This window comes from Acomys russatus, chromosome 2 (genome assembly GCF_903995435.1).
Source record: "Acomys russatus chromosome 2, mAcoRus1.1, whole genome shotgun sequence".
Lineage (NCBI taxonomy): Eukaryota > Metazoa > Chordata > Mammalia > Rodentia > Muridae > Acomys > Acomys russatus.
In genome coordinates, this window is record NC_067138.1 from 66,577,182 (window position 1) to 66,649,270 (window position 72,089).

Below are 72,089 nucleotides of genomic sequence, written 5' to 3' on the forward strand. Positions count from 1 at the left end.
GGACCTCCAATTCATAAACAATGCCCGTCAAAGTCCATAGCTATGACAAAAAAGAAAACCAATAATGTAGACAGCTATCCAAAAGCAACAAAAAGATACAACTATCGTGGAGAAACTGACTAGCTAAATTTTCCTCAAGTGAATTTTGACTGAGTGGTCTTGAGCTGTGGTTGGTTTACTGATCTGTTCCTGCCAGCAGCAAGAGCTTTGTAGGAATTAGACTGGTGAGTGGTTGAAGTGTTTGCTGGGTTTTCATCAAGACTCAAATCTTAACACACTTTGACCAATAGGTTACAAGGGTTCAACCACCCTGGACTGCAGTTTTCAGAGAGATCAATTGGTGGCCTTCACAAGGTCCATTCTGTCAACACCAGACATCATACTGAAATATCCTGTTGTACTGGATCATTCCTGACTTCAGATTTTCCCCCAGGCTAAACTCTCAGTCATACATAAGTCATTTTTTTCTTTATACATAGTATCTATCTACTCCTAGGCCCCATGAATGGCATTGAGAATGTAGAAATAACCAGAGCATCCCAAGAGGCACAAAGCCAACTGAGGAATATAAGAAGGTAAGCAAACCATTAATAATAGCATAGTCTGGTGACAAGAGTCCCAGGACCCTTTTGAGTCTTAGGTCAGGGCCTTCTTCAGCAAAGGTTAAGGTAATTTTTCAAGAAAGCACAAAGACTGATCATAGTCCTAAATTACAGATAAAAGAATACTGGCTAGAGACAAAGCAATGGGGTTGCAAAGGGAAGGAGCCACAGGTAGAGAGTATAGAGGAACGAAGCAATACTGAGACATTGAGCCCCTGGCTGTCTTATAATGGGAGGCTGTCTGGGTATTGGAAGTGATTGAAGTGATGTTTCAAGCAGGCCAACAGACTTCAGGAGGCCGACTGAGAGAGTCAGACTATTCGCTAAGCTAAGAGGAACTTGAGAGAGGTAATAGGGAGCCAGGCATGATTGTGATGCTAGCATGATGGACATGTCATGGGAAGGTTGCCTTGAAAAGCCTTATCCATGTTTTCTGCAGAAAGATTTGCTGGCACTCTAGTCTAATGTAGCAGGTCAGGAATAGTTGGAGGAATTGCAGTTTAATATGTGTCTATCGAAATAATTTTCCCACTGAGAATATTACTTGAATATAGTCAAAAAACACACAAGAAATGATTTATTTATGTGTGTGGTTGAGAAACTGGGAAGGGATCGGAACAATCAGAAACTTCTCTCACACCTAAGGTTGGTGAGCTCCTGGGCCTTTGTCATCAGGAAGATCTTGAGCCACAGTAGCCCTGTCCAGTAAGATCTAAAGTCTAAGAGGGGATGTGGTTGACATGAGAGATGCCATCAAAATGTCCTGAACCGGCCTTTAGTTATCTGTCAACTTCATGTTTTCCCAAACCAACCTGGCAGCCAGAGAACATAAGCCTGTGACAAAGAATATGGGGAAATGGGTCAAGGGAGTCTCTGAGAACACATAGACAAATGACTGGCAAAGATATGGCTAACACTGAGGATGTGAACACAGCAAGACTGTGAAGCACCAAATTCATAATGTCTTCTTTGGAAAAGAGAGTAGTTGAGCAATTCAAAGGACATTCATCCTGATCTTGATTGTTTTTGTGTTTTAAACATATTTTGTATTGATTCTTTGGGAACTTCACACCATCCAACCCAATCCCAATCACTTCCCAGTCGCTCCACTCCTGGAACCTCCTCCACTTCAAAAGAAAACAAAAAAGTTTTTAATTTCTTTAAAAATGAAACAGGATCTTGTTACTACCTCTGGGAAATGACCTGTTCCTCTATTAAACTCGACCTTCTCTCATACCAGTCATAGCCATTGCTTATCCAGTTCTGCCATACTTGTACCACTCTGCACCTCCATCTTTCTTACCTCTACATCACATATTCGTTAGACTAGTGGGCTTTGGGGGCTGCAGTGTTTCACGCAGTATAGACTTTTGCCCAAATAGCTTTTCTTGCAAATGTTCACAGGGATGAGTCATTGGTCTAGCGCAAGGCCCCTGGCTTCTGCTATTCCACCAATACTGGGTGCTCACTGAAACTCCTCTTAGATATCCTGCTGTTGCCCTAAGCCTTGGAGATCCTTCAGCTTTGGTTCTGCAGGACCAGGCTTTCACATGCTCCAGAAGCTAATAAACGGAGCAGATGTTGGAGTGGGACAACTCAAGGCCCTGGAACTGAGCCTGGGTGGTAGTTGAGTTGGTTGGCCTGGGTCTCCACTACCCCATTCCCCCCAAGTCCTGGCAAGGGGCAGAGCCAGCTCTCACTTGCCATGCTACAAAGGGCAAGGTCAGCTCTCCACGTGCCTCTCCCTGAGAGGGGTGGGGCCAGCTCAGCATGGGGCTCAGACATGAATATAGCTTCAGGTGGCAGCCAAGACCGTAGACATCCACATGACCTTTGATGGTAACACAGGCCTTGAACATCAACCCAGACCCCACCTGCAGTAGGGCAATGGATCCAGACACAGCCCTCGGTGGCAAGCCAAGCCAGATATAACCATGGTCTCAGGTAGCATCAAAGGCCACTCAAATTAGTGTAGCCCCCAGAGGCAGCACAGCCCCCTGACATCAACATGACCGCAGGCAGCAGGCCAGACCACAGACATCAAAGTGGCCCTCAATGGCAACATGGATCAAGGGCATCAACACAGACCTGACCCTTAGTGGCAGCCTAAGCTGGGACATCACCATGGGCTCAGGTGGCTGTACAGGCTCTTCCCATTGGCCTGTGAGTCTTCAGTTCCTCCTCTTTCCACAGCACACAAACCACTCTTCTTCTTTCTCTCCCATCTCTCCACCACATAGTCCATCTTTCCCATCTTTCCATCACATATTGGTTCATTGCAGTGGCACCACATTCTCAAGCCACAGGGCTGGAGCAGGCACTTGGGTGTGTTCCCGTGGCCACAGGTTAGGTGCTTCTCATCTTGATGTTTATAAAGATGGTTCTGATGGTTTATGGAAGGTCAGTTTCTGAAGTGAGGCTGTAAAAAAGTCTGGGCACTGTTGTGATTTTTAAAAAGGTCTCATTAAGTAGGGTTAGGAGGCCCTGTATTAAACAGAACTAATAAAATGAAATATATATGAAATTTATAAAAATGGCTTATACTTTGAGATTATTAAATATTAAGATGAATACATATTAAAATGAAGTTTAGGCAGTCTAATAGTGGTCATCATGCTGGAGAGACTGAAAGCACGGTAGCCACTGAGTCCATGAGTCTGGACTCCTCCATAGTTCCAACGTGATGCTGGATGTTAGGAGGATCCTTGGAGAGTCAGAGATCTTTAATCCATGTTTGAAGCTACAGAAACTGAGTTCTGATGGCAGTGAAGGGTGAGCAGAGGCAACAACAAGATGGATGCACACACCATCAAGAGGTAAAGGCAGGAAGAACTTCTTTATGCGTGGGCTGCCATCAACCACTCTTGGGGGATGGAGTACCTTCTCCCTTCACCTAATCTTTTCTGGAATAAAAATCACAGCCCTGCCCAGAGGTATGTCTCCAAGTTAGTTCTAGATCCAACCAAGTCAAGATTAAATGTCTTGATTAAGCAATCCATGTGATTAAACAGCACTGTGTGAATGAACAGCAGCCTGTCTGGAAGATACATAGCAATACTGGTTTTTGAATGAATATTTTATTTCATATGTAGCTGAGTGAAATGGCACAACAGACTTTTTACATTGAAGCTCACTTGGTAATATTGCACTTTCTGGCCTTTCTAAGGCTATTTATGCTGGATGCTAATTATAAGAAGTGGTATATGTCATTTCCAGGCAAGTGATTTTGTTGCTAGTTTGAGATTCTCCAGAGTCCCTGTTCTCATTGTCACTATAATGAGTAACATGTGACATGGAATCCTGTGTCTCTGTCTTAGTTACCTACCTTTCCTGTCACTAAAATAAGAAACACTTACAGTTCCATGTTACAGGCCATCACTGTGGAGACACCAGTAACTTGAAATAGCTAATCACATTACAGCCACAGTCAAGACCAGAGAAAAACGAATGCATTTGTGCCTAGTACTCAAATCACCTTTTCCACTCTTAAGCAATCCAGGATCCCTGCCTAGAGAATTATGCTTCCCACAGTAGGCTGAATCTTTCCATACCAATTAATACAATCAAGATAATCCCCTATGGATAAGCCTACAGGCCAACCTAATGCAAACAGTCCCTCACTGGGACTCTCTTTCACAAATGATTCAATATTGCATCAAGTTGACAATTAAAACTATCACAGTCACTCAATTATCAAGCCTTGTGCAGTGTCCTCTAGCAAACTCACAACAATAGGAGCAAGAAGAATCAAACCTCCAAAGCACAGATGGGTTATGTTTGACCACATCTATACATGAAAGATATGCATTGTATGACAGGTGGGAATATTCAGCCATTCCCTCAATAAACATGCATCCATATTCTATGCTGGGACTTCAAACAGCAAACAAAAATGGAAACCATTTCTGCTTTTAGTTCTTACAAGAAGAAGAAGAAGAAGAAGAAGAAGAAGAAGAAGAAGAAGAAAAAGAAGAAAAAGAAGAAGAAGAAGAAGAAGAAGAAGAAGAAGGAGAAGAAATGGTAAAGAAAAGTGGACACAATCTCTGCTCTCTGTTGCTTACCATCTGAATAAGAGACACACATCACCAAAACTATCAGACTCATAAACTGGGAATGGGACAAGTGATGCAATAGCTTTCATGCTATGAAAGTGTTGAGTCTTTAAACTAGAAATTTCGAGGATGAACTCTCACAAGATGAAATCCTAAAGCAGGTATTTGAAGTAGAGAGGGAAGATCATTCCATGCAGAAGGAAAACATCTGCAAAGATACTGTGTCAGGGTGAGCAGGAAAGAATAAAATTAAAGAGTTAGTCCTGGGATTAAAAGCACATGTTCAGTTCCCAGTATCCACAGAAGGAAGCTCACCATTTCCTGTAACCCCAGTTCCAGGAGATCTTGGGTCCTGTTCTGTCTTCCTTGGGTACCTGCATTCATGTGGACATATCCATACATGATCATACAGACATACCTATGACTAAAGACACATTAAATCTTTTCTTTAACGTCTGGTCTTTGAGAATTAGGGAATAAAGCTGGAGCTTCAACATTCTAGCCAAGTTCCCTACCACTGAGCTGTCATTCCAACCCACTTTATATATTATTTTGAGAAAAAGGTCTCATTAAATTGCCCAGAAAAGTCTTCAACCTATGATCTTCCTGCCTCAACCCCCCCCCAAGCAGCTGAGATAACACATCTATACTACCGTGCCTGGATGTCAATATTATCTTGAGTGGAAAATGTCTGGCAGGAGAACAAGGTCCATCCAAATGCAGCAATGGAGCTGTCAGGATGTAAACTCTTAGAAATCAAAGACCTAGCTGTCATTCATTGATGTATCTAGAATGGTGTTGGGATTGTGGGATAACTCAATAAATATTTGTTGAATCAATAATAGAAAAATATATGTGGAACCAGAAGAAGCATCATTTCCAGGGATGGAAGGCTATGTCAGGAGGCAGCATATACAACCATATAGGATCTTGCTGAGTGGAAATGGAGAATCTAAGTGGCCCAGGGAGGTAGGTCAGGGGGAAAGACCTGCTCAGGCAGAAGGCAGCTAGGTTAGAATGGCCCAGACAGGATGAGTTCACTGTGGCTGGAACACAGGATGCGCATAGGGAGCCGTGGCAGGTGAGATCACAGAGGTAGGCTAAGGTTAACTAAAAGGTGGGCCACCGTATGCCAAAACTATTTCCCAAGCTGATCCTGTGTCTCTTCCCTTGGCATTTGGATGTCTCACTGATGGGAACGTTGTGTGCAAGAGGAGACAGGTGCCAAGAAACCCAGCTCCCTAGAAGCAAGAACTCGCACAGTGATAATCGATTTCTTTGTTTGTTTTTTATTTGGGAATTCCAGAACAAAATCCAGTCCTTCCTCAGGGGAGCCACCAGGGTGGTCTTCCTGGTATCTGACACGTGGATCTTACAGCCCCAGCCTACACATGTTCTGCCCTTTAAAGCTCTACCAATGTCTGCTAGAATTCCAGCCCCATCCATTGGGAAGCATGTGCCGCTGCTGCATCGCGCTGAGGTTCTAAAGGGGTGATGGTCCCACCGAGACCCCAGGCCCTTTCGGCTTGTCACCACTAATATATGTCCAACTGTCTCAGACAAATCAGAGCTGTTGGAATAAATTACTGATCACAAGACTTCTGAGTGTTAGTTGGAGAGAGGAATAAATTTCAAGAAACACAGAATTTGGAGACACGAGGAAGCAGTTGAGAGAGGAGCAATGGTGCAAAAGCAGAGTGCATGGGAACTGGCGTTGGGCCTGGCATATCATCCAAGTTTCGTTAAGGGCTTACTCTACAACTGTTAGAAACTCACTATCAAAATTAACTCCGTAGGTCTCTGCAGCCATCTCCATGAGCAGAAGAACCCTACAAGCCTATATTTCCTCCAGCCCACCCATGCTAAGCCCTGCATACCCCGACAACTTCTAAGGTGTCTGCTGCTCTGAGTCCCAAGTGTAGCCAACCATTCCTCCTCTGCCTCTGTGAGCTCTGATAACACAGGAAGCAAAGTTCACCGCCTAGGGACCAAACTGTCTTCGTTGTCACAGGCTTAACATCTTGTGATTCCGCTCGGGTCAGGTGCTTCTTTTTGTATAAGCATTTGAAATTTGCACCGGGAAGGGAACTCACACAGGTGACTGAGACTGGACAAGACACTGCTGTGTTTCACAGTGCAACCTGACAGTTAAAACAGACACAGCTAAGAACCGGGATCATAATGAGGATTACACAGTTTTTTAACTTCTACCTGTCACCTTTCAGCCTGACACCTCCCTCGCACCCAAATTCTATAACTCATGATTCAGTGTTCATCTTTAAGGTCCTTTTGAATGCACACAGGACTCTCTCTGGGAACCTCCTTCCCTGCCCCACCCCCACCCCTATCCCCCCCACACCCCCTCTCCCAGGCCAGGATAGCTATAAATGTCCTTGTCTGGAGCCAAATTACCCTATTCAGAGTGTTACTCATTTGCTGTGCGCTGTGCTGTCTCCCTGACAAGAGCTCTCTCATGTACAAATGGGACATGGATGTTGAGGGGGTTTAGTGAGGGGATGCTACTCTAACCCGGCCCACACACAGAGTGGAAGCTCAGTACCTGGGGACGCCTGCGTTTTCTGCTAATGGATCACTAAAAATTCACTGGACCAATGCCTCTGCTATGTGATCAGCAGAGGGTTTCTCAGCACATGGTATGTGTTACCTCAGCTCTTCTTGACACTATTGTGTCATCTAGCCCTTCCACCTCAGCAGGGATGGGGCAATGGTGTGTCCATTGTATGCCTGCCATGTGCCATGAACTCTCCTCACATCTGTTTAGGCAATCCTCCATGCTTTGTGAGGCAGCTGCCAAGATCTCCCAGTCTACAAACAAGGAAAGGCAAACTCTCGTTACAAAGCCACTTGTCCAAGGACATAGATTGACTATTAGCCATGCGGTCATCTTTGTGATGCATCAAGTTGCCTTTTGGCAGAATTGTTGTGAGAACAGGTCAGGGCCCACACTTGTCCCTAAGGAGAATTCAGAGTCACAGGATTCAGGACTGATCAGGAAGGAAGGGAACAGAGCACTCCGCATCTAGAACCCTGCAGGCCAGCACCACATGATGGCTGGACTGGACACGTCATGAAGGCTTCTCTCTACCCTGAGGTACTTCACTCTGTGTTCCCAGACATGAAGACTTCCTCTCAGGTTGCTCTCAGCATCAGGGATACTCTCTTCCTTTGTACAAGCCAGCCCAAGAAACCCTAGAAGCATACAGGACTGCAGTGAAAGCTGCTGGAGGCCTCCCAGAACATACTGCATGGGGATGCTGACAGATTGCCTGAGTTGCTGGGAGGTCCCTATGCTCTGTGGTGGGGCCGAGGACATCATCCATCCATCCACATGAGGCTGCCTGAGGGGAAAGAGGCGCGTGGCTCCCAGCCCAAGATAGCTTCCTTTCCTCCAGTCAGGCGCAAGAGGGAAAATGACCTCAACTTCCATTGGCCTTTGAATTCTTATATAGCAGCTGCTGGGAGTCCAGGGTCTCCAGAAGCAAATGAAAAGCCTCAAAGCGGCTTCAGTGATCTTAGAACATGCTTGTTCTAGTCTCACCTAGGAAGGAGCAGCTCATGGCACCTCTAAAAACATCTAAAGTGTCTCTAAAGTGCCTAGGATGAAGGGAGTGAAGATAGAAACTAGTCTCTTAGATCTTCCTTCAAACTCATCACCTTAAAATGCACAGAGAGGTTGCCCCCTGCCTGAATTCCAGGTGAAAATGTCATACTGTTTGGTCAGGTCAGTCTGCGGTAGAATCAACCTACTGAGTGCTCAACGGCGAGTGTTAGCACGAATAAATTGAGGAGTAAATCTCAGCATTATGTGTTCCAGCCATCTCTGTCATATTTACTCAAATACTTGATGTTTCTCCCTTCCCAACTGAACTCCAAGAAGGAAATGCTTGGGAACTTTGTTTTCACACAGTCTCTCCTTCACTGGGATCCCAAGGCTGTCAGCAGCATCAGCTAAGGCGGGAGGCTTTAGGAAGGGTTCCAGCTGAGGCAAAGGGAGAGACGCTGACTGCATGCATCCTCGCCATTAGTGTAATAATCACCTCCTCTGTAGTTCAGAAAGTAGCAATGATTTCTTTCGGCATGTTTCTGTAAAGCACTTTGTGAGCCTATTAAGCCATTGAGATGGGAAATTACAAATTAGTCACCTTTATTATTAAATAAATAAAAAGGTGCAATAATCGCTCTTGACTTGGGCAAGGAAGCAAGAGGAAGCAGGACTCCCAATGGAGCAGCTAAAGGAGCAGTCTTTGCTGAGCCTGGCACACCTTGGCCTCCAAGCTCTCCTGGCACCTGTCTACAGTGTGACCTAAAACATTTTGTGAGCACCAGTTGGGAGCCCTGTACATAAAACAAGCCAGTCAACTGAGTCACATCATACTAAGAAAAAATGGTTAGTTATGTCTAGCAAAATTGAAATGATTGAGCAAGAAATGATTCACAGACAAAGGGGTTAGTTATCAGAACCAGGGCAGTGCTCTAGAGCCTGCTCTCCATTGAGGACAGGCAGGACTTATAGGCAGAAAACAGAAGGCAGATACACAGACACCTAGATTGGTTACAGCTTGACACTTCCTCATTTGCACAGTCTCTGCTTGAATGTCTTCTGGGGAGGGCGGAAGTGAGAGTATCACTATTCCTTGAGACTCAACCATTGTGTTTTCTATAAATATATACTGCGGCAGACCTTTCCCTTTGTGTGTGAATGAAGGTAAATTGCTTTTTTATTATTTAAGCACTAAAAGTTCAGAGGCAGTCAAATTTAACTACATTGTCCAATGTGGGGGTCTGACATATACAACAGCTTAGTAACCCTTGGAGCTACTAAGTGAACCTTTATGAGGTGACTTTGTCCAGACTTTGAATAATAAAATCAACATTCATTTTGAACATAAAGGGACATGAAAAACAGCAGTGACGAGATGAAAATCAGGCAGCAATGAATACTGTGATGTCATGAATGCATTCATTTGTCAGGAATTGCTTCTAGAGAGGGTCAGAAGAGGCTGTCAATGTATATGGTGCCCACAGGGTAGCAAAGAGCCAAAGGGCAGTGACAGTGTTGGCAGCAGTGGGGACTGTTGAGCCCAAAGGATGGCAACTAAGTCAAAACTGTGCAGTCAAAGACAAATCCTCCCAAAACACCTTTGACGGCAGGAATAGAAAGAGTCCCATCTAGTGAGCATCAGCTTGTCCTAGGTCTCCCTGCCTTCCTCCCCAGGTGTCCAAGGGCCTCACGATTCACATGGGAGTACCTTATCCCTGCTCTTGTCTCTCACATACAATTACTATTTCCACCTGTGTTGACGTTCCTCTGCACAGGTCTCAGCTGCTTTTACAGCGGAAGTGGTGGCTGAAGCGACCAGCATCCAAGCCAGAGATACACCCATCTCCCAGGGCTGGTGCCTGGGTGTGTCCAGGAGAAAGAGTCAAGCTCAAAGAACACCTTGACAAGTGTTAGGGAGCTGCTCCTCCCTGCTTCTCCCTATGTCATTTAGTCAAGGGGGATTAGGGTGTGCCTTGAGGTCAGCCAGGGGAATGATCCACTTCCCCAGCACAGCATGTAATTATAAGGAGAGTTCACAGGACCTGATCTTACGAGCACATCATGCTGGTAGAGGAGCCTAGGAAGCTAGTGGTTTTTGTCATGTCCCTCTGTCCCCTTAGTTTCACAAAGCTCAGGCTCCTTTCACACACAAGCCACTATGTGATGTGCCATACACCGTCTGCACAATGTTCCCAACATTTACTTCTGTGACCCGTGAAAGCTCTCACTTTTCCCATATGGCCCTGCTTAGAAATCACCACACAAGTAACGATGGCTGAACTACAGATTCAAGAACTCCACTGCCAGACTATGTGCAAGGGGAAGTGGGCACAGTTAACACCACAAAGTGGAAATTCTTCTGACAGAGAAGAAAATGGCAAGAGGTATGAGGTAGTCAGTAAGTAGAACCCACCTCAGAACTATTACATTTCATAATATCCCCACGTGTCTCCTTTTCTGACCATAAGACATGGGAGCTTATTAAAGGCTTCAGCACCATGTATGCTCGGTTGAGCACAAATTTTCCCACATGTGCATGGCTACAAATGGACTCTTTTTGACCCTGAAGAACACCAACATCAAGTCTTTAGAAGGTACAGAGAGAAGCTCCAGCCTTGTGTGTTCGAGGCACGTAACATCAGTGAGATAAACCATGATTTCTATCTCATATATAAAGGCATCCATTGATGAAGTAAGTGGCAGAGTTTGTCTTGAGTTAGAAATAACAGAAGCTGAGTTAGAAGACAAAGCTATTAATTATTTATCTCGGTCTTTTCCATTAAAACCAGATGGACAGATGATCAAAATATTTAAGAAAAAAAAAGATTGTGGTGAACCTTCGAGCAGGAAAAACTACCAACACAGAGAGTGGAAGATAAGTGGCCTCTCCTGGTACAGGTGGATCTAAGTGATGAACAAAGCAGATGAACAGCAAAGAGATGGCACTGGAGACTCATCCCACTGGCATCTAACACAGGAATGATTGGCATGAGGGGTTCATGAGATGGCACCAGCCTTTCTGGTATTCTTATTTTTCCATCTTTTTCAATATACTTTTCTCAATATACCAGTGCCCATTCAAAGCTGACTGAGCATCTGTTCTACTTCTGCCCTTGCCATCTTCCTAGGAGAGGGCACAGCCTTTAGCATCCAGCAGCTTCGAGCCTCCATAGAACCTGAGTTTCAGCCACATGAGTCTGTGAGCCCACCCTAACACCTGCTTCTTCCTCAGACTCTCATGCTTTGCAAATATCTTCTCTCTGAGTAAAAGTTTTGCCCAGCTTCCCAGGACCAACCATCTCTGTGGCCTGCTCCAGGTCCTCCAAGGGTAGTATAGGTGCAAAGGACCTTAAGTGTCTTCTCATGTTGCTCTGGCCCCTTCCATAACTCTATACTCTGGTTTGTGGGATTGGGAGGAGTTCCCACTCAGATACTATTTTCTTAAGGCAGTAGATAGAGGATGATCCCAGAATAGGAAGAGAACACCACCTTCCCAAGTCATTGACTTCCAACCAATGAAGAGGAACAGACCACAATGTGAGGACTGGAACAACAACTGATTGATAACAATTATTGTGAACAGTGAAGGAAGGGATCTGCGTGCACGTCTGAATCAGAAGTGCATCTCATATAGCATACACTGTCCCACTCTCTGGATAAAGTATTACTGTCACAGCCTTATATATCAAAGTGAACTCTGAATAAAGGCTAAGACCTGGAGGCCATGTGTTAATCCAGAAGAAAAGACCTGAGCTAGGGAGACAGCTCAGGACAAGTGTTTGCTATGCAAGCATGAGGACCTGAGTTCAAATCCATAAAACTTGCGTTAAAAGCTGGGTATATTGAGGTACGTACCTGTATTCCCAGTGCTATGAAGGGCAGAGACAACAGGATTGCTAGCACTTTTTGCTGCCAGCGAGCTCAAGGTTTGATAAGAGATCTGTTTAACAGGAATAAAGTGGAGTCTGATAAAGTAAGACACCAGATTTGTTATTCTGGCCTGCGCACACAGATACATGCACATATAACACAGAGAGAGAGAGAGAGAGAGAGAGAGAGAGAGAGAGAGAGAGAGAGAGAGAGAGAGAGAGAGAGAGACAGACACACAGACAGACACACAGACACACAGACACACACACTATATAAACATACACATATATTAACTTAAATAATTTAATTGATGCAGATTGCAAAGTGCTGTGTACTTCCTATGCATAATGTCATCCAATCCCATTACCAATATGGAAGTTTACAATTTTCCTCTATGTTACAATTTCAGGAATGAATAACTTAGGTCTTCATGAGATTATGGTAGTTTGTCTAAGAAAATGTGATGCAGGATTTTTAAAGCTTGCCAATTTTGGTACCACAGGCCATGTTCTTACTTATATATTGTAAGTTTGGTGGGTGAGCAAAGGCATGAAGTTACTCCTGTCTAGTCCACTGACAAGCATGAAAGGGGAGGAGGTGGCACTGGCTGTTCTCATGAAGCAAGCATTCATTCTGCCCAGTGGACTCTGCTCCCGAGGAGCAATTGGTTGGTTGCACTGTCCACTGATGATGGAGGACCCATGCTGGCTTCCTAAGCAGGGCTACATGAGCTCTAATAATTTCTTGTTTAGGACTTACTCATATTTTTAACTTAAAAGTTATAAATGAGTGGTATGCCCCTCCTGTTGCTTCCTTGATGTGGTGTCTAGATGGTGTTTTCTGTATTATAAGTGCAGGCATTGACACTCAGTGTTGACCAGAGCAGTAAAAACATACTCAGCCTGATCGTGAACCTGCTAAGGTTAGGGAAACAGAGCAGATGAATTTTCTTTTCTCAGCCTCAGACACTTGGATCAACCCAAAGGGCCTAATTATTCTTCTTCTCTTTACATGATTTCCACAGAACTCCATGACCCCTAAAACCCTTGCCACTGGCTAGTCACTCTTCCATGTGAGTGCTTACGTCATACACAACATCTAAACACTGCCCACATCAGTGAAGTAACTTCAGAACCTCAAGTGCACTTTCATGTGAAGATCCTATTTCCTTTGGAATTAAAGCATACAGACGAATACCAGCCTGGTCCCCACAAGGACATCAGTTACCGGAGGACAAAATGCACATCCTGTCCATGTCTATAGCTCAGGACCTAGCCCAGAACATACCTTTCTGTGTATAAAATAAGATAACTGACTTAGCCAGGTGACAAGAGGGAATATATGGTGGTATCACCAATTATATCCATGAATGACAGTTTGATGGAGCCAGAATAGATTTTATTGTTTTCCTGATTTTAAGTACTTTAAAGACATTTGTTGTCCCCACTATGTCCCTTTCTCTCCTCATCTGAACATGGCTCTCATTACTATAACTTCACTCCCTTACTTACTGCCTGCTATGCTCAAAGTCAAAACGAACATGAGCAGCATGGCAGCTGGATGTAGTCCAAGCTCCCGGCAACACTCAGAATCCATGAAGCATGCCCTGAGAAAGTTTACTAAGAACCTACAATACCCACCAAGTAGTTTGGTCTTATAAATAAAGAACAAAGGTTTAAGTCGTGAAAAGAACGCAAAATCCAGGTAGAGAAAGGAGTGGATAGCAGTTGTATTAGTCAGAATGCCAAAGAGATCACCCAAATCTCTAGGGCTTAGCACCTCAAAGGCTTCTTAACCGGTTGTGGCACAGGTCTAGTGCAGGTGAGGAGAAAGCATGGTCATGTCTTGTCATTCATGGACCTATAGTCATAGGAGAACAAACTATCTATTAATGTATGGCTAGTTGCTGGGTTCGCTGCTGAGGAAAGAGATGAGAGTACAAGCCCTCGCTTTATATAGCTTGGCCAAAACTAACACCCACCATACCCATGAGCCCACTGGCCAGACCAGTCAATGGACCAATTAAATTCAAGAATGTCGTAAGCAAAGAAATCGTGGGTGCGCCAAAGGGGGAGAAGCTATACATGGCTAGTGCTTTCCTAACATAAACCATTAACCATTCCTGGAGGAAATCAGAGTGCAGTGCCAGTCATGCTAGACATAACTGAACATAGTTCCACGCTTCCCCAAAGAGACAGCACCCTCAAATGGAGTATCCATCGCCACAACCCCCTGTAACCAACCTGATTCTATTGGTTGACTTCGTGGAGACTGCTAAGTACAAGAATGGTCTGGCACCAACCTCAAAGCCGGCCAGCTGATCAGGCCTCAGAAGCAGAGGAGATTTTTAAAGCTTCATCAAAGCTGGGGCCATGCCATCTGCTGGCAGTGGATGACTCTGTGATACTTAAACCATAATCCCAAGCATAGTCTCAATGGGAAGTTTTCTGGTTCAAAAAATGGAAAGAAAGAACGGGAGATTTGTAGTCCTTCTGAATGAGGCTTTGAGTGTGTGTTTTTGGAGTACCTTCTGAGTGTGGGTGGCTTGCGCTACTCGGTTATGGGCAATGACAAAAACATGAACCACATGGGTTTTTACAAGTACATTGCAATGTTTCATTAGAGTAAAGGACTATAACCCATTCCCCACTTTAAATACAGACACTGAGTGAAAGGGGTTCATTTTCATAGAAAAGTTTGTTTCTCTCAGCTAACATAAAAGTTGAGCAAAATGGTGCTATGCAGACTTGTCAAATTATCTACCTGAGGAAAAGACCTCCCAGCCAGGCCCCAGCACAGGTGGCTGCGGCAGAATCAGAGCAGGCTTTGTTCTCTGTAAGTGAAGGCAACACCAACATGGACAAAGACATTGAACTTGGATGTAGCACAATGTAAGTACTGGCATGTAAGTTAACTACCAATGGAGACGACCTGTTTAAATGATCAATCAAATGCTAAGGAAAATGATTATATCAGAAGACCAGTATTTGAGACAGAGCTGGTGACATATTCCCATAATCTCAGCTACTTGGGAGGATGAGGCAGGAGGTAAGCAAGGTCAGGGTGCTCTTGGGCTACAGAGCATGTTCAAGACCAGTTTAGACAGCTTAGCAACACCTTGTCTCAAAATCAAATGGACTGGGAGATGGCTCGGTCAGTAAAGTATTTATCTGAAAAGTCACAAACAACTAAGGTTGACACCAAGAACCTATGTAAAACATGCCAGGCAAGGTTTTATGAACTCTTAATCTTAGCACCGGTGAGATGGGAACAAGGGGATCACTGAGGCTGTCCAGCCAACCTGGCCTTCTTGGGGACTTCCAGGCTAATGAGAGACCCTATCTCAGAGAGAAAGTGAGGCACACATAAAGGAACAACATTCAAAACCATCCTCTGATCTCCACACACATGTGTACCTGACCACACACAAAACTGTACACACACACACACACACACACACACACACACACACACACACACACACACACAACTTCTTAAAAATAAGAATTTCTAAAAGGCTGGGGATACAGCTCAGAGGCACAGCCCTTGTGCGGCATGCACGAGGCGCTGGGGTCAGTCTCTAGTATGGGGAAGGGAATGTTTTTACAGGATTAAATAAATGTAAGCAAACGGTATGCAGCATGACCTGCCTGGTAGATGATTATTCTTGAGGGCAAATGACTGTTGGAGGCACAATCTAAAGACTTGAACTTCAATCAAGTATCAACATGAAGTGGGGACAAAACAAAACGTGAGGCCGGTCTTCCTTCTCCCAAACAGGAAAGACAAGGGCTCCTCCGCCTTCACAGCTGAGCTCTGGAGATGTCAAAATAAAAGGGAAGGAGACCTATGGACTCCTCCAGAAGAGACACTAGAGAAATGCAAGCTATTGAGACAGGGCTTTGCTGAATAAGGACAGGGGTTGGAGCGGTATCCTCTCCTGAGTATGCGCTATGCCAGGCAAATGCTCCTATGCTGACCCGTCTGCTCTGTCAAAGGGAAATTTGTCAATGCTTCCAGTTAACCAGGTTCATTGTGCTCAAGGACACGAAGCAGGTGAACAGGAAAACACTGAGAGAGCCGCCCTCCTGCTTTCTGAGTGTGAGAGCGACAAGACAGGTTCGGGGTGCTGAGCTGGCAGCCACGGGAGAGGATTAGGCAGAGCCTCAGCTTCATCTTCAGGCTACTGTGGTGCCCTTGGGATTCCTCACTTTCTTCTCCTTACCAACTGCAGAATACTTCTCATGTAGCAATCGTAGATTCAAGGACAGAACCATTTGTTGGCGACTATTTGGTATCTGCCCAAAAAGCAGTCCAATAACTCAATAGCTTCTTTGGATCATCATATGAGAATTTTTGACAGCTTGTTGTGTGTGTGTATGTGTGTGTGTGTGTGTGTGTGTGTGTGTGTGTGTGTGTGTGTGTGTGTGCATATATATAACTAAGAATTTTTATTTATTTACATATACATCAAACTGTCAAAAATTCTCATATATATAAATATTTCCTCCCCGTTACCCTGCTACTTACTTCCTATCCCTCTGAAGCTCCGCTTTCCTTTTGGTTCCTTAAATAAATGTGCTATCAAACTTCCTTCTAAATGTTTATGTTTATAGCAAGAGTCTTCTGTCTCAGCCTCAGGCAGAGAAGCTCTGTCTTGCAGAGGGCAGTGGTTAATACAAAGATTCATATTTGATCAAAGTGCTGAGAATAATTGATTGTTGATTATATGTGCTTCAACCAGACATGTCCATCCCTCTCTCTATCCCTCTCTCCCTTCCTCCCTCCCTCCCTCCACATCCCCACTCACTCTCTTTCTCACATGCACACACCTGAGGCCCAAAGACCATGTGGGATTTTGCGCAAAGAAAAATCCCTGTATTTTTTTTCTTCTGAATTAGGAAAGAAATGCCAGAAGTACTTGGTTGTATCTGATCAAGAGCTCAGTGTGGCGACGGGAGAAGACCTGTACTGTCACACTTGTTTCAATGGCACGTGATCATCACACAGACCCAGAGTTGGAAAGAGGCAGCTCCAAAAACCTACTTGGAAATTCTCATGAGTAAGACAAGCTCCATTTCTCCAGGCCCAGTTCCTCCTGTGAATGCTGTCAGAGCTCAGGTGGAATTTTGAACAAAGCACACACCACTGAGAAGAACAGGTTCCTGTCTTCAAAGGCACGACAGTCCTGGATTACCCACTGTCTCATTAGTCCTCCTGTGAGAGCTGGAAGGGAGTAAAAAAATCAGTCATCACATTTTTCCCATTCTGTAGATTTTGTAGGCTCCATCACTCAATCCAACTGAGACCTTAGGAGCAAAGCAGATGTAAAGGAGGTCAGACTCAAGCCCCAGCTCCACCTTCCACACGTGCTCATCTATGCTTCCTCTTATCTCCTTCTAGTATTACCGTTTACTTTACCCATCTGTTGTTCATGTGCGCAATACAATCTGAAGTGTATGAGGGCAGGTTTTTGAGTGTTTCAGGGATATATACGTCTGAGCCTAAACAATGCCTGCACATAACAGGTGTTGAATAACTTTATTTGGTGAGTCAATTCATGACATAGCCCTACAGATTTTGGGGTACCCCCTTTTAGCCTCAGTTTTCCCACTTAACAGAGGCCTGCGTGGTCAGATTATAGAATATAAATATGCCCAGCTCAGCCTAGACCATAATAATATGTGTCAACATTGATGATTTGGCACTAAAGGAGTCCTAATGAGTGGTAACAGTCTCACCATGGGGATGCCAGAGAAGCCTGTCCTGTTACATCCTGAAGAATAAGTAATAGAACTTCTAGAAGAAAAGAGAAAGGAGAAGACAGACATGGTGGATGGCAAGGCAAAACTTCATGCTGCCATGAGCCTGCAAGGGCACACTCTAGTTTTGTTTATTGTCTGTGCTCCCAACTGTGCCTTTTTCTGGATCAGCTTCAGGACCCTGATTCTAAGTAACCTGAGGCAGGTAAGTCTCCAAAGCCATAGCAACATGAGCTTTCCCCCTGGGGACACTGTCACAGGCTGGACTCTGTGTGCTCTGAACAAATTCACGGGGATGGAGCTGTCAATGCAGTGACTACACCAAGTAAAACAAGAGGCTTTCCGCTCCATGACACACCTATGACTCAGTCTGCCCCGACAAAGCTGGAGATTAAGTTTCCTTGCCAAAGCTGCAAGGAGAAACATGACACCCTTTGCTGGCTAGGAGGAGAGCGTGCTTTATTAACCCAGCCTTAATTATATTCCATTTTAAGATTCAATAGTTTCGATTGCAACACTGCATGAAACCAAGGTGAGCTGCACCCCATGGGACTCCCATTGACAGAGACCAGAAGAGTGCCTGGGAAGCAGTGACCCGCTTATGCCAGCCAGTCCATCAGGGAGGCAGGGTGAAGGCCGTGCCCAGCTCTGGGGGAGCCCCTGAGTTGGCCACATCATGACATGGCTGAGTTGGCAGCCACCTGGGTCAGGGAAGCTCACCAGAAACATCAGAAGTGAATGTGGCAGAATTTCTATGTCTTTAAGTGACCACTGTCCCAATCCAGACGAAGTTTTTTTTGTCTAACCACCCTCTTCTCTCTGTCATCACTTCTACAGGGAAACAGAAAACGGCCATTAGCCTTGAGGTGGGCAGATGAGAACTAACACCATCCTAAGGAAGGAAATGAGTCATTTACTTTTTGTTTTTGAACTAAGTCTCTCCAAATATTTTTGCCTGGCATCCTATGTTTCCAAATCAAGTCACTGAGACCAGTTCACCCCGGTGGCTGGTGCCCAGAGGAGAATCTTAGTGTCCTTCCTAGTACTGATCATGCTTTACCTCAGATAACATCCTGAGAGGTCTGCATGAGTTGCCTCACAGAAGCACCACAGCAGCTTTATGAGGTAAGCATGCACTGTCATTCGTCAAGTTCCCTTATTTAGAAAAAAGGCAAGAACGGGGTTCAACTCAAAACCACACAAAGCCCCAACAGGCACCCTAAATGCCATGCTCTGCCTCTGCCCCCTGCAGCATGCTGGGTCACATTTAGACCTCCATGGCCCAGAAGTCTCAATAGATAGTGGCCTGGTAGTGTTTGTTGATTAAGTAATTGAACAGATACTTTTAAAAGGCCTTCGACTGGGAACAAAAGGGTTAGTTGGCTGTCAGCCCTGACAGCCATACTCCAAGTGGATTAGAGCCAAGACATCTTCCTGGGTGTTGGCCTTCCCATCTGAACAGAAAAGTAGTTGGACTAGTTGACCTCTGATCTGATCTGGGGTCTTGCCCCAAGGTCGCCTACCCAACCAGCATCCAAAGACGACATTGGGGATCCTCCTGCCTGCCTGTCCTCTTCCCCACACCAGAGTCCACAGACACATAAACAGGCACTTACTCTGACAACACCTTGGCCCAAGCTCCCATGAGTCATGTGCCAAGCTAGGTAGGGAGGTAGACATGCATATGAGTTCCTGATGAAAACACAGGCTGGTGACTGTCTGCCAGAGGGAAGAGTAGTCAGAGCCAGCAGAACTCGCTTCTCCTGCAGCTCTCAGACATGAAGAACGAGCCTTTTGTGAGCACAAGAGAACCTTCTCTTCAATCAGAGAAGCATTCACATGCCCCCGAGAGGCTTCCTGCACAAAGCATCAAGCATTATCATTTAGCCATGGTCATTATTACAGACAAGTCATGTGCTCATTAGGAGACTGTGTTCAACTATGGTAAGCACTAGAGAGACAGAAAAACAAAAAACGAAAATGAAAAGGAAAGCCACCATGGTCCAAACTGGATACCGAACAAAGAAGATGCTAATTCTAGGATAGGAATAGGGCTGGAGATGGGGGCTAGCTTCTCAACAGATTTGGCACTGGAAGTTTTGTTTTTAATTTATAAACTTCCACACAATCTATTTTGTCATGTGTCTTTCCCACAATTCCTCTCAGATCCTACCTGCTTCCCTGCTCAACTAACTTAACATTATCTCTCTCCAAAAAAAAAAAAATCAAAAACAAAGTAAACACAAAAGCATTTAGACGAAAATATACCAAAACAAAACAAAAAGCATGTGGACAACACACACACACACACACACACACACACACACACACACACACACACACGCAGCAAAAACAAAACATGGAATCTGTTTTATATTGGCCAACTAGACTAGGTATGGCACCTGCCCTCAAACCTTGATAAAGGAAAAGACGTTTGTAGGTGGAAGTGAAGGAAGACTATACATTAGCAAAGAAAAACAAGCAGCCGACCCTGGTTTGTCCCGCTGTGGTGTGTGCATGCATGCACACGCATGTAGGAAGCCCAGATCTGGAGTGTCCCTTTGCACATACCTATATGCATTTCTCAGGTTCTGTGGCCTCAGCCCCGAGGGTGCTCAGTACACATTAGGATCATCAATCACTCTTCATCAAGTGGCAAGATCAGAATATGTGGCTCTAAACTGCAACTTAAGCCATGTGGTCTACCTGACTGTACCCTCATTCATCAAAACTGCCATTCACTTTTGAGTTGAACAACCCAAAGGCTTCAACTTTCTTTTTCTTTTTCTTTTTTCTTTTTTCAATGACTTATAAACTATCTTTTCCAAACTATCTTTTTCCAAAAACAATCATACCAAAACCACATTCTGAGATGATCCAAAAAACTTGCATGCATTTAGATTTATACAGTCTAGAGAGAGAGAGAGAGAGAGAGAGAGAGAGAGAGAGAGAGAGAGAGAGAGAGAGAAAGAGAGAGAGACACTTCCAAGTTAGTTCTATGGGTTCTGTGTCTTCCCTAAAGGATCCAGGTTTTCTTCTATTTTAAAACCCCAATAAACCTTAAGATGAGGGCTGAGGATAGAGCTTACTTGGAAGTGCCTGTCTAGAATGGACAACCCCTCACCACCTTGACATGGATGTATGACTTCACAACGGATTTCAGAATCCCAGTCCAGGCCTCACCAAATAAATCCCTGCCCATCACCTTTATTACTTGTACTATAGTTGAAACTGATTTACGTAATTTCTCTCTCTTTCTGTGTGTGTGTGTGTGTGTGTGTGTGTCTGTCTGTCTGTCTGTCTGTCTGTCTGTGTGGTGTGTATGTGTGTGTGTCTGTCTGTCTGTCTGTCTGTGTGGTGTGTGTGTGTGTGTGTGTGTGTGTGTGTGTGTGTGTGTGTGTGTGTGCACTCATGCATGCAAGTGCATGAATATATGTGGGGGATGACAGGGAATGTGTGTGTGTGTGTGTGTGTGTGTGTGTGTGTGAATATGCATGTGAAGACCAGAGGACAAACAACCTTGAGTGTTCTTCCTCAGGCAGAACATCTACCTTTTTAAAATGGGATCTCTAACTGGCCTAGAACTCACCAAGAAAACTAGGTTAGTTGGCTAGTGAGTCCCAAGGATCCACCTATCTCGACCTCCCAAGCCCTGGGATTACAGCAAGCACCATAATGCCCATCATTTTTTAGGGGTTCTGCAGATCCAACTCAGGTACTAATGTTTGAAAGGTCAGCATTTTACCAATGAGCCATCACCTTATCCAAGTTTTGTAATTTTAAATAGTTGAAAAAAATAAGACTAATAATCTGTGACGTGATATTTTGCATTTCAGTGTTAACAAATAAAGTTTTATTTAAACATAGCCATGCACATGCATTACTTACTGCCTGTACAACAATAACAGATTTCCTAGACAGAGATCAAATGGCCTGCAAAGGCTAAAATATTTACTGTCTTGTCCTTTATAGAAAATGTGCAACAGCTCTAGTGTAATGGAAACATCTTACCAAACTGGATGCAATGTCTTTTGTTTGCTTGCTTGCTTGTTTGGATCTTAAAATCAAAGAGACAAAACCATCTAAATGTCAGTGGTTTTGTTCTTCTAGGAAATAAAGGATAAATTTAAAATGTGAGCCACACTATCCCTTGGCCTTTGCTCTTTAAATCCCAGAGGAGTGGACTTTCAAATGACTCAGATGTAAAGCAGTATGTCTTGCCATTATATGTGAGGAAAATAGAAGTGACTATTAATCTGAATGTAAACATCTAAACTAAGGAGTAAAGAACTCTCTTTGGGTCCAAGAGAGACATTTGCTTTAGTACAGCTGTATCTCTGTAGACTATGAAGTGTCCTCAAAGGAAGAATTGTGTTCTAAACATGATTGCCTCTTCCCTGTAGCTGTGTGTGGTTGGTGTATTTTTTTCTGCTAGAGATGTCTAGAGGTGTCTAGAATTTTCTTGCATTAGGGACTGACTGGGAGTAGAGACTCAAAAGACTGTGGAAAAAATAAAAAAGATCCTTCTGTAGTTCAAGTTATGGTTAGGATTCAATGGAACATGTTTAAGGCATTTTGATGTCATCCAAGAACAACCTATCATTTATAAAATGATGGGGAAATAGTTCCTTCCCATCCAGAGCACAGGCTTGGGGGCAGCTCTGCCTAAAAGCAGTGGATGTCCCTGGTGTGCATCGTCCTCAAGATAGAGGCTAGGACAACATAAAACGGCAAAGAGTTAAGTCTGGTGGGATGGGAGGGAGATGGAAATAAATTCCTATTCTCACATTGTGTCTTCATAATTTTGAATTTAGACTGAGATTAAAGAGACAAGTCAAGGACGTTCCTATAGAAAAGGTTAAATGGGCCGGGAGGTGGTGGCGCACACCTTTAATCCCAGCACTCGGGAAGCAGAGGCAGGCAGACTGATGTGAGTTCCAGGCCAGCCTGGTCTACAAAGTGAGTCCAGGACAGCCAAGGCTACACAGAGAAACCCTGTCTTGAAAAAAAAAAAAAAAAAAAAGAAAGAAAGAAAGAAAGAAAAGAAAAGAAAAAAGAAAAAAAGAATGAAAAGGTTAAATGATTCCTTTGAGATAGAGAACCTAGGATGTGACCATACAAAGCTCTGTGGAGGGTGGTACATCAGGTATCCTAGGAGCTGGTGTACATTAAACACAAAGTTGTAAATGTTCTTTGCATGCTTTGCCCATTGTAATTCCCAAAATTCAAAACTTGCAACCTATGTGCTAGTGTGGTGTGATAAATTGAAGAAAAGCCTGCTCCAAATTTGGTAGACATAGTAAAGAGAAGAGCATCCATCATAAATCAGCTAAGGGTATCTAGGGGGTTGGGTAGAAATACTAAAGGGAAGAGGGTCCGTCATAATCAGCTAAGGATAACCAGGTTCCATGGAAGAGTGACTGCTGCAGTAGAAGTGCCACAGTGGCCAGGAAAACTTCGAGAACAAAAGTGAATAATTTCAGAGTATTTCAGTCTCTCGTACACACATCTTAGGTCATTTTAATTACCCAGGAATTACTAAGACTTACAAATAACAAATTCCACATATATGATCTATCAGTTTACAATCCCTAAACTAATGACTTTGAGGTTTTGTTTTGTTTCCAGACTTAAAAGTTACACCCAGCAGATAAATCATAATAAAAAAATAACCAATTCTAATGCGGTAGATATGACTTATGGCTGATCATGGTATCTCAGGGAGCTCAAGAGGTAAGATAGAAGTTGTCCAGACCACCCAGCCCAAACAAACCTCACATGCGGTTTCTGCCCCTTCACTTTCATGGAGCAGACACTAGTCTCTTACTAAGCAGGACTAGGCTTCATGGTTCCTTGGTTGTACACTTTCTACCAGGCAGAATAGTACCCAAGAGGCGAAAACTTGGTTCTTATGGGATGAAAAAAGAAACAGCCATTACAAAGATTTGTCATCTTCCAAACCATCAGAGTACATAAACAGATATACAATATAATGTGCCATCAAAATTACATAAGAAAGGGATGTTTCTTAAAAAATAATATTTTAAAAGACTCATAGGTGAGAGGAATCCAACACTCTGGACAGTCAACCTCCTGAAACTAGCTCATTAAAGCAAATTTGGCTGTCATCCTGGATAGCCCAAAAATCCCAATTAATTTATAAACAAAATGTTCAATATTTATATGAAGATGAAGTCATTGTCCCAGACAATATGCACAGGGATTGGTCAAGCAAAGTCTTAATTTTTATATTTAATTAATTTCTTTATTTAATGTTAATAATTGAAATAGAATTACATCAGTTTCCCTACTCCCTTTTCTTCCTCCAGCCCTGTCCCAGCTACCTTCTCACAATCCCTTCCTATTTTCCCCATTCTCAAATTGATTATGGCCTCTTTATCTTGATTATTGTTACCCACACAACTGTGTGTGTGTGTGTGTGTGTGTGTGTGTGTGTGTACAAATATATTTAAATACAAACTGCTGGATCTAATTTTGTTCTTTGCATTTGTGTATGGTCTTAAGCTTGGGTTCTCGTCTCATCTTTTGTAATAGGCACACTACCTGAAATAATATTTCCTATTTTTCTGTAAACTAACTTATTTTAGAACTTAAATGTGTTTATATGTTTATTAGTAAATGAAGCTAACACCAATTGTCACATGTAGAATGAATAGAATTTAAGTGAGAAAATTTAAGCCTATTTCATCACCCTAGCTAGACAGCTGGACTGGCCCCTCCTCTCTCTCTCTCTCTCTCTCTCTCTCTCTCTCTCTCTCTCTCTCTCTCTCTCTCTCTCTCTCTCTCTCTCTCTCTCACACACACACACACACACACACACACACACACACACACACACACACACGCCTTCTTGCTATTACAAAAATGACCTCTCTAAAATGCACATCTCATTATGTCATCTCCTACTACACATTCTCGATGATTCCCTACTATCTTTGAGATCAGTCCAGACTTCCTGTTAAGGAACACAAAGCTCTACTCAAGCCAGCTTGGATCTACCACTTCAAACTCTTTTGCTGACATATCCCCACACCTGACCACTTTGTTCACTTTTGGCTGTATACTTTAGGTTAGCTAAAGAATAAGCTGTTCCTCTAGATGACCATGGATTTCCCTATCCTTTCTTTGTAGAAACAATATACCTTCTGGAAAACTGATAGCGCTTTAATTTTATAAGGTGGGAGGCCCAAGGGGTTCAAAAGTCCACTACTACTGGGTAAATTAATAAACAATAATAAAGTACTTTCTGTAAGTTACCAGAATATAGACAATAACTGTAAGTTTTGGAACTGTCATAAAAATAGGATGAAGTAACATTTCCATAAATGTAAATGAAGCAAGTTTATTATGACTCTCAAAACAATGAACTTTAGATGAGTTGTAGGCACAGGTCTGCAAACACTTGCTAAACAGGGGACTAGGACAAGGGATCCCAAGATTAAAGCCAACATGAGCACACAGTGAGTTTAAGGCTAGCCTGAGCAACTTAATTAGATTCTGTTTCAAAAGAACAAAAAGTGAAAAGAGGCAGGGGATACAGTTGATACCAGAGCACTCACTGGCGTGTGAAATGCCCTCAGTTGTGTCACCATCATAATAAAGGAAAAACTGAAACAGTTTAACTGCCAAAAGCATTCCTTCCTGTTATGCATTACCCAGTGCAGTCTGAGGCAGTTTTGATGAATGCTATTCACTATGTCTATCTGTGTCCAACAATTTAATCCAGCTCATTCCCCAAAAATAACAAAACATCACAACAATAGTGTCAATAATCAATACACATAGGGATTTCTGCCAGATGTAAGGTGGACTGAGACAACTGACACGCCCACTACCCAAAGCAAGTAAGGAAGATCACAATGCATATCATGGCACCTAAATCAGCACCCACACCCTAAACAATGCAGAAGGAGGCCATATTGAGGAAAGAAAAAGAAAGGCCAATTCCATTGTTTTAGAGAACTATGACAGGCCGGGCAGCCAAATCTGGTAGCGGTGGAAAGCAAAGGGATAATGTGGTCGTTTCCACTTTCTCACCCCATACAGAGCACAAAATAATTGAGTTAAGAGCATTTTTTACCTAAATTGAATTTAAAAAACAGAACTGAGATATGGTTCTTGAAGGTTTCTGAACTCTTACAGGAGTTTGATATGAGATGCCAACAGAACTGAACAGACAATCAGCCAGTGCTGTTTGAAGGTGAATTATCAGAAATGGAGTTATAAAAGAGTAGACTTATACTCTGCTGTGCATCAGTCTGTACTGGTGGCCATTCTCCAACACCCACCCTCAAGAAGGGATGTTTCAGTCCTTCCGCTCCCATCATCCCTACCTCATACCCAACAGTAAGGCTAATGCTACGCTGAGTGGGGGCATTTTTCAGAATTTTGTTAGAAAAAATAGAGACTAAAGTTGAGGCAAAAGGAAAGGAATGGAAAAATAAGGATTTCATAGCATTTTGCTGCAAGTTGGGAAGTGAGCCCTTTGAGCTTCTTCAACTGACTTTGTTACTATCTAAATTTCTTTTTTTTTAATTTATTACAATTTATTCATATTACATTCTAATTGTCATCTCCTCACTTGTATCCTCCCATTCCCACCCTCTCTCCATCTCCTGCTCTATTTCCTGCCCCTAGACCTCTGACAGAAGGGACTCCTCCCCTACCATATGACCACAGCCTATCAAGTCTCATCTGGAAAGCCTGCTTCCCTTCTGTGTACCACCAGGCCTCCCCACAAGGGAAGTGATCAAATTAGGGGACCAGAGTTCATGTCAGAGGCAGTGCCTGCTCTCCCCACAACCATGGAGAAAGAACTGTCCACTGGCTCGATCTGATCAGGGGGGTCTAGGTTTACTGCATGAGTTGTCCTTGGTTGGTTCTCAGCAACTCTCGGCTATTGTCAAGGGCTTTTTTGAGTCTCCCCCAAGAAGAATGGTCTAGGTGGCAAAAATCTCAAAGTAGAAGTACATGAAAACTTACAGAAATGGGCACTTTATGTAAGAGTTCGAGATGGTAGAAGGAACTAAAGAGACATATCCTACAGCAACAAGCAGAACTGAACTGATTAGTAGAAACCAAGGCAAAGACAGAAATCTACTCAGTATTAGAGAAGAGTTTTCCTTAATCAAGTGTGCTATGTGAGAACCAACAGGGGGTCTCAAGATGGAGAAGGGGGCAAGGATGGTTGGGGATTCACTATCAAAGGAAGAACCCAAACTAAATTTGACAAACCTCTTCAGACCCATTCAATCATGGAAAAATTAAGGAATGGGTTTTGTTTAATAGTCTTCCAACCTGCATGTGAACAGTGGGATGAGGAAGAAGGGGACGGTAACTAAATTTTTAAGACAAAACCCTGCACTACATACGGGTAGGAAAGGACTTTCTGAGTAGAACTCCATGTGTTCAGGAAGTAAGGCCAATGACTGGCATGAAAGTCATAAAACAAAAAAGCTTTTGTACAGCAAAGGAAACAACCAACCAAGTAAGTAAGAAGCTCACAGAGTGGGAGACAATCTTCCCCACTTCGATATCCAACAGAGGGCAAGTATCCAGATTGTAGAAAGTAAGATCCAGTAGCCATAGACTCAGACACCAGCCTTAAGATGTCAACTTCATTTTTCTAGACAAATTCATTAAAATTTGTTCCCTTTCATGATCTACATAGGCCCCTTTTTGTTCTTTTGAAAAAAATACCTGGGAAATAGCTAAATACTAACCTTCCAACTTGTCTGCTCAACTCTTCTGCCTTAGAGTGTGGCTCCAGACAACTATAGTGTCCTCCACAATGACAAGTCTTACTATACCTCTGCCCAAGGAAGACCTGGAGCTCTCCTGATGTGCTGGGGCTGCAGGTGAGAATTTGCAATCTAAATATGTCATTCCCAACAGGCCTACTCTCTCCTCCTTAGGAAGTCTGTCTGTGTAAACTTATCTCAAATAGAGAAACTGAATCAAATTCGTAGAAGGCTCAGGACTGCAAGCTGAAACCAGCGGCAGAAACCTCTAGAAGAGACTGAAGGAAAGAACTGGGTATTTTCCTTCTTCCAACTGAGGCTCAAACAAGTATGACTCAAGATGTATCTGCACGGGTGAGCAAAGCCCCAGGACTTTGGACTGTGTGATCATCACACTTACTGTCATGAGCAAGCAGAGCTGCTGTGACTCGTCTCTCAGATTCTTTGCTGGCAAGGATTTCTGCAGAGTCCACTCCTTACAGGTAAGCCAAGAAATCTGAGTAAGGCAAGAGCAGCAGCCCAGTGGATGACAGGAGGAGTAAATACACAAGAGGGAGCACCCATTGCAGCCTTGCCCCTGGATAGGCTGGAGGAGCATGGATGGATGAAGGAGAGATGGCCCTGCCAAAGAGACATTCACAGCACACTGGACAAGCAGACACATAACCTCACAAAAGTCACATAAATTGGTGATGTTCTCATGGCTAAAGGTTCCGTAGAGGAAGCATAAGGAAAGAGTGATGTATTGTTCCTAGAGATGTCTTGTGGAGGATGTCATGTGAGCTAGCTCTCCCGGGATGACCAAGAAGGGAAAGCATGCTAAGAAGACAAATAGCTCAGAGGCAAGACATTTGCTTCAGCTATTTGGGGGTGATGAAGTTCACTGATGACATATTTTTAAATGACTCTTCTGTAGATACAGTTCTTCAAATTCTTTGCACAGACAAACCTACTGTGTCACACTGAAGGAATAAGAGAGAAAACTGGCCCAAAGTAGGTATGAATGTAGCTCAAGGGAAAATTGTATCCCTTTGCCTGTATCTTTCCAAATATGCAAAGGGTGGTAATAAGGAAAGAAAAGGAAGAGGGCCCCTTGGTTAGAGGGTCTTTAGTTTAAAAACTCATTATCTGGTCAGAGACTTATGCTATAGATATAGAGTGGTGAACACAAGAGAGCTGAAGAGACACTATGGGAGATGCGCTGGAAAAGTAAACCAGTCAGGAAGTTGCAAAGGAGCATGGCTTCCTCAGCTCTCTTTAGAGCACTAAGAGCGTGTGTGTGTGTGTGTGTGTGTGTGTGTGTGTGTGTGTGTGTGTGTGTGTGTGTGTGTGTACATGCACAAGTGATCCATTTCCACCAAAATCCAGCCACATTGGTTCTTCCTTGGCCATGATTTAATGAAGATGTTTGACAAGATGAAGTGGATCATGCTTTCAGCCATAGGCTGGCTGGCTTCTGTCCAAGATAAACATCAGGAGGAAGACTATCCCCTCCCTGCCTTTTGGGAGACTGTAGATTGCCTGTTGAATGGGGCTACCAGCATTCTCTCACTGTTTCTCCATATGAATTTTGAGAAGAAAATCATATTGCAAGCCATCAGAGGAGCTGCCACTGTTATAGCAGAGGACAGACAAGGAATGAGGTCATGGCAATCCCATCAGTGTGGGTGACACTGTTCTCTTGAATTGAATGAACACTTCCCTCTTTCTGTCTCTCTCTGTCTCATATCTCTCTCTCTCTCTCTCTCTCTCTCTCTCTCTCTCTCTCTCTCTCTCTCTCTCTCTCTCAAGGTCAAAGAAAGGATTTTGGAGTAGAGAAAAGTGCAATAGGTAACTCAGAAAAAAAAAACCCACAAGTGACCACCACCTTAGAGCCACTGAGTTTGTCACAATCTTGGACAGGTCACTCTGCCCGGCTGCACCTATTTCCTGGCACGATTTTTCACTTAACCCCATTTGTTTTAAAAGACTGTGAGTCTAAGCCTGATTGATATTTTAAAAAAAAAAAAGCTTGCAGTTCAAGCTTAAGACTCAGAAAAAAATGTCATCCATTATTAAATAACTATTTTGACCTTCTGTTATACCAGGAATTGCCCCAGAGATTGCCTCAGACTTAATGAGTTGGTTGTTCCTTGTTCTAAAAAAAATCTGAGGCAGGTTTAATAATTAAGTACAATGAATATCAGTCTTGAGAAAAATGAAGTGACACCATGCAGGCACATACATACAGGCGCGCACGCACACAACGTCAGATCTACATTTCAGTTATGTACTAGATAATTTACCTTTGAGTTTCTGAGCAGGCAATGCAAAGAGAGAAACATGATCTATTTCAAAACTTTCTGTGTCTGTATGACACAAGAAGCATCAGAGTTACTTCTGATGCTGAGATCTGGCTATTTAATGTCAGCTTGACATACTTAATTCTTTAAACTACAGAAACTTAATTCAACAAACATGTGCTCACACCTACTCTGAACCAGGCCCTATGCCAGGTATGAAAATGAGCAAGATGAGTAAGAACTAGTGTGTGTTCCTCAAGTCCTCCCTCAGTGCAAAGTGCATATCAGCGATCCCAGGCTCTCAGTGAGCGTCCCTCCCACTCCTCAAGATGCCCCGTGGCATCCAAGAGGTTAAGAGCACCAGCTGCCCTTCCAAAGATCCTGAGTTCAATTCCCAGCAACCACATGGTGGCTCTCAAATATTATAAGAAGAAGAAAAAATTTGGAAAAAAAAAAAAAGAACAGATGATGGAACAACCATCTGGAAGCGCTCTTAACATAAGGCAAGTTCTAGTGCTGGGTCAAATCTGGTGATTCGGAGATGGGTAGATGGGAACCAAAACCAGGGGTTTCTCTGAGTCTCATAGGCACCCCCCACTGCCCCCTGAGTGTCTAGAACAAAGTCTGTGGACTCATAGCTATTTTTAAAGAATTCGTTATCCAAAACTAGTGTACTGGCTTTATGGTGAAACCATCCAACCTCACAGCAGGAGCAGGCCTGCCTCTCAGTCCTACCTGGAGTGTTACATTCCAGGCCAAGTTAAGACTAGACTGGAAAACAGAACCTGACTGAGAAAGGATGCTGTCCCCAGAAGGGTGGCTATGCAGATCCTTGCAGGGACTGTTTCCATCGACCTCGCTTTCCAAGGGAGGAATCTCATCAAAGCCCATTAATGGAAGTGAATCAGGAAGTAATCAAGTGACTGACTCGAGGCTATGCAGGGCAGAGCAAGGACCGGACTGCTCCGTCACCTCCTAGATTCTTCCTGCGCCTCATTTAGGATGTCAAATGCTGGCCCATCTTGGATCTGTAGCTTCCTCATCATGGTTCATTTATGTCTGCATCCCCAGCAACTGCCACATGCCATCAGCAGGAATCATGGGACACTGCTTCACGCCAGGGACCTGCAGTCCAGGGCAGACAGCCTCACTAGAAAGACTCTTCGGACACTGGAACACATAGGAAGTGTTGATTAAAAAAAAAAAAAAAAAAAAAAAAAAAAAAAAAACAGGGGTGCCTGGGCCCTACACTGTGCCTTGTGAGCCTGAATGGCAGGTGGTCCTCATACTCAGTGACTAAACACTGTGGCCTCACTTATCATAGAACCAGCGCCTGGTCTCCTGCTTCACGCTGGAGCCTCAGAATTCATAGTTCTTAGAACCTGAGCTCCAAGGGGATGCCCTTACCAAGCCTTTAACAATGGCTGTCTTGGGTATTCAAAATAGCAGCGGGCACCCTTTTCCCACAGACGTTAAAACACTGCCATCTAGTGGTAGCTGTGGCTTTATTCAGAAAAAGGGCGGAAACAGCTGTCCAGGGCCTACCGGAGAGACACCTGACAGGGTGCAAAATCTTCAAGCATTTTTACTGCTCGGATGACCATTACTTGCTAAGGATCCTGTGATTTCTCCTCCTGGGGTGCTTGCAGTTCCATGAATGTGTTTAGACAGAGTCCAGGGTAGAAATGAACCCAGCTGTAGAGGATTAGAATAACGGTCTTGCAGGCTACAGAATCCACATGTGACCCCTGCCCCCCCCCCCTCGCCGCCCCGGTCCCGCCGGCTCAGCAACACGTCAGGTACCAGACTTTGGAGTGTCATTTTGTACCCCATGCTGGCAGTTGTTCATCTGAAGGTGGAGGGAGCAGTTTTGCCTTTGACGTCACCGAGAAATCTTTATATCAGTGAAACCACTAATATGTCAGTTTGCTGTAAACAAAGTTGTGGAAATAAATACACACATGTGTTTACCCGTTTTACGTATGTTTTTTCTCTGACACACAGGTCATCGCACAGGATAAATGGACAATGGGTTACATATCTGGGAGATAAACTTGTGTGGACCTATGGGAGCTAAACCTGGATTCCTATGATCATGAATGCCCTTGGAAATGAGTAGCGCTGTGAGGCAATGAATAAAACGCATGACCCACTGACAAGGGGCATACTGGGCTGACTGAAAGGCTACCAAAGCAGAGAAAACCTGAGAGAAGACCATTGGAGTCTCCTCAGCCCTGTTAACCAATGCCACTTGGAGAAGACTGTGGGAGAACTCTTGGGTTCTAACCACCAAGCTCCTAAGTGTAGCCTCTATCCCAAAGGCCCGGTGGGAAAGAAAGCCAGGAAGTTGCAAAGAAAGATGCCTTGTGGAAGCTTCTAGTCATGAAATGCCCTGTGCAGGTTCCTCTTGGGGCTGAGCTGCTTGCTATGGGACCCTCGAACAGTCATGTTTGAAACCCACCCAGACACCTGCCCGTTCTTTATGCAACTTGTTTTAAAAACATAAGTTAATGTCACAGGAAATGCCAGGTAAGCTAATGGCAAGCATATTTTTTTCTAACATTCATTTGTTATACTAGTTTTAAAGAGCTAAGAATCTGATAAAGGAGCCTCAAAGGGAGTCTTGAAGTCCGTTAAGCTTCCTTCGGAATGCCAGAGGCTCTTCTTCAACTGTAGCGTGTGGGGACTCATCGGAAAAGCAAGTTCTGCAATGAGCCCCAGAGCAAAGATCCTGGACCCTGATCACAGGCCGGGTCCCAGGAATTCCCACTTTTATCTTGTGTTTCAGGTGATTCCACCTCAGGTGATCCAGGCAGCACTTTGAGAATCTTGGTCAAGAATCTGTCTTCTAGGCTTAGGATTTCCAGCCACCTCCTCTCATTCTGGTTGGGTGAGATAAGAGGTCTCCTGGGGGAAGGCCACATTTGCAATGATAAGCAAATTACCGTAAACTTGTAGACTGGAAGGAAATCCCATTCCGGAAACTAGTCCAAAGTCCTGGCATCCCACAGTAGGTGGAAGTCAGAAGCCAAAGGTGTTTCCCAGTGGTTAAGAGTACCTAACCAAGAGGTACACTCCGTGTTTATCGTTAATTTTCTCTGGGAAATTAACTAAGGGGAGAGAGACAGCCATTGTCTTCATTACACAATAAAGCAGACAGATTCCCTTTCACTCCTCACTACTTCTGCCACACTATCACTCAGGGAATGTTCCAGCAGTTTCCAGGTTCCCTCAGGATCATGCTTGATCCTCTAGTGCAGTATCCCCACAACCTTCCTCTGCTCCTAAGAGCCTCACAAGTAAGACTCAATTCAATTATGTCTTTGCTTGTAAAAGCTCGTTATGACTATTGTTGAGATTAGCAAGCATTTTTAAACAATAACTCATCACCAGTCGTAGGCTAAACGTGTTTTGCAGATAACTCATGAAACACAACTAGGAATAATCAACTTTAATAGGGGTCTAGTCACTGCATTGACGAGACCTGGTCATCTGTTCTTGTCAATAAAGTTTTATTGTCATACAGGCATGTACATACATTTATATATTGTCTGTTATAGTAGCAAAGTTGAGAAATACATGGATTGATACACTGAATATTTACTATCTGAGTCTTCACAGGGTAAGTTTGCTGACTCTGGTCTAGAAAGATGAGTAACCTGTCTACTGTGGTATTTTATAATTTTATCACAATTTGAAACCAGTCTCTCTAGATGCTATATTAATGAACAAACATGATTCAAATTTCTTCCTCCCTTTACATCTTATCTGCACCTCATTTGCAGTTTTACCATTATACACATACAGAAACTTACGATTTATTTAACCAACTGTTATGAAGCTCATATCAGTAGGACATGGTTCATGTCCTTCATGTGTATAACAGCTAGAATAATGATATTGATACTGTTCAGATTTTAGTAGCCATCAGCAAAAGAGCTTTGGTGAACAAAGCCGCAAGCATGGTATGTGTCACCTATTCGTGAAGTGTGTTGCATTGTCCCAATGGACAAAGCACACTAGAAACTGCATAAAAACACAGATGGGTGTTCTAGTCATCCAACATCCAATTTTGGAAATTACAAGGCCAGAAGATGTATGGAATGCTGTGTAAAGTAAATATGGCATCTCTGAAGCCTAGAAAGCTACTTGGTCATGTGAAGGGGGAAAAAAGGAGGGCCAAATTTGGCAAGGGGTTCCAAAGGCAGAGAATCAAATGATAGGTAGATGGACAGTTGACCTGAGTCTTGGAGGATGAGGATGAGATCATCACACAATAAAGAAAAGCACTTACTATTCAGAGGGGAAAATCGGTCCAGAAGTGAGGGTGCTGGATTCAGACAGTGGGTGTTCGGTGCCTTTTAAAAGGTGATTGAGGAAGAAGAGGCAGGCTGACATGTTAAATCTGGGCCAGGAAGACAAAGAAGGGATATTAAGATAATTAGTGTTTTAGGTTTATGTAATAGAATGATCTCTCACTTTCTGGGTTCTGTTCCATATCAGTCATATGATCAAATCTTGCCCTTAACCGAGAACTCCGTGGAAACAATAGCGGCCATGTCCCTCTTGCTCAGATGCCCTTCTGCATTCATTATTGAACCGGCAGCAAGAAGCTAAGGCCTATCTGTTGGGTCACACTGATTTGACATGTTTTTCCCTTTGCAAGAATGATATTTCCCAGGGTCAAATCTCTGCTGCCTCTGGAAAATCACCATGGCCCCAGGTCTATGTCTGAGATGGGGAGATGAAGGGATGTGAGGAAGCATGATTTCTCAGCAGAGGAGCACAGGTGCAGGAAGACCAGCACCTGGGCTGACACAGGACCTGGAGAAACTGCTGAGGACACATGTCAGACCAGTCTGGCTGAGTCTATGTCTTCAGGCTGTGCCATGCTGTGCTGAATCAGTGGGTGCCAGGCATGCCCTGAGCAGTGTGGAGAGGCTAATGACTGTTCTGTGGTGAGCAAGTGACCTGGAACGGGTCCAGAAAATTGACATTGAGTACTTCCTACCGGGAGGTCAGAAGGGAGTCCTCCTCAAGTTTAGTGAGTCGCCTTTCTCCCTCGGCATCTTCCTGGCTGGATATTGAAGGGCTAGGAGCTACAAAGAGCTACAGAAAGTGGCTTTTCCCAGGAGAGGCAATTACTGGCCATGTGGCTCACGCATCCTTAGGCAGAACTTAATCAAGACAATGGATAAGTCACAGAGATCATAGATCTTGGGACCAGGGAAGAGGTTGTAAACTTTCGTGCACTTGCAGGGGAAGAGAATGAGGGGGGAGTCAAAATTCAACATAACAGATGCTCCGCTTGATGAATCCACACCCGACATTCAGCCTGGGATCAGAGAAAAATAGCTAGTAATGTAAGACGAAGACAGATATTATACACAGAGATTTCTCATATCATAGAGATCATCAAGATGATTTCAGATTAGTTTAATATAATTGGTGATATTAAAAGATCAAAAGAATCATGTGCTCCTCCATACAAACCCTGAGAGGAGCTTAAAGAGTCAGTCTCGAGTTTTTAGAGCCTGCTCAAGAAATAGAGCAGATGGCTGCATACTCGCCACTGGAAAATGTATATCCCATCTAATAGTGCAGCCTGTACTTACCAGGAAAACAGTAAAGGGGCATTTCCATCAGTGACACAAGTGGGGTGATGAGCTGCTGGTTCCCACAGGTATTTCACTTTGAAGCTAATAACTAAGACAATTGTTCAGATATGGAGACAATAGATCTGAAAACCTGAAACAGAGGCCGGTGTTATGAGTACTGGCGGATGATATTATTCGCTTAGACAACCTAAGATAGACAGTGGGTGTAACCCCAGGATTTACAGCTTTTGAGTGTTTGAAGATGGTGCCAGAGGAATGAAAATATTCCAGAATATTCTAGAAAACATCACTCGCAGTCATTGTTGGCTTCAAATGTTCAAATAAGTGCTGATGTAAATAGTGGGGAAGCAGAAACCTCAATTGAAACCTCAGCCTGCCTGATGGTCCATGTAAAACGCCAAAGAAACACTGAAAAATAAGTACAAAGAGAAATTCCAAGAAGAGCAATGGACAAATGTTTTAAAAAATGAGAAGACTCATTAGGGTTGTTAATGCCAAGTTAATATAGAAAAACTAGTAGTTTCCCCATATTTAAACAATAGTCAATTAGAAGACACATTGAAAGGGGAAAATCTATCTACAATAGAGACAAAAAACATGAGTCAGGCTTTGTAGCACACTCCTGTAATTCCAGCACTAGGAGAAAGAAGGAGGATCACAAGTTCTAGGCCAGCCTGGGTCACATAGGAACAAAGTATCTCAAAATTGTATCTTTAAAAACAATTTTGAAAGGAGCTTGGAGATGTCTCAGTCACTAAAGTGCTTGCCTTGCAAGCCTGAAGACCTGGGCCTGAGCCCCAGAACCATATTTTATTTTTATTTATTGTTATCCATGTAGGTGTTTGCCACATGTGTGTATGTGTCCTGCTTGTGTGCCTGTCCTCTGGAAGGGCAGTCAGTGTTCTTCACCTTTATGGAACCACCAACCCCAGAAGAAACTAAAATGTAAGAAGCCAGGCACAGGGGAGTGTGTTTATAAGCCCTGATCTGGCTGAGGTGGGACAGTCAGATCCCTGAGGTTCACATGCCAGCTAGTTTCCCAAACCAAAATGAGAGAGAGAAAGAGGGAGAGAGAGAGAGAGAGAGAGAGAGAGAGAGAGAGAGAGAGAGAGAGAGAGAGAGAACAAAAGGTGCTTGTGGATCAGCACCTGATGTTGACCTCTGATCTCTACATGAACCTTCAAATATGTACTCATCCACCAAACCCATACACACACACACACACACACACACACACACACACACACACACACACACACAGGCCAACACAGGAAAAAGATGTAAGAATGACAAAGATCAAGATGAGGAAAACAAGACCTATATGATGTACATATAGAAAACTTTAAGATGCTATTTAAAGCCATAAGGAAAAGAAGCCAGTAGAAAGGGCACCACGCTCTTCATTAAGATCACTCAGTATCATAAGGCACATCATCCGGTGCCTTAAATCTATCTAAGAAATTTAAGGCATGGCCATTAAAAATGGCAGTCGGTTTTGTTTTAACCACATAAGCACAATCTGACGTTTAAACAGGTAAAAGTAATGTCCCACAAAGAGAAAAGTCAAGCAGTGGGGAGACAGGAATAATGAATGGGCCAGATCTGCTGGGTATTTCATGTTTTGAAAGCTATTAACGGTTAAAATGGCGCAATAAGGCTCATAAGCAGGCACATCAATGGAATGGAGAGTTAAAACATAAACATGGAACATGTGTGTTCACAAAAAAACAGTGTTAGTCGGTGAGCAGATGAAAGATTGTTCACCACAAGACCTTTTAGCAACTATGTGGCCTTCTGAAAAAAAATAATAATAAAATAGATCCACATCTCATCTCTTAAGTAAAGGTGAGTTCTAGTTAGATACAGATTTAAACATGAGAGAATAAAATGGAAAAATACCAGGAGAAAGCCAAGGAGAATCATTTTTATGCTTCCTAACTGGGAGAGCCATTACAGTATGGCAAACACACACAGACAGATATACACAGCCAACAGATCTGACCCAGGAAACGATGCAAAGGCTAGGACAACTGATATTTTAAGCCCAAATAAAACTATCTGCAGAAAATGCTTTCAACTCACATGACAGACAAATGATGAATTCACATATTCATAAAGAATGCCTGCCAATCACCAGAAAAGGGTTAGGAGCTGGACCCTCCTGGAAATGAAATGGGAACACCAGTGGAACAATTGGTTAACTGTCTCCATGTCACTCCTACGATGAGAAATGCAAATTCAAACCACAATGAAACATCAGCACCTATCCTGCTGCCAGACATCAAAGCGTTTGCAAATACGGTGTGGGCCAGGGTGTGGAGAAAGAACATCCCATGCGTGTCTAGTGGAACCGAAGATTGCCAAAACATCCATGTAGAGCAAGGTGATACCACCCATCCAAATGTTAGACACCCATGTCCTTTGATCCAGCAACTCTGCTCCTGGGAACAGATTCTATTCATCTGAAGTGAGACACGTTCAAATGTCTTCATGGCAACATTGTGCAAGCAAAACTGTGCAAGGAATATTGATCAACAGAGAACTGTTCAAATTATATGTTGACATAAAGTTATTTTAATTGTTGCAGCAACTCCATATGTACTAAGATATAATAGTTCCATGACACATTTCAGATGAAAAAAGTAAGATACAAGAGCTAGAGAAGAAAAATATATGCTTGCACATGCGCAAATTGCCTCTTGGGAAAAAAATTACATACCCAAAAGCCTAGAAATTGCAAATAAAGCCTAAAGAAAGGAACACAGTGGCTAGAGAAGAAGGGAGAAAGGAGAGCTTCGTTCTTTTACTGAGTACTCTTTTTGTGTCTCTTACATTCTGTAGTACACGCATTACCTATAAAATACCAATGAGTTTCTTTAAACACATTTCACTGCCACTTCTCTATGACAGTTGAATTGTGAGTGGCTTTTGCAGACAGGTTCCAAAGATCTAGAGGCGGGGGGGGGTGGTCTTCATGTGGTCTAGTCTCCATCTGAATGCCTGACTCCTTCTATAACCATTTCTGAAAACGTGGTTCACAGCTCTGAGTTCAAGGCCAGCCTGGTCTACAGAGTGGGTTCTAGGATAGCCAAGGCTATGCAGAGAAAACCTGTCTCTAAAAACCCAAAAGGAAGGAAAGAAAGAAAGAAAGAAAGAAAGAAAGAAAGAAAGAAAGAAAGAAAGAAAGAAAGAAAAGGAAAGGAAAGGAAAGGAAAGGAGGCAGAGTCTTGGACCCTATTCCAGATCCTCTAAATCAAGAAACTGCTGTCACTAAGCCCCCAGGTGGACAGTCAGGTTACAGAAAGTCTTTTCTAAGATGCTCCTAGGTTGTCACCATTAGTTCTCGTCATGAAAAGCAACAGAGAAAGAGATACCGCTTCCTACTGGATTCATCATCCCACCTTTACTTACTATCATACACGAAGTACCTGGAATGTGCCAGAAGGTCACGTAAGTAATTTGTCTTCATTAATCCCTCCAAGACACAGGGCTTCTTGGGCTGAGGGACAGCAATGTGAGGCGTCATCTTAGGTAGAATGCTTAAATTATAAAACTTGTGTTTCCATAGTGGGCTATTACTCTTTTCAAATATTTTCAATGCTTTTAATTATTTAAGAAGAATGTCAATTTCTGTGCAGATGTGTCATTCTGGACATTGTAGGTCAATGATAATCACCAATTTTGCCCTTTAAATCACTATTCAAAGGGCCAATCATTTAAAGTTTGGGATATCTCACTGGATTTGGTTATTATAATGTGTCAAAGTTCTGTTCCTATTGCCTCTTCTAGATGGTTATAATCTTACTTGTTGAATTTACAAACAGAAAGGAAGTGAGATAATAACTCGCCCAATGAGATGTTGAAATGTTCTCCACTGGACCAGCAAATGGGAGCGAGAGGTGAAGAAATAAGTAGGAAGGTCAGGAGGGAACAATAGCCAACTCCAGATCAAAGCCATGTTTATTTTACAGCAAGTAGCCTTCCAAATCAGCAGAGGGGAAAGTTTTAAGGGCACTGTTTAACCGGCTCATCCTCTAGAGAAATGCACACAAGCAAACCCTGGCAGGAGACAGAAGCCTGAACAAAGCATGTCCTAATGTGTGCATGGCCTTTCAGAAATGAGACCACCCAAATCACACTCATGGGTGCTGTGCTATGTGCCTGGTGTGGACCAAGCTGCTGTGAGAGGCCGGGGCAGCAAGACTGCTTCTGCCCAAGGAGAGATGAAGGGACTGAGCTACATGTGCTTTAGTATACAGAAATTGCTTCAAATAATACCCTTAACCCCCCCCCAAAAAAATCCCTTAAACAATAGCTAATTACAGAGCTGGGTTTGTGGGTCACAAGAAGAGGCAGAGGGGCTCGTTGCTTCACACTTTCCTGTGACCCCTGCCTCTTTCCAATGAGTAAATTGTAGCTATGGACATATGCAGGCTCAGTAGTTGCTCATACAGAAAACTGAAATGGAAGAATAAACTGAATAAGTGTATCACAACTCTCACTGGATATACTGGGGCTAGTTTTTTATCTGCTTATTTTTACTTGTTCATATTCCTTCTATAGGTTCTATGCCTAACTTAGCTAAATAAATGTACTTAATCATTTCAAAATTAACAGATGATATGAAAAAATGTTATGGTCCATTTTAAAGAAAGAGTATAAATATTCACATTTAAGATATATTTATGTGTGCACTTAAAAGTGGCATTAAGGAATATAAATATTGGAACTGTGGGTCTAATTGGCCGCTCTTATATTTATTCTTCACAGTTTCCTGCTCATCACTATTTTCTCTATTCATTTTCTCTGGTTTACAGTCATTTCTATAATCGCAGTGGAATCAACAGAGCAGAAGGATCAATGGATGTGGGAACACGTAGCAAAATCAAATAGCAGGGCCTCGTTGGTTACAGGGTGGGGTCGGCGTGCAAAAGCTGAGATTCCTTGATGGTGCTCAGAGACTCTTATGCTCAAAGGAGACTGCATACGTAACTCCTCTGGCTGGACACAAACCCTCAAGAGTCCTCCCTTCCTCCAGCAATATGAAGGCTTCTGATTCAGCCTTGAACCTGGGGACAGGAAATGAAAGTGCACACTTGAACTACAGGGCCACCCTGTTGCCTGTGATAGCTTTCTCTGAATACGCTTTCTGACCATTCATTCATTTCACCTTGTGAAGGACAGTTTTCAGCATATAAAAGCCTCAGCCTTTTTTTTTCTCTCCCAAACTCTACATTCTCTGCCTTCCTTCTTTATAGCATGTCTATGCCTACAAATTTTCTTCAGTAAAGCCTTCTTCTACAACTTAGGACTCATTTGTATTGTACAGAGAGCCACAGTGCCCACAGAAGAGAAATCACGTCCACCGCATCCTGGTTGTGCATCATCTACAAGGACACAGCCTTTCCCGTGGGTTCCAGCTCAGTTAAGATTGGATAGGAGCACACTCCTGAAGCCAATTGCATGCATTACTCACCTCCTGTCCAAGTGGGTGGAAGGGAGTCTGCCACCATGGTGTTCCCATGGCTTTTGTATGTGAGGATATTCCGGTAAGCTCATAAGCCAAAGCATTGAGACACGAGGCAACTAATTTTAAAGGAATCTATTTGTGGGTGGGCATGAGGCAGTTAAGTTGCAAAATCCCTAAAGGGCACCAAGTAGGTATATGTCCCTCCTTGCAGCCCAGAAAGTCCTTTACAAGTGGGAGATAGGAAGCCATCATCAGGGCAAGAACCCCAGATCAGGGAAAAACACCCCATGTAGCACTGAAGATGAGCAGTCTTTATAGAAACAAAGTTAGAAGTATTTGTAGCATCCCTCCACTCAGCAATGCAAAAAGGAGGAGGAGAAGGAGGAAGAGGAGGAAGGAAGGAAGGAAGAAAGGAAGGAAGGAATGAAGAGAGGGAGGGAGGGAGGGAGGAAGGAAGGAAGGATGTGTACATGAAGATGGGGAAAGACAGCGTGGTCCACCTTCAAAATATGAGCTCATATCAATATGTGTGATGGCAAGTGAAACTGTTCATAAGGATTCTCAGTGCTCAGTGTATAGCAGAGTCACATGGAGCATGCCTAAAAATGTCAAATAATCCGTGTCTCAGAGACTTTCTATCACTGTGAGGCTTGGCCCAGGCATTTAGCATTGTAAAATTATCCCCCAAATGATTTCTGCACACCACTGAGCTAGAGAAATAGATGTCTAATGAAGGACTCCTACACCTATGGAAGAGGCTTTGAGAGGGGAGGCTGGGACCTACGCTTAGCCCTTCTAATTCATTTTCCACTCAGTTGCCAGAAAGAATTTCTTTGAATAGAGCCCTCATCACCTTTTCTACTGCCTAGACACACTGAGGAGTTTTCATGGCCTGAAGTTTCCAGTGACTGAGACACTTGTTACGCAAACCCTGATTTTCAGTCTTGCTTGAGACCAGCCTGACCTTTGAGGCTTCTCATGGGCCGGTACCTACCTTCCTCTACCTGTTGTTGATCTCTGCTCCCATAGCCTATATTCAAGGTGTTATATTGTCATGCTGTTAGTCTGAACTTCTTCTAGCTGGCATTTCTTCCTGCCCTCCTATACCAGACTCTTGAGGCTTTTCTAACCTGCTTACCATCACTACCCTAGAACAGACATCTTTCCTCTAGGACCAAGTTCAGAACACTCTTCCATGGACCAGGGCAGTTTCCAGTGTGATGGCTTCGCTCTTTGAGCCCCCATTGCTGCAATGACCAATTCCTATGTCCCCGGTAAATGGAACCCCTTAAGGCTAGTGGTCTTACCCATAAGAACCTGAAGGCACCATAGTCAAACATAACACCAGTCTGGCCCTGGGCAAGTTTATAAGAAGGGATCAGAACAACAAATGATTTAACTGTTGGAAAGGCATGTGAGTCGAGCACCTCCTATTAAACAAAACCCTCTTCTCTCTCTCTCTCTCTCTCTCTCTCTCTCTCTCTCTCTCTCTCTCTCTCTCTCTCTCTCTCTCTCTCTCTCAAGGCTTGTACACATATTTCTGTATAAGAAACATCTCCACAGTGCATTTTTCTGATTCCCCACACTAGGAGCTCTTCCTCTGTCCTTCCTAGCAACATGTAGGTATTTCAAAGTCTGCACTTAGCACAGAGCATTGCAGTGGTCGTCTCCTAGATCTGACTGTCAATGACAGTTTTTTAAGAGCACAAATTGGGTCTTATGCATTTATCTAGTTCCCCAGGCATTTACAGAGGCAAGCATAGGGGAGGCCCTTATCCACAGCCAAGAATGAATTCATGCAGCAGGTGCTCATAGACTAAGAGACTAACCAGACCAGACATTCACTCCCTTTGCCTCTTCAGGCTAGGAGTTTCATCAGTGACCTTTGGAAGACAGGATGACAATTAACAGTAATAATTAAGATAAACTCTAGTCACACCTATATATTTGATGATTTATTACAAATACACTCTACATGGGGGAAATTAAAGTGCTTGTTTTATCCTGGCATTCTGGTTTTCATAGGAGCCTTCTGATGTCTTAACAAAGTCACTCAGTCCTCTAAATAGATGACCTTCCAAGGTACTGTTGAAAAGGAGCCAGCCTGGAGCGTGTGACATGAACTCACTGTGTTAGTGGACTTGAAGTACTTCTAAATAAGTGCAAGAAGAGTCTCTCCAACTCATCCCCCTCTTCCATAGCACAGCAAAGCTCCATGGGTGGAAATACCTGAAGGGAAAGGCTTCCTTCTGGGAGTGAATGCCTACAGTAAAGACTCTGGATGATGACAGAATCAATTTGTAGATGAGATTAACAGAGCTCCCCTGTAGTAGGGTCTCTTCCGCATCCTCTAGCAGTGGCCGATTAGTGCTCTGTTCTTTCCTCCTCCCATCCTCCGTCAATTCACCCAGAGATGTTCTGAAATTGTGCAATTGGCAGATTGTAATAGCCTGCACCCAGGGAGGGGCAGAGGAGAGAACCAAGTGAGTCACAGACCACAACAAAGCCCTTCCTGGCATGTGGGGCTCCCTTGGCAAACCCAGAGGGTGTAAAATTGACAGCAAGACAAGGATCATCTTTGTTATTTGTCAACAAAATTCAATGACCATTGCAGGGTCTTGGCAGCTTGACATGGAGAAGCCTCAGGCCACTAATGGGGGAGCAGACAAACACAGCAATGGAAAACCTTATTCCTCAGATGACCAAGTGTCATACAGGTGAATCCACAAAGGTATTGTCTCTGACCCCACTGATATACTTCTCATGTTCAGGTAATGCTCTTTGAGTGGTCATGGGACTCTTATATAGATAAGAATACTTGACCTATTTTAAAATAAGAAATCTTAAAGCCAGACTGTATTAGAGCCCAGCTTGGTAACTTCAGGCAAGTAAATGATGTCTGAGCATTGGGTCTGTGTGTCTATGAAATATAAAAAGTGGTACCTGCCCTGCCCAACCTATGGTATTTGTAAACATAAACCAAGACTAATGGAAATAAAAATTGGTTACACGCAAGGTAAGGTATAAATAGCAATGTTTTTATTCATTATTACTTGCAGAATAATAGTATCAAGGTCAAGGCGGAGACCAGATAGAAGCTGATTTGAATGCATTGGGTTCATAGGCAAAAATGTGAATTGGTAAGCTAATGTTGACATTTCATAAGGCTTGTTGGTTGGCTATCTGCTCGGTTTCCAAAATGAGACAATTATAGAAAGACATCTCCTCCATCCTTCCACAAAGAGGCTCCATCCTAGCCCATTTGTACAGCCCATAATTAAGCCTCTCAGTTGGCATTCTAGAGACACCTATGACAAGGTCTATGATGGTCACTGGGAAAACAAATACAGCTAAGACAGCTGTGTTTCCCACTCATAGTAGGATGAGGCACTGAGACAAGGAAAGCATTCAGAACACTCGGTATAACAGGTGCATGTGCATAAAAGATACAGAAGAGGAACAAATGAGTGAACAGTCATTTCCTCTTGTGAAATCAAGGAAGCTTCCAGAAGGAGGTGATTTTTAAACCCAGTCATAAAAGATAAGTTTCCACGTGAGTGACAACTAGGAAAAATTCCCGTGAGAGAAACTATAAATGCCTGATATGGTCCTTGTATTTGGGGAACTCAAAACTAATCTGACCATGGGAGAATTGAGGGATGGGGCACCACTGGGGGAAAACAAAGAGTAGAAATTAGATGCCAGCAGCACTTGTATTGAAGCTAACCTGTGTCCCGAAGGAAACAGTGACTTGGCAAGATGTTTCAAACTTGACTATGACATAGGCTCAGATTGGTGACTTGTAGATAAAAGGCTCAGAAGCCATCAAAGAGTGATTTTTTCAAGTATTTTTGTTATTCATCAGAACTCACTTTCAGGCCAAATCATAAGCTAGATCTCACATTATGAATCAGATTTAAAAAAAAAAGTAAAGTTGATTTTGGTAGAACCAAGGGTCTGGGACCAGAAATAAGGCCTCAAATGCCTGAGGTCCTCTCAAAATTTTAGGGCCTTAAGGAAAATGGCATGTGCCGCTGTATGAAAAAAAAAACAACAGGGAGGCATGATGAGAGATGGAGATGAGCAAAAACCAAACCAGACCCACAGCTCTTGGTGATGGATCCAGGGTAGGAGACAAAGAGAAGGAATGGAGTGCTACTGTGGGCCCAGCCAGGTTGGCTGGTGGCTTTTGGTGTGTCTCACTGGCTGTGAGACTAAAGACAGTGAGCAACCAACAGAGCTCCAGTAAAACATGTCTGCCAGATAGAAGACAACTGCTAGGTGACTCATCTGGAGAGAAAACATGTGGCAATCAGGAATAGGACTGAGAGATGGCAGGGGGAGGCTGGGGGGAGGGGAAAGGAAAGGGACTATGCAGACTCCTCAAAGGGCCACAGATCTTAGACACAGGAGTCTGAGAGGAGACAGTCAAAAGTAGGAGTGTTCTGTACCCAGAAAAAAAAGGAAGGGAAAATCTGAAGAAAAGTGGGGTTGCCATGTGAAACCCAGTATGACATAGTACTCTAGAAACCAGAATCCATCAAGCTGTGAGGCAAGCCAGTGCCTCCACGGCTGCAGCCGTCGTCTTCAATTGAGGCAAAGATGCATTTGCTTTGGTTCTTGGCAATTCATTCTTCTCATAGCCAGAGCCAAGGAAGCATTGCTCAGTGTCTCGTGTGTCTCCTTGAAGAAGCTCAGGGTGACGGTGTAATCATCCAACTAGGGTTTGAGTAGTCCCTCCAAAGTGCAGGTTGAAATGTAATCACCATCATAACACGAGGCGGTGCCATCATGAAGGAATTAATGCCTAGGTCAGGGGAGTGGGTTAGTTAGTTATCTCAAGAATGGGTTTGTTGTATTCCTCTTACACCCATTCTCTACTCTCAAGTGTTCATATTGCTCTTCCTCTGTGATATTCTGAAAGAAGGACATCATCATCTGTGTACCCCCCTTATACTGGACTCCCTGGCCTCCAGAGATGTGCAGCAAATAAGCACCCACTGTTACAGTTCACTCAGCCTGAGATATACTGACAGCAGCAAAATATTCACTGAAACAGTCTCCAAGAAGGGAATAGTGGGCTACAGACACTGAAGATAAAGAGTGTCTCATATTTCACCCAGTCCAGTTGTCCTGTGTTAAGTGGTCATTGCATCCACTGTTAAATGGTTTATCATAATGTTTCCTATGTCCAGCCTCAAGAATCCCTCTTCACAGACTCTTTCCCAGGGGTAGCTAAGCTGATAAAAGATTCCCAGCCTCACAAGGCCACCCATCTTCAAAACATGTCTGGCTTTTCATAGTCCTTTCTTGTTGAGCTGGACTCTTCCTTCCGGTATTTTCCACATTAGTCCTGCTTCTTCATGCCAGATAGAGCTGGTTTATTTGAAGATAAATATCATGACCTCCCTCTCTCTCTCTCTCTCTCTCTCTCTCTCTCTCTCTCTCTCTCTCTCTCTCTCTCTCTCTCCCTCCCTCCCTCCCTCCCTCCCTCCCTCCCTCCCTCCCTTAATGTTGGGACATGATTTCGGATGGTTTTCTCATCCCTAGTTGCTCTCTACTAAACAATGTGGTATTGCTTAGCATTCCAGGTCAGCCTGTAGAAATAGATGCTGCAGGGTTAGAGTAAACACGCAGTAACCGCACAGTGCTAATCCAGCGATGCTCAGTCAGCCTCCATCTATGCACCCTGCTCAGTTCTGCCACTCTCTTTCTAACCACCCAATCCTTGCCTCTGTGCCCAGGCTCTCCCTGAAGGAGGAGATCACAGCCACTCAGAGTTTCCTGCTGCAAGAGCTTCTACCTTTCTCCTTCCCCACCCTCCATCTTCATCTTGACAAGTTTGTGTGAGACCACATTCACGTGGACTATGGGTAGAGGCTGGGAAGGGTGAACCTCCTGGTGACTCATCTGAAGTTTCATGTCAGCAGTGCAAGACTGTGAACTGGTTCAAAGCAACAGAGAAAGTAAGGCATGTGAAACTGGGTATGGAGACGCATGCCTGAAATCTCAGCACAGGGGATGCCAAGACAAGAGGATCATGAGCTAAGAGTCAGCCTGGGCGATGAAGATGATGATGATGATAGTGTTGGTGGTGATGGTGGTGATATATATTAATAATGTTGACTTTATGCAGCTCATATGCTAATATGGCAGCACCTGTGTATATTAGAGCAAATAAATTACTCAAATTAGTTTCGCTGCTTCTGAATCTCTTTGATGTGACTCCTAGAAAAGGTAAGAGTACTTATCTGGTTTTCATTTTTTTTTTTTCCTTATAGCACTTATCTACAACAGAAGAGTGAAAAGTGTCATCTCTTTGGTTAAAAGCACACACCTCAGAGTAGCCTTTGACTTAGCATGGGGTTGGATTGGATCGGTGTTTTACAAGCAACAAAAGCTAAGCTTTACTTTTCCATAGTCTGTTGTTGTCTTGTTTTTCATACTTCCCAGCACTTGTGTATGAGGTGTATTTCTGTAAGTAATGAGATAATCACATATCTCCATATATGTAAGTACATGTATCTCTTCATCTAACCTATCACAATATGCCATAATAGTGCACATGATATATCTATCATGCCTCAATAGAAGCCTTTGTGAGCTCGCATTATGAATCTTTTGGCAGAGATGGCAGGGATTTCAGAGACAAGAATCCTACAAATGACAGTTTTCTGTTTTGCTGGGACAACTTTTTTTTTTTTTTTTGCAAATCATAAACAAAAGAGCAAAGAATGCTCTTAAATGCATAATTTCCAGATAGAAACATATCAAGTGAAATAAAAATTAACTTAAAGGGTTATTGAGTTTACTATTTCCTTATATTAATAAAATAATGATAATGTATATGATATCACAGTGTGTTTAATATATGCAAGTTGTATCAGTGAAATCAATGTCACTATGTCCCTATGAGAAATCACTTGGGAGAAACAACTCAATGGAAGAAAGGGTTTATTTTAGCTTGTAGCTTCAGAGATTATTAGTCCATCAAGGCGGGAATGGCACAGCAGCAGGAGAATGTAGCACAGACTCTTCACTTCTCAGAAGGTCAAGAAGCAGAGAACAGCAAGCAGGGCCAGGCTATAAACCCTCAAGGCCTGTTTCTAGTATAATATGTCCAGCAGCTAGACCCCACACCTTAAATATTTCACTGCCTCCCCACCTAGAGGCCCAGATAGTGCTGAAACACTCGATCCTGTGGGGAACATTTCAAATTCAAACATGGAAAACATGGATGTGTTTAATCCTAATGCTATATCCATCTATTAAGACAGCAGTAGCAGTATTATTATGCCTCTCTCCCAGGAGAAAATGTTTAAGCTCTGAGAAGTTAATAGAACTCAAGGCTTCTGAGAGAAGGGCTGGTGATCTTCCACTCATCCTGGTTTTTTTTTTTAATCAAATAAGAAGCATTATCTAACAGTTATTTCTATTATCTCTCTTGAACATTATATGTAATTTGAAGAGTTCCTTGCTATGCATAACAAATCAGTTACCAGGTGTCTCAGGAAAGCATCTGCTACAGTGCTGAGCATACAACTGCTTTTCTGAATGTAATTTTCCCTTTCTTTACCATCATATACCAAGAAAATCCTTTTGTTAGAGAAGACCACAAAGTGGTCATTCATCCCTCTTCTTGGCTGCTGCATTAAAGATATTTTCTGTCCTTTTGCTGGGCTATTTTGATGTGCTGTAGCCTTGCCAATACTATCATTACACTGCTTTGACACTCTGTAAAAAATATCTGTCCTTTAATACCTCAGAATTCGGGGAAAGGAAAAGAGCATCAGCTTGATGGCTTATGCATTTACCATAGTATGACCAAAATTAAGCCTATCAGGTTGGGGCTATGGCTCAATCAGTAAAGTGTCTGCCACAAAACCTGCAGGCCTCAGTTCAGATTCCCAACACTCACGGAAAGAAATCAGCCAATGCCAAGAGAGAATAGAAGTCGGTCCTACCCAGCTAGCTGTAAAGCCTACAAACCACAATGCCTAGTATGGAAAGATGTCCTCACACGTGCAATAGTGGTACTTACATCTTAGGGGTAAACAACAGCCATCTAATTAAGCTTGAGGCCCTCTGAATAGAAGAGAATTCGCACCTGTTCCTGTACAGCTTGTCAGTTGTCTGTGGTTGGTGAGGTAATTTCCTGCCATTTTCCTATAATTTCTAACTGTATTCTAAATACTCATCTATATACTCACAGTTGAGTGTAGCTTTCAAAACTCATCAAAGAAACTTCTTGCATCAGACACAGACCATTACAGAAATCCCCAACTGATGAAAAAGAGCAGAGAACATCTGACCTCGTGGTGCCCAGCCTTAATGGATACAACACAACTTCTACAGCCAAGGCTTAGACAACTTTGAAGAAGAACTGTCAGACAGATGATTCTAAGGGCCAAATGATCAGCATGTTTGCTGAAAGACAGTATTTTCTGTTCATGACAGGAAAGCTGTACTCATAAAATATCAATTATATCCTAGACTAGTGTCATATAGACATTTCACATTAAAATCAATGGTCACAAAACAAAACCATGACATGAATGTGGGAAAGAGATTGGAGTGAGGAGAGGGATGACAGGGATAGGAAGGAGACAAAAAAGAGTGGAGGGTAAGAGTAAACCACACGTTGTAAACACATGTGAAATTGTCAAACAACACATCCAATCAATAAAAATTAAAAACAATAATGCCAGAATTATTATACTGAGGAATATGCAAAAAAAACTTACGGCCTCTACCACATGTAATATGTGCACATGTACACATGAACATAAACATACAACTCAAAGAGAATGAAGATGAGGAGGGTAAACCTATTAATAGTGCTTGATAAACCACCAAAGAGCTTCTCTATGAAATCCTTAGGTCCTGGTCACTTACACAAACATACAGCAAATCCCAGTCAAAGAAATGGCCTGTGGCCTGAGCTCTAACATTTCCTGCAGATGCAAGGCTTTGATGTCAAAGAAACAGAGAATAATCCATTATGATTCCCACATATTTTGCTAATTATCATACTAATATATTATATAATAATTGTTATCATAATTACTATCTTTAAAGGTGTTTTAACCTCCATAATCTTACTTAATCCCTAATTTACAAACTCGGATACCAAGACTCAGAACAATCAATGTGGCAAAGATTATAAAACTGTGAACCTGTCCGGCATCACAGGTCACCTCTCTCTACTTATATCCATCAGGAACCCCCGTTGCCAAGCTTTAATGTAAGAAATACATTTTTGCTTCCACAATATAAGTCAAGAGACATTGTTACTCAAAGCTGCCTGCTGCATGACCAAAGCATGGCCAAGAATAAAGTGCCGCTGGGCTCTCCTCCACCTCTCCCACAGTTGGCAGTAGTGAAGTGTGTGTGAGTTTGCTCCAACATTTCTGGGAAAGCCCTGTGCCTAGAATACAAGCAGTTTCTGTGGAACTGTGTAAAATCCAAAGGGAAATCAGGATGCCCTGAGAGAGAAGGCTGAGATGAAATATGCTAGAGAGGTGAGTGAGCCTGCGAATGCCTTCTTCGCCAATGGAAAGCATTTCCCTTTAAGGAATAATGGTAAAGAAGATATGAATACAAACATAAAGTTCATGTGTATGCGTGTGCCTGCCCATGTGCATGCTTGTGTGTGTGTGTGTGTGTGTGTGTGTGTGTGTGTGCATCTGTTTGTGTGTCTTACACATGTATATCACACTGTGGGGGTGGGAGTAACCTTGCCACATGCATATATAGAGACCAGAGGTGGATGCTGGTTGCCTTATTCTATTGCTCTCCAGCTTATTTTTTGACACAAGCTATTTCACTGAACATAGAAATGACTAGGGGCTAGACCAGCTAGCCTGCCAGCCCCAACAATGCTTTTGTCTCCATCCCTATCCCCCAGCCACCCCTGGGAGAGCTAGGGTTACAGGCACAGACAGCCACACCTGAGTTTTACATGAGTGCTGGAGATCTGAAGTCAGGTCTAATTGCTTGTATGGCAAGTAAGTTACCCACTGAGCCATCTCCCCAGTTCTCAATGTTTTTTTAAAAAGAGAATTCAGGCATGGTAAGTACAGATGTTCTGACATATTTTGAAGAGAGACTGAACAATCTACATAAAATTGGGGATTTTTCTCCAAGGAGATGTGTTAAGCTGAGCAGGATAAAGTTACTTAAGAGAGTTGTTTCCTAAAGCACTGAGTTATCCCGAGTCCCCGATGTGAAGAGAAAGGAGACATATGCCAGCGTTAAAATCTGTACAACAACGAAGAGCCAATGCTTTCTTCTGATCCCTATGTCCAGCCAGATCTGGATCGTGGTGGAGGTAATTTGACCACAGACCACACTGCTAACGCAGTTATCTAGTACGGAGACCAAATGTCTATGTTCATTTCACAAGAAACTCTGAAGTAGAAACAGGTTGCCACCCCAGTTTCACATCTGAGAAACTATGAATCAGAGAAATCAAGTGATTTATTTAAGCTCACTCAGGACTGCAATTCAGAGCCAGTTCAAAGTGTATGCTCTTCAATGTTGTGTCTTAGTGGGGAAATGTCTATTTTCACTTCTGTCTGACTGTCTCAGAGATGTGTTATGCAGGCAGGTTCTCCAAAATCGAAAACTTTCTTTTGTCACAAAGCACCTCTTCTAGGAAGTCCAAAACGCCCACAGAGTTGATCTTCAAAATAGTGGAACATTCTGATTCTCTTCACAAGCAACGGAGGGCAAGAATCCCACAACTGTGTTTGTGTCCTACCTCTCCTTGCAGAATGACCTCCAACAAGCCAGCTTACTCTATGATTCTTACCCTCATTGTCTGTAAAATGTGGATCTAGTTTGCCCCCAGGATTATCTGAAAAGTAAAAACCATGGTGGTTTGCTAGGAAATGGCCCCCAGAGGCTCATGTGTTTGAACATTTGGTTTCCAGTCTACAGAGCTGTTTAGCAGGACCTATAGGAGGTGTGTCCTTATAGAGGGAGCAGATCGCTGACTGAGGAGCTTTTGAGAGCTTAGAACTTCATCCCACTTCCAATTCGCTCCCTCCGGTTGTGGTTGAAGATGTGACCTCTCAGCTTCCTGCCTGTCTTTTGTCAGTGCTCTATTGCTGTAAAAAGACACCACAACCACAGCAACCCTTAGAAAAGAAAATGGTTCATTAGTGCTGCTTAAAGTGTCGCAGGTACAGTGCACTATTTACCATGGCGGGAAACCTGGCAGCAAGCAGGCAGACATGGTGCTGGAGAAGTGGCTGAGAGTTCTACATCTGGATCCACAAGCAGCAGGAAGAGGATGACACTGGGCCTGCTTGAAAACTTCAAAGCCCACCCATGGTGACACACTTCTTCCAAGAAGGCCACGCCTACTCAAACAAGGCCACACCTCCCAGTCCTTTCAAATAGTGCCACTTCCTGGTGACTAAGCATTCAAATCTATGAGCCTGTCAGAGCCATTCTCATTCACATGAGCACACTGCCCCAGCCACCTGCTACCATGACTCCCTCACCACTGTCCATTGTCTTTCCTTCTTTTTTATGATTCTAATATTTGTTTCTTTTGTATTTTTGCAGATATTTAATTATAAGTATCTTTATGAACAAACAGATAGGACCTCCAACACTGACTAGGACAATTTTGCTTCAAACTCATCACTCATTTTTCCAAAATTCTTGAGGATGTTTTTTAACTGTGACTGGGATGGTGAAGAGAGAAATACAAATCTATTATCATTAAATATGTAGTCTTGACTTGAAAAAGACATATCCAAATGCTCCACTGTGAAAAGGGGGTATATTTTTTTTTAATTTTTTTATTAATTTATTCTTGTTACATCTCAATGGTTATCCCATCCCTTGTATCCTCCCATTCTTCCCTCCCTCCCATTTTCCCATTATTCCCCTCCCCTATGACTGTTCCTGAGGGGATTTCCTCCCCCTGTATATGCTCATATAACTTAGTTGAAGGAGAATCTATAGAATGAGATCCCAGGCCAATGGCCAACTGACTTTATCAGGTTACCCTGTGTCTGTGGACTATTTAGTAAGCCCCAGGCTCCAGAGCAAGGCTCTGAGATAAAGAGCAGGGTGGTTTAAAAGGGCGGGGAGCAGTAGGGTCTATGTAAAAAATAAGTGTATCATTTGGGAATAATGTTATTCATGAACCTCAATCACTTTTTCTCTTAATTGGTGCCAAGTTTTACAGAGTAAAAGAAAACATTTGTTTGGCTGTGTTTCTCTTGAGCAAAGATGTAAGAAGATACTAGTTAGCCAGTCAGACTTACAAGCACCAGTGGCTGGGGAAGCCTGTGGAAACTGGTTCTACAGAGAGGAGATTCCCAGCAGGGAGACACTGGGGGATGTTGTTGCTCCTACATTCAAACCCAAAGTCTACTTAATAGCATATTCCTCATTGCAGGGAAAATAGCAACTAAGAAGGGACCATGCAGAATGACACCTCTGAGAAAAAACATGACATCATGGCAAGCCTCATGAGGGAGAGGTGAAGAGCTCCATAAGAGGCATTTGACTTGGAAGCTCACACATCCATTGTCCAATCACTAAGTGATTTTTAGGAATCAAGTCAAGCCTTGTGCTCATAGGAGCCAATGAACTGGATCTCCACTAGACACACAGCTGCATGCAGCTCTTTCAGAGTTCCACCTCAGCATCAGAGAGTGCTTCCCCTACGAATCCATTTATCACTATAAATTTGTGAAGCTTTCTTTTTCTTCGAAGCATCCATTAACACCCAATATTTGAGGCTTGTTTGTTCTCTACATCCTACCAACAGAATAAAAATGTTGTTAAAGAAAACAATGATATGGCCAGCTTTTCTTTGCAGCTTTTTTTTTTTGCAGCTTTCTCTACGATTTAGAAGAGTGTCTGGTGGATCAGGTTTAATACACAAACACTTGAATGAATGACTGAGGTCCACTTCCTTCCGCTGCACACTAGTGTGTGGAGGAACCTCAGAAAGGAAGAGAATGAAGACATAGGGGAAGGAAGAAAAAGGATGAGGTCACTGGAGAGAAATCTGTTTCTTTCCTGAGGATGCTGAAGCCATTTGCCACCTTCGTCTGGGGCATTTACTTCTGAAGTTCTCAGTCATTGCAATAATTTGCCTTATCCTTTTGTCATATAATTCATTATATAACAAAGGATAAAGGTACATGTGACCTGTGAACTTGAAGGCAGCAATTTAAAAGAACAATCGGGCATCGAGGAAGCATGAGATCCTGCCTCAAGTGTCCCTGTTCCAATGGCTGATGGACTCATCTGGAAAAACATTGGCTCTTTAGATGTTCCACTTACCACAGGAAACTCTGTTAAAAGATCATTGCCTCTATAAAACCAGACACGGGTTTTGCCATTGATATGACGGGATCCGTTACTGTAATCATATCTTCCACAAATAGAAATGGCAGCAGAACCTTTCAGTGGGGGCATAAGATGTGCACAAAGGTCCATGGATTAGCATTAGAAGAGACCACAAGATGATGGAGAGCCTTTGCTGCAAATAAAACCTCTAATAACACCCTCCAACCATCGCCAGACTGTACCAGTGTGGCTGCCAAACAGAGTGGCTTTCCAGGCACTCTTTGTTCTCCAGGGTCCAGAATAAAAAAACAAGTCATTTATGCAGAACAAGTTGGTCCAAGCTCCAAAAGGAAGAAGGACTATCTCTAAAGATCCCAGCACACAGCGTACTTAACACTACCATGTGAGCAATTTTGTGTGACACAGACAGTCACTAGAGGTTATTGTGACAAAGCTGCAATGTAGTGTGTAACAGGGTCAAGAGAAAGCTGGCTCTGTCATTGGTCAACCCTTACTCACAGGGTGTGTATTGGGTGTGTATAAAAGAGCTCTTTGGGTTTAGGCTCTTTGAAATGCATTTGGTCTCTTTGTAGGCTTGAATTTGTCTTCCCAAAACAGGGTTTGCATATTGATTTTGATTCCTAGAGTCTGGCCCAGGGTTCTTTTCCGACTTGTGTGTGTCAGTACACAATATTGGCAACATCTGGATGATTGATAGATATTCAGACTCATAAGCCTCGAGGCCCCCAGGAGTGAAAACTTCACTTTACAGGAGCCATACTGACATGTATGCATACCGTGATTTCCAGTTCAGAAGACACTTGCTTACAAGTGACAAAACACAGTTGTCTGATTATGACATTGTAGGCAGTAGATATATTTCTGAGATAATTATCCAACAAAATGTTCTTCAGTCTTCAATTGATCCCATATTCACTATCAGTAGTGTGTGTGTGTGTGTGTGTGTGTGTGTGTGTGTGTGTGTGTGTGTGTGCGCGCACGCGCATATGGATGCACATGTGCATGGAGGCCAAAAGTCCACCATAGAGGTCCTTTCTTAGGAACCACTAGCATCTGTCTATCTGTCTGTCTTCCCTAGAACTTGCTAAATAGGCTAGGCTGGCTGGCCAGAGAGCCCCAGATATCTGCCTGTCTCTGCCTCCCCAGCAGTGGTATTGAAAGCATATGACAAAGCATGTGCTCCCATACCCATCATTTTTTTTTAACTGTTTGGGGACTCGAACTTAGGTCCTGATGATTGCAAGGCAAGCATCTAAGCATTTAACCAAATAAGCTATCTCTTCAATCCCTAAAATCCTTAATACAGGTAGATCAACAGTATTGGTTAATGTAAAAGTATATTGCCAGTATGGCTGTCTCCATTCTATTCCAGGCTGCAGATAATCAACCTATTGTGATTTAAGTTCTGGATGACAAAATACAAATGAATTGTCTCTGTATCTACATTAGTAGATAGTAAGAGGAACTTGTAATACCCCTGTGGAAGGGTTGTGATGCTACTGCTGGGTTCATATTAAAAGAGCCACGGGGGCTGATTAGTAATGCCTTCTCAAAGTTACAAAGAAGAGCTGGTGGTAAGAATGCACCATTTGTGTGCAACTGTAGGTCCTCAGGTATATTTAGCACATTGAGACAATCATACTGAAGAAATCCCCACTGCTCAAAGACAAAGTTCTGCAATGAACCACCCTTCCTGGACCACAATTCAAAACTTCTTATCACAGGCTGGAGAGATGGCTCAGAGGTTAAGAAGAGTACTGGCTACTCTTCCAGAGGTCCTGAGTTCAATTCCCAGCAACCACATGGTGGTTCATAACCATCTATAATGAGACCTGGTGCCCTCTTCTGGCTTGCAAGCAGAACATTGTGTACATAATAAATAAATAAACAAACAAATAATAAAATTACTCATCACTGACATTTATTCTCATGAGTTGTACACCTCAAAAAGCTTCTCTCACAAAAGGAGAGAGTCTTGAGTCATTAAGTTCCCCCATGCCATATGGGTAAGCAAAAGAAATCTCTTAGCTATAAAGGTTTCCGAAAAAGCCAAGTTGAAACCGAAACATTACTGTCCCGTGTTCACAAACTTTAAACAAGACCATGTTGGCCTCCCCCATGGCACCATGAGCTCAGAGAGAATGGAATGACACGAGATGCAATACTGCCCTTTAAGTGAATGGTAACAACGCAAGCAAAAGGGGATGCCAGGCAGATGACTTCACAATGAGTACTTAACTGACAACAGAGAAGGCAGATATAGCGACCATAAAAAGGAGAGACATTTGACGTTTATATGCAATCATAATGTGTGCTTTAGAGGTACTTGCCACATCTAAATATGGGATAAGAGGCCTTTTGATCCACAGCATTACATTGGCTTCTCCACACTCACAGTTCAGAAAACTAGGCTCAGAGAATTCAAAAACCCTGGCTCTGATTTCCCACAAATGACAAAGCCAGTTGGACTTGCTACAGTGGAGGTTAGCAAACGTCTTCTTAAAGGTCCAGATAGTAAATATTTTAGGTTTGAGGAGCCATATGGCCTCTATCACAACTATTTGACTCCGCCATTATAACACAAAAACAGGCATTAACGATATGTAAACAAAGGGATGTGCCTGTGTTCTGATAATTTTGTATTCACAAAAACAGATGGACTTTGTCCTCTGGCCATGGTATGTTGACTCTTTGCTAAGCTCCATTTATTGTAGATCAGTTATGTTCCATAACTGTGAGTGGAAGTGATGGGCAAACCCTCTAAGACCCTCTTAAGTCTTTCAGCTTTCATTTATTTAACATCTACTAAATGCACTGTGCTAGGACTCAGGACTCGACCGTTGAAAGGTCATTCCAATCTGTACCGTGTAGATCAGTGGTTCTCAGCCTTCCTAATGCTGCAACCCTTTAACGCAGTTCCTCATGGGGCAGTGAACCCCAACCACAAAGTTACTTCATAACTGTAGTTTGCTATTGTTATGAATCATAATGTAAATATGTGTGTTTTTCCATAGTCTTAGGTGGCCCCTGTGAAAGGGTCATTTAACACGCTCCCCCAAAAGGGTTGTAACGCACAGGTTAAAAACCACTGGAGTAGAAGGTAAGGTAATGGGTAGAACAGAAGGATGCTATGACCTAGTTCTGTCTCTGTCGCTCAGCTCCAGTTGCTATTTCATCAATGGCACATAAATTTGACTCTATTGGCACATTCGTCTCTCTGCTGAACCCTATACTGGATCATAAGATGATGTTGATACTTGGCTCCAGATACTAATCTCAGACAAGATGCCTAGAAAGTAATGTGGCATTTTTGTTTTACTCTTAAAATACTATGTAAAGATCATGAGACACCTGATTTATTAAGATCTAGTGGGTAAAGGTTGTATACTATGAGGCTACAGAAGATGGAGCCTCAACTCAGGAAGGATGACAGACCCTGCCACTGAGCTTTCTTAGTCACGCAGCAGGAGCAGATGATGTATATTGACTCAGAATCCTTAACAAATTGGCAAACTTGCATCCCAGTGTTTGACTGTTCCCACAGCAGACCATTGCTAATAGAAAGATGTCATCCCCATCTGATCTACAGGCAGAATCCAACTCTGTTGGTGCAAAGAGAAAAGCTGCAATCCTGAAACACTCTACAGCTTAACCATATTAAAGTGACTCAGGAAGGCATTGTGTAGAGCTAAGGGGAAAAAACACCCACAATGCCAGACACATGGGTTTGTACGCCCAACCAGACCCATTAGCACAGCCCACAGCCCTCTTCCTGGCTTCCTCACTTACTTTTTAAAAGGCACTGATAAATGAGAAGAGGGCGAACCCAGTGGACCCAGTATCCAAATATAAGGCTGCTTCTTAGCCTGTGCACTTTGCCATAACACCTAGCAATCCTTTTGCAAAGGAATTAACGAGGTGGACAAATGTCTTGCTTGTGGGACGTGTACCACCTCCACTGGAGATTTGGGGAAGAAATTTGTGCTATTCCATAAATTCCTAACTGCAAAGTCCACTCTGAGCCCAGAAGAACTGGCTGCCTGCATCTATCACTCTGCATGGGTGGCATAGCTTTCTAGGCTTTAGTTTTCCTCATGCCTATGACAGGGATAATTAATGTATAATTGGTTGTTGTGTAGATTAATGTTTTAGGAGAATTTATTATGCTTATCAGTTAATAAAGAGTGATTCTAATTAGTTCCATTTAGCTTAGTGGTGCTAATGGTTGGAACCAAGGTCTTGTGCGTGCTAGACAAACACCCAAGGTGTACACTACATCCCAGCCTTATTTTTATTATATATTTGTACTATATTAATTTTTTTTAAAAAGATGGTGGGGAGGATGGTGGGAGCCAGTGGAGCAACCTTTCTTGATGAAAGGTAGCAACCTTTCAGAAACTGTCCGAATCATAGCTCAGGTTCTGAAAGTCTGAAGTCAAGTGCTTCCTACTCTCAGCTCGAGTCATACATTTCCATTTGGAATCTTTCTCACATGACAAGCCCTTGCCTGCACCATTCAGTCAAGGTCAGGGAGAACCTTACCTAATTAATAATGATCTAATCAAAACAAATATTGATTTAATTACCCCTCCCCAATGGCATGATTAATTCTCACAAGCATTCAAGGTCAGGCCTGTTCTTGGTAAGAAACGCATTGCAAATCACTAACCTTTCAAGCTAGAAAACCATTCTGGGTACCCCTTAGCCACTCTGCAGATGAGGAGCTTGGGTAGTCAAGTGGCTTGCCTTCTAGAAAAAGATGCCTCTACATCATGAATTTTTTTTGCAATTTCTAAGAATCAGATAACAGGAAGAGGCAATCCAGAGACCTAACAAGCCCCTCCTTCTGTTAACAAGTGCTACTATGTCTCCCCTCCCATTGCTAACACTAGGTTCCAGTGTGCTGATTTATATACTAAAGATGTTTAATCACATAGCGTATGTAAGGCTCGGCATTTGGTTCCCAGCATGACAAAAAGAGACATTAAATGATGTATTATTGCCACTTATTCTCTACACTGCCTTTTTATTGCATCCATTATTTACAGATTTATAAAGACAGAGTTAAGAAATGGAAGCACACCATTTAGAATGATCACCCATCATTAGTACATCAGGACTTTGCACTCTATTCACCTCTGAGCATAGTATAGCTTACCAATTACCACCAAAATAGGAGCCCTGAGATATTCTGTGCTATAAACATCATCTCATAAGTCAAAAGTTTCTTTTTGGTTAACCAATGTTTCCTGAATTCCTTTGCTAAGAACTCCTTTTGCGATGCCTGTCTGGAAATCTCAGAGAGTATTCAGCAGAAGGCCCAAATGATAATAGATGATCTACGGTCTCAATTCTAGAGAAAAAAAAATAGCACAATCTCTGGGTAAAGATTTATCCAGGGCGTACCACGAAATCAAAGCACCCCGCTCCTTCACCTTTCTATGAAGAAAGACAATTCTAGGCTGCGTGACCTCATGGAATGACTACTGTTGGCCCAAATTCCAAGCTAGATTCTAATGAGTCACTTAGGAGAAAAGCTGAAGCAATGATTAAAAAAATAGGATAGCAAACCATAGGGGACTCAAAAAGTAATGAGTTGATGTGTGAGAAACGCAATGAATGTTTTAATAAGTGGTCAGAGGGATGGAGGGATATGGATGTAGATGGATAATAAAGAGACAGCAGATAAAGAAATAAAAGTGTAAAGGAATGAAAAAAAACTAAAAGAACAAGGCAAAAATGATTGTATGCATCAATGCATCAATGATAAGGCAACATAGAATTAATGCGCAACTGACATGGTGCAGGTAGCAGTAGCTCCCTCCTGGCAAGTGTCATCTATTCTGTGTCATCATGTGTATGTAAGGTATGAAAATGTCTTTTCCCATCATTCTATCTTCAGGTGAATGTCAACTTGATACAGCCTACAGTTATCTGAAAGGAGGTATCTCAGTTGAGAAACTGCCTAGATCAAGTTGGTCTGTGGGTATGTCTGTGAAGGGTTGTCTTGATTACTAATTATGTAAATGAGCCCAGTGGAGTGTGGGTGGCATCATTACTTGAGAAGATGCTCCTGATATGAAAGCTAGTTAATCAAGCCAGAGTAAGAGCCAGCAAGCAGCACCTCTATGGTTCCTGCCTTGAGTTCCTGCCCTGCCTTCCTTTGGTGATGGACTGTGACCTGGGAAAATAAGCCAAATAAAGTCCTTCCTCTTCAAGTTACTTCTGATCATGGCATTTTATCACAGTTTCAGGAAAGTAACTAATACAAACTTTATGCTGAGGAAACGGCAAGAAAATGAGGAATGCAAGCAGAACAATATGGTTGTGCTTATATTTGGGAACTACGGTTTATGAGAGGGGAGGGTAGCAGGATCCCCATATTTCTAATGGGTTTCTTAGGCCCTAGCTCCCGATTTTCCAAAAAGAAGATATTAGAAGACTTTTTAAAAAATAGTAACACTATAAGAATTTTTCAGCATTCTGAAGTTTATTTTTTCTTCTCCTTCGGATTCAAGAAGAAATATCTCAAAGGCATCAATTTAGTAACAAAAGTGGGGTTCAATTTATTATGGTACTGCTATTATTGTTGTGCACAATATGTGTATGGAGAGGGATGAAGAGAGAGATGGCCAGACAGACAGAAAGACAAAGAGAATGAGCACGCAGGTGCTATGGCATGTTTAGAGGTCAGAGAGTAATTTTCAGGAGTTAATTCTCTCCTTTCAGCATAGTCACCAGAGATTAAACAAGTTGTCAGGACTGCCCAAGAGTCACCTGTGCCCAGCGAGCCATCTCACCAGCCCAAGGACAGAGTTTAAGTGGCGATCTCCTAACTATGAGCTCAGTGTTTATCTGCATCCATCAACCTGCCTACTTTATAGCAGATGTGAAATGTCTGATACCATGACCCCAAAGGTGCCATCAAGTGTCATTTCACCATAAGGACATAAAAGCCGTCATCCTGACCCAGTCTATCATTTTAATATGGCAGGGAATTTTAGGAGTTGGCCAATCTTCTGTCTTAGTGGACTAATGTCTCTTGAAGGCATTAAAGTAAAATAAACATGCCAAAGCCTAAGACTGTCCTCAACAGCAAAGAAAGAAACAGGGCGCCCTTTTTTGTTTCCCTTATAGGTAACTAGAAAATGGGGAGTAGAAAATGAAGGCGCTGTGGTAATCAAAATCTACGTCACAATTCCACTTCTGTTCCCAAAGGAGATTCACATCAAATGGTGCTCAGTTTTCCCACACACAACACTCAATCTCCCCACATGCAAAAAGAGTCATCATAAACTTTATGAGACTTCTAAGAAATTTTATATATATATGTGTGTGTGTATATATATATATATGTGTGTATATATATATATATATTACAATAAGGGGGAAAGATTATGTTACTTCGTCCCTGCTTCCCTCCTTCACGGCCAGCCTCCCTACCTTAAGACTTGCCAATTAACCAGAAAATGTTCAGACCCTTGGTTTGATGAGACAGAGCACTTTAATGGCTGTGTAAAGTCTGAGCAGAACCTCCCTCAACTCAGAATGCACAACAGGCCTGGGGATTTTGTGCTTTTGGTTGGTGGAGTTTTCATAGTTTCAGCCTTGGGTCAGAAGTAAATTCCAGGGACTGAGGCCTACCTCGCCTGAGAGCTTGGCACCCTCCCTCCTCACAGTTGGAAGCAAGAAATACAGAAATGTGCAAAATGGAAAAATAATACAAAACAAAAGTCAATCCAATCTGTCCCTTTTGCCTTTTTCTCTTCTGGTGGAAGCAGAAAACACAGATCTCTTTGACTTTAAGTCAAAGCTTGCGATCTGGCTCTGCTTCTGTAACCTCTTTTTCCCACGCTCTGATTAAATAGTTTCACTGCCCTGTGCTGGCCCCAGTTTTGAAACCCAGGCCATCCTTTTCCAGGTAACTCATTATCGAGACCACTGACTTGTGTAACTAATGCTCAGGCCGAATTCTTTGGAAAGACGTAGTTTATGCACACGCATCTGACAGTAGCTTACAGCAAACAAAGCTTTTTGTTTGTTCATCAATTCACGTGCTCCAACACTGGTACCAGCTCAGCAGTGTGAGACAGGCAGCCACCAAATTCACATGGCAGTGAGCATCGAAATTCTGCGGCCTTCTGTCAAAGAGAGGACTTCAGTTGAGGCTTCTGCCTTTCTCAGAGCAAGTAGAGCCTCTCTCGACACACTCTTAGCTCCTTGCCCCATACGAGATCACATGTTCTCTTCAATAGAATCAAAGACAAGACTGTGATGGCTATGAAGAAACTAGGCACACACAGGAGTTCCAGCCTATGTGTTCTGGAAAGGGAACTGACGCCCTGGCCTGGCTGGCTGGCTTGGTGCAGTCTCACCGAGAGTGGGCATTGACGACAATATGAACTGGTTCAAGGTTCAGGAGGTGGCTAGCCATGGTCCAGCTGCTGCTGCTCCGTGCAGAGTCTGAAGACTCTCTCCTACCGGGGGCTTGTCAAGCTGTATCTAGAAATAAAGGCCCATTGAGCCAGACGGGTTCATGACGCGCTCACGAGTCCACAATGTTCCGAATACATGAGGTAAGATGTCCACTGCAGGGATCCGGAAGTTGGGCCCTGCTGACAAGTCTGACAGCATACAAAGGCCACAGAAGAGTAAAGATCATCAGAGACAGTGGCCTGGCTCAATTTGTACAATAACCAGAAGAAGAAGAGCCAGCATGACGAAGCCAACTACAGCAGTGTCCTTCAGAAGGTTTCACTCACTATAATAATGTGCTTCGCTCTCTTTTTGTGTTTATGCTTGTGTGTGTGCAAGTGTGCACATGCATGTATATCTATAATGCACAAGTCCTCATGAACATTGTGTATGTGTCTGTGGAGGACACAAAACCACCTCTGGTGTCTTCAGGAATACCATCCATCTCCTTTGAAACAGGGTCTCTCATTGGCCTGGAACTTACCAATTAGGCTAGACCATCTTGTCAGAGAGCCCTGGGGATGTTGCTGTAGAGATGGGAACAGCCTGCCTGGCACTGGGGTTGCACACACACTCCACCACGCCACATACCCAGGTTCTTACATTGATTATAGTAATCCACCCCGGGGACTTATGTTTGTTAGGCCAGCACTTTACTCGGTACTGAAGTATCCCAAAAATCCTATCTGTCCTGTTCTTCATATACTAGTCATAAGAACGATGGAGTAAGAATTGTTTTTCCTAAGTCACATGAAGACTTAAAATCGTACATTTTGAAAAAACATCTAAATTTTGAAGAAAACATTAAAATCCCACAAAGAATGAAAGTGGCGCATCTGTGGGAGAAATCAGCTCAGCACTGGGCATAGTACAACAATAAGTGCAACAGTAATAAACAGAAGTCAAGAGGGATTGTCATATCCCCAATCTCATGGCCATGAAAAGAGGCAGCCACATGGGCCACAAAGAATGAAGAAGAAGACTGGTCTCCCTCTGGACAATTTAATTATGATAATGTAATGAGTGCATGACATCTGCTAGGTCTTTTTTTTTTTTTTGCTTTGTTTTGTTTTGTTTTTTTCAAGACAGGGTTTCTCTGTGTAGCCTTGGCTGTCCTAGACTCACTTTGTAGACCAGACTGGCCTCGAACTCACCTTGAGCTCAAGATCCGCCTGCCTCTGCCTCCTAAGTGCTGAGATTACAGGCATGCGCCCCCATGCTGGCTCATCTTCTGGGTCTTAAAATGGCATCTAATGGGCTTTGGCTATGTTTAAAGTTAGTGTTGTCTGTGTAAAATTGAAGGATGCTTTATTTTAAAAGAAGGTAAAACTCAGACATGGAAGATCATGCCTCTAATCCCCGCACTGGGGAGGCTGATGCAGAAGAAAACATGTCTAAGGGCAACAAGGGCTGTATAATGAGAGATTGGTTTAAATATATCATACATGTATACATGTGCACGTGCACACACGCGCACACACACACGTGACTAAACCTCAGTTCCCTTATCCCAAAACTGGAAATGGCCATATTCTCCATCTCATAGCATTAGAATCTTTCAATTTGATCCAAATATAGGAAGGAGCTACATGAAATACACAGAGCGATTAGAATATGCATGTAAATGCCATAGTATTTTGCCTTGGTTGGGGCAGGAAGGAGATGGTGATACATGGGACTCACCCCCACGAGAACAGAAATCAATTATAAACTAAGAGAGGCCCTAACGCAAGTTATATCAGTAAGTACCTGGTCTCTTTATCTGCAGGACCACAGGGTGCTCCTTGTGTAGAAGCCCATCCGGCATCTTTGGCGGGAGAAGAAAAACAGAAAAGGGAGAAACCTAGTCCAGCTCCTCCCCTTTACCCAGCTTCTCTATCTTCCTCACCTCAGCACTATGATGAAAAGTAGGCCCTCCAGTGCTCCCCACCAGCCTACCCAGTCACTAAACTCTATATCATCTCTGGCAATGCAGCGTTGCAGTAAAAGACCACTGACTGGTGCCAGCTGCACGTTGGGCCCAGAGCCGCCCTCCAGTACAGCAAGGTGTACAGAATTAGACTCATTTGCCCACGAGCTTTACAAAAGTCAGAAGGATAACCAAGGAAAATTCCATGTGGAATGTTCCAGGACCAATTCCACCTGGGCAATTTGGAAATGATGTTGCAGAGAAGGCAGTCTTTTGAGTTCACCAAATAAGGAAGTAGATAAAGGGACGCCAGGTCAAAGGAGCATCATAAGAAAGTAGGGCCAAGGGGTACAGGGAGCTGTTGGGTGTCATGCTCAAAAACATAAGTAGTCTGGAGGCAGGAAGTCTGAAAGGTGGTGCTCGGGAAATGAGCAGGAGCCAAGTCATGAAGGGATGCTCTGTGTGTCAAAGGAAGAGGCCTGGCCTCTGTCCAGCAGCTACAGTGAGCCAGTGAGAGCTTTGAAATGCAGGACTGATGTGGTCAGACTCACCTCCCGAACATTCCCTCTAAGACACTGAGGAGCAGATGGTCTTAGGAGAGACCGAAGGCTGGGAGGTGAGTTGTAAAGAGTTTTATTGCTATTTTTATGTGCAGCTTCCATTCTAAAAGAAACAATAGAGGATTAGGTCATGATGCCCTGTAGTGGGCCGTGTGGGCTAACATGCAGGCTGGTTGGCACTGGAGACATGGACAAATGTTGGTGAATCAGGTCACAGTGATGAGTAAGAGGCAGGTAGTGGGAGAAAGACACAATGAAAACCCCAGGATTGTATGACTCTGGGCAGCTCTGTGACCCTCACAGTGTCCTCATGCATGTGGTGGCTGTCACCTGGCCGGTGCAGTTGTGAGTCACAGGCACACAGGGATCCTGGAAAAGCATAAGACCTAGAGTGGGTCCTCCGAGGGGGCAGCCACCACCGCGGACATGGAAAAGCATCTCTTCTGCCAAGAATGCTCTCAGCAATCAGAAAGGATCCATTCACCCAGACCCAGGCTTCCTCCGGTGAGTCCCAGTAACCAAAGCAAACAAGAGCAGCGGGGACGGAGTCGGAGTTACTACCTACAGGGGAGGTTCAGGTGTCCCTTTGATGGAAAGCAAAAACCAGCTCAAGTCAAACAAGCCTGTACACACCGATCAGAGCTGTGTTCTCAGCAGCCCTGGGCACATTCCCACAGAACCTGGTTTGACAAGCTGCGCTGGCCTGATGCCCAGGTCCAGATCAGAACCAAAGAGGCCTGAAGCATCTTTGATAATCTCTCTCTCTCTCTCTCTCTCTCTCTCTCTCTCTCTCTCTCTCTCTCTCTCTCTCTCTCTCTCTCTCCTTCCCTCCCTTCCTCCCTCCCTTCCTCTCTCTATCAGCAAGAAGCAAGGGGTACTATGGTTATAAAAGAATAGAGGCCCCATCACACAAGTCTTTTCAATTCCTGTGCCACTCAGAAGGTAAGTCAATTCTAGTTGGCACCTGTGCCCCATGTCACTGAGCTCTGAGCACAGGTTCCAGAATCAGAGCAGCTAGCTCACCAGCCAGGAACAAGCCTGCTCCCTCAGTGAGTGCTCTCAGTGACAGATTTACGAACACTCACAGGTCAGACACGGGTGCAAAGGCCCACCCTAAAGCACTTGTGCAGAAATCAAAGGGCCCCCGTGGATGAAGACGTTGCTCCACCCACACTACCCGCTTCCTGACTCACATCCTCTGCCCTGCAAACATCCCAGAAATGTCCTCAGCCCCTGCTTGGATACCATCTCCTTCCTGCCAACACTGTACGTTGCTCAAAGCACCCCACACCCACGGCTGCTGCTAGCCTCCAAGCTCTGAAAAGACTGTACGTCTTCCCCATGAGACTGATATTATGGTTCCCTGCAAGTCACTAGTGACCTTTCGTTACCTTTGAAAATGTAGTGACTTCTCATCCAACCTGTCCATACCTCAGTATTATCTAACTCTACCATCCTTCACTCCTAGGGAGCTGCCTATTCTCCTGGCTCCTCATGTTCCAATTTAATATACCTCCACTATCCCCATCTGGGGTGAGCTTTCTGGAACTTTCTTCCTAGGGCCTCTTTTCTTCCCACAATCTTCTTCCTGAGATATGCCACAGATAACTTTTTAATGCAGTGGTTCTCAACCTTTCTAATGCTGCAACCCTTTAATGCAATTCCTCAGGTTGCAGTGACTCCCCCACTAGAAAATTATTTCATTGCTTCTTCATAACTGTAATTTTTGCTACTGTTATGAATAGTATTGTAAATATCTGATATGTAGGATATCAAATATACAAGTCCTGTGGGCGTTGCAGCCCATGGGTTGAAAACCGCTGCCTTAATCTCTTAAGAATCTAGGCTTCCTACTGCGGCTGCTGGTGTTGCCACCCAATGCCTCATGGATGCCCGTGGTTTATGAGGCAGCCAGAAGCCATGTGGATGTCTGTGATCCCAGCTGCACTGGAGAGCTTTATGCAGGTGCACGACCCTACTGCAACCAGGAGCCCTGTTTGTGGTCTGGGCTGATGCCAGAAACCATATGAAAGCCCACGACCCATGCTCCCGTAGTCCACAAAAGGCAAACAGGCTTCTTTCATGATGATAGGGTTGACTGTAGACACACGGTTGAGAGAGAGGGACTTAGAGGACTTCAGTGACAACCCCTACCTCCACCCCACTCTACCCCCCAAATAGTCACATCCTAGATGGAAACCCATCAGAAAGAACTCTTGGAGACTGTAATAGGATGCTGGGTGTCACCCTTCATGGTAGATGACTTCCAGCTGGGATGCAGGAGAGGCTGGAGGGAAAGTTCTGTCTAGGGGACAGGCCACTGAGAGTTTGATTATGCTCCAGAGAATATATAGATAGCACAAATAGGACTTTTGTTTGCTCGATTTTGTTTTGTTTTTTTTTTTTCCTTTTTGTTTGTTTGGGGGTTTTGCTGGCGGGGGCGGGGGGAAGGGGGAAGTAACAAGAGAGGGGGGAAGGACTGGGCAGTGAATGTGATGGGAGTATATAATGTGAAATCCCCAAAGAATCAATAAAAATATTATGTCGGTGGTGGGGTGGAGAATCTAGTCTTCCATTATTCCCTCCTCATGGTTAAAATCCAAGGTATTTTCATAATAGCCAGAACCTGGAAACAGCCTAAGTGTCCCTCAGGAGGAGAATGGGTAAAGAAACTGTGGTACATTTACACTATAGAATACTACTCAGCTATTAAAAACAAGGAATTCCTGAAATTTGTGGACAAATGGATTGAACTAGAAATGATCATAATGAGTGAGTTAGCTCAGAAGCAGAAAGACTCAAATGGTATATACTCACTTATATCTGGACATTAGCCCAAGGGATATGTCCCATGAATGTCTTCACTTACCAGGAAAGTGGGACAGAGGAGAGAACATCCTACTGGGACTCTAGGTGAGAGAAGCATGGGAGAATGGGAAAATAGAAGGATCCAGAGGGTCCTAGAAACCTACAAGAAGAACATTATGATGGGCAGATCTGGGCCCAAGGGTCTTGCTCAAACTATGGCACCAGCATGCTCCTTCACCAGCTCATGAGAACTTGCCTCTCCCGAGAGATCTTAATTTCCTGAGCAGCTACGACTACATCATAGCGGCTGAGTGCCCACCAGGGTGACCAATAGTCAAGGCTCAATACACACTCAACAAAATGGATGAAATCTTTTATCGCTCCTCAAGCTTGCCCAGCCTTGCTCTCTAGCATCCAACTGCTCTGCTTAAAGGGTAAGAGCTTCTTCGGAGCAGTTCTGTAAGATGCACCCAGGCATGCTGCAAGAGTTAGGGGGAGGGATGCACTGCCTTAATTTTCCATCCTATTGCACTGTTCCTCACTGCTTGTTTCTCCACATCAAGCAAGAAGTCTTCTTGCTGTAGCTAACATGTAACAAAGATGCTTCATCAATATTTTTACTCCAGTTGACCTTGTTATCTACTATGCAGTGAGAAAAACATAACAAGTTACCCTACTTAATACAGCAGCAATTCAGCACAACCAGATCACAGAGACAGGTGCATACATAGAAATGAAAATTTAAAATATAAATAATTTTAATAGATAAATAAATAAATGGATGGATAAATAAATAAATGATATTTTGATCTTTTTATTAAGTTGGCCAAGAGGTCATTATCTCTCTTCCAACCACTCCCAGGTTCTGAGGATCTGCCATGGGCCAGACACAGTGCTTACCACTTTATAATGAGCCAAGCAAGAAGGTATCATCCTAGAGGTCTGAAGGCTGCTAAGAGTCACACAGCCAGTCACTGGGAAAGCTGGAATTAGACTCATTCACTAACAATTATAGCCAGTGCTCTCGTCCTGTCCTCATCTGGCTCAGTTACAAAGTTTAAGGTTATTCAAGACAGAAAAAGTGGCCTCTATAACATATTTAAAACTCAAGGGAAATAGTAAAGTTCTTTCATTCCAATGAAGAACTGCTTGGAAGTGGAAAGCTGACAGCACAGGTCTGGCTGAATGTGTTTTTCAAAATACACAAACGTATTTAGAACAGTATTTGGCCATCATCCCCAAACTTCTAGAGCCTTCCATGACACAGGCAGCTACATGCAGGGTTGAGGGTAAGGCAGAAACCCAAGAATTCTCCTTGGAAGGCTGTGCTCCCTGTGAGTGGCTGGCTCGGAGCTGGAAAACATCATTAGCCTCGTTATCAAATCGACCCAAGGGCCTCCTCATTCTGCCCACACTACTCCAGGGGAAGTCTGGGGCAAGCTAGAGAGACCAGATTGATGGGGCCGGTCCAAAACACAAATAATGCATTTCCTCCCAAATATGAAAACAATGCTTGCAGCCAGGGTGTAATAACAGGTTCTACTGCCGTGGTTGCTTTCATAGAGAGCTCCAACTGTCCTCTGATTGCGCTTCTAAGAATATCGAGTCTGGTTTCCTTCCTCCCTTCCCTTCTTCTCTTGCCATGCTTTCACACTTCCTTCCTTCTTTCCTCCTCCAACAATCACATCCGGGCCGCCTCCTCCTCCTCCTCCTCTGCACCAAACCCTGTGTTGGAACCTCAGGACACAGATGAATGGGACAGGGAGATGCCCTCTCTTGAGTCCAATGGGGATCACTGTCAAATATAAATAATCCCAAGGGTGGATAGCAAGCAGTGAAATAGACTTGCTCTATGTATCTCTCAAGAAAATGTTAACACAGTCCATGGGAAGATCAGTTAAGTGTGCAAGCATGAGGATCTGAGTTCAAATTCACAACATCCGCGTAAAAAGATGGGCTTAGCCAGAGGTCTGTAATGTCAGCACTGGAAAGGTGGGGACAAATGGATCCCAGGGCTCACTGGTCATCCAGCATGGTGAACCCAGTGAGCAAGCCAGTGCAAGATTCTTCTCAAAATATAAGATGGAAAGCGTTGGAGGAGACCTCCTGCACACACACACACACACACACACACACACACACACACACACACAGTGGAAACATTGAAAGTCCCGTGAAATAACCATTCACTCACTTTTAATAAATGCTTTTCTTTTTTAATTATTTTTATTTAAAATCTTTATACAATATATTTTGATATATTGTATGAGAGAAAAAGAACAAAAAAAAAATATCAAAACACAGAGTGTAGAACTCCAAAAAGTGTTTTCCACCCGCTCCTGAGCATTTGGGACCTGCCCTGGCATGGGGTTGTTATATCCGGTGGCACTCCATTGTAAAACACTGACTTTCTTTTTCCCAGAAGGGAATAGCTTCTTGATTAGGGGCGGGTCCTCATGTTTACTTCCTTCTCTCAGTACTGGGACCTTGTCTGGCTTGAACCTGTGCAGGCCCTCCGCATGCTGGCGCAGTCCCCGTGAGTTCATGTGTGCATCGGTCCTCCTGTGTCTGGAGGATTCTCTTTCCCTGGAGTCATCAACCACTTCTGGCTCTTAAAAATCTTTCTGCTTCCTTTTAAGCATAGATCCCTGGCCCTTGAGAGGAGGGGTGTGATATAGGCATCCAGTTAGGACTGAGGGCTCCACTTCCTCTTACTCTCTGTTCACTGTCGTGTTGTGGGTGTCTGTGCTAGTTAGCATCTGCTGCAAGAAGAAGCTTCTCTGGTGAGGGTTGACAATGATGACCAGATCTTCTAAAAAATGTCACTTTTCTTTATCACCTTTGAATAGATACACATACTGCTGTTTTACCTTTCTCTGCCTGTTTTTGTGCTTTCCAACCACCCGCAGAAGTAAACATTATTATCTCCATGCCTCTTGTAAGAAAACAGAAGCTCAGAGAAGCCCAGAGTTCCCACGTGAGCTTAGCGCAAGAAGCACAGTCCTCTCAGAATCACCTCAGCCTACCTGCAGGTATGTGTCTTTCCATCTACAAGGCCCTGCCTGCCTCCACGCATGCTGCAAGTCCTGGGAAACAAGTAAGGGTGTTCCGCTGCAGTCTCCCAGGCTGCAGATAGAAAGTGGAAGGTGTGTTCAGGAGGCTCTAGACTGTTGTGCAGAAAGCAAAGTGGGCTTTAATGGGAAAAGATTGTTCTACTTATAGCAACTGCAAAAAAAAAAAAAAAGTGATTCACTCTTCAGGCCTGACATGTTTTAAGAGACAGACATGCCTGTAAATTTGGCCAGACTCATGGGTGCCAGAGGATAATTGACAAAGACCCTAGGGCTTGGTGATCAAGCCAGGACTTCCTCATATTTCTCTCTGGGCTCTTCAGGGGCCAAGAACAGTGCATAATTAAATCAGATGGCTACAGAAGGGAAGAGATGGGTCATTTTCCCTATAGAGAGGTTTTCTTCCTGGCAAGACGCAAAATGACACACTTCAGGCAGCAAGAAGATCATTTCCATAAAAGTCGGCGGGAAGGGAGAGAAAATGGGAAGTTACTGAAAGACAAACACAGCCCCAAATATCATAAACAGAGTATGGAGTTCCCAACCAGAGGCACAATTATCTCTTACCTCAAACTTGGACAGGTCTCAAGTGAGCATTATAAGAGATTTTCTCATGCACATGAGTAATTGGCCCACTCATTAAAATGTTATAGATGAGCCTCACTTGGAAAGCAGAAATGTGTAGATCCCAATGCAAGACCCAGAGGAGACTTTAGAGGCCCCCTGAAAGATCCAGTGGAGAGCTGCAAGGAAGCACAGTGGTCTTACAGCAGGTAAATAATGGTCATTGTGGGAAGAGAGACACAAAGAAAGCAGCATGTCACCCAGAACTCACAGCAATGTCACACCTGCCCTAGATGCCTAGAAACCAATACATACAGAACGGGGGCATTCATTTGTCAGTCTTATTACAGGGGACTCTTTGTGCTTGAATAAAAATCAGTAT